General features: G+C 41.3%; 3 protein-coding genes and 1 pseudogene across 3 annotated transcripts; 3 read left to right on the top strand and 1 right to left on the bottom strand.

Annotated features, from left to right (window-relative positions):
• The first annotated feature begins 17663 nt into the window (after positions 1-17663).
• Positions 17664-18620, top strand: LOC121474973 (olfactory receptor 2H1-like). Its single transcript, XM_041728124.1, has one exon. The coding sequence runs from the start codon at positions 17664-17666 to the stop codon at positions 18618-18620; it is 957 nt and encodes a 318-aa protein (XP_041584058.1).
• Positions 18621-32298: 13678 nt separating this feature from the next.
• On the bottom strand, positions 32299-39386 carry LOC121474971 (annotated as a pseudogene).
• A 5149-nt stretch (positions 39387-44535) lies between these two features.
• LOC121474970 (olfactory receptor 2H1-like) lies at positions 44536-45462 on the top strand. The gene has a single exon (XM_041728122.1). The coding sequence runs from the start codon at positions 44536-44538 to the stop codon at positions 45460-45462; it is 927 nt and encodes a 308-aa protein (XP_041584056.1).
• A 4606-nt stretch (positions 45463-50068) lies between these two features.
• Positions 50069-59644, top strand: LOC121474968. The gene is given in 9 exon segments (XM_041728121.1): positions 50069-50164; positions 54517-55387; positions 55390-56030; positions 56032-56730; positions 56732-57344; positions 57347-57445; positions 57448-58620; positions 58623-58852; positions 59510-59644. Coding segments are annotated over 9 exon segments (4557 nt in total).
• Positions 59645-72089: the final 12445 nt, after the last annotated feature.

Below are 72089 nucleotides of genomic sequence, written 5' to 3'. Positions count from 1 at the left end.
TGGAGATGCCAGAAAAAAGACCTCAGGCAGGAAAGTTTGCAAGAATCTCCTAAGCAGTTTCATTTGTTGTCTAACCCTACCACTGATTTGCTTTTTAACCAAGTATGTCACGTTAACTTCTGAGACGGAGCAGTTAGAAAATGAAGAAAGACAAATATCAGACATGCATAAATTTTGTAAGTATAACATTTCCCTGGATTTGAGGAGAGCTTTTTAATTTTTTTAAAAAAAAGTTTAATTAAAGATTTTTATTTATTTCTTCATGAGACACACAGAGACAAAGGCAGAGAGGGAAGCAGGCTCCTCACAGGGAGCCTGATATGAGACTCCATCCCCAGACAAAGTTTCACGCCCTGAGCCAAAGGCAGACACTCAACTGCTGAGCCACCCAGGCGTCCCTGAAGAGAACTTAGAATGCATAAGAATTATGTATTATGCTTAAGGTATGAGAGGTATTTTAAGATGCACAAATTATTATTACCCTCTTTACTTCCTCAGAGATCTTGTGCTATAAATGTCAAATATCTGAGTTAAAAGAAACACACAGAGGAGGTGGAGCAAGATGGCAGAAGAGTAGGGTCCCCAAGTCACCTGTCCCCACCAAATTACCTAGATAACTTTCAAATCATCCTGAAAACCTACGAATTTGGCCTGAGATTTGAAGAGAGACCAGCTGGAATGCTACAGTGAGAAGAGTTCGCGCTTCTATCAAGGTAGGAAGATGGGGAAAAAGAAATAAAGAAACAAAAGGCCTCCAAGGGGGAGGGGCCCCACGAGGAGCCGGGCTAAGGCCAGGGTGAGGGTCCCCAGGACAGGAGAGCCCCGGCCCGGAGAAGCAGGAGCTGCAACAACCTTCCCGGGGGGAAAGGGGCCCGCAGGGAGTTAGAGCAGGACCCAGGAGGGCGGGGATGCTCTCGGGCTCCCTGGGACACTAACAGACACCTGCACCCCGGGGAGAGCGCGCCACACCCCGGGGCCGAGCTCTCTAAGGGGCTGCAGCCACCCGGCTGGACCTGGGAGCAGCTCGGAGGGGCTCGGGTGGAGGCTCCGTGCAGAGGGGGCTGCACGGCCAGAAGCGTGATTCCAGCGGCGCAGGCCCCAGAGCCCAGGGCGCCGGGGACACAGCCCAGGATCCGGCGATTCCCACCCCCCCGGGACAGGCGGGGGCCGGGAGGACACAGGGCAGGGAGGACACTCCTGCCACCGGGCACCCTGAGATGTGCAGGTCAGTGGCCCCCACACCCGTGGCATCCAGGCCCCCACAAAATGGGAGCTGCGGTAGTTACTGCTGGAGCTGACTCTACAGTTGGAGAGCCGGCCACCACCACTGTTGTTGTTCCTCCTGTTGTCACCTCGTACCTGGGATGGAGTGGGACCACCAGGAAGCAGGGGCCTCACAGGATAAACAGCTCACACTGAACCCTGCACCTGGCAGGGGGCTGGGCAGACCACGCCCCCGGGGGGGGGGGGGCACACACCTGAGAATCAGCAGAACAGCTCCCACCGTCAGAAGACCAGCTAGGACCAGAGAAAAGCAAGTCATTGAGGAAGCACCATGGAAAATTCCAGGGGAGTCAACGGATTTAGAGTATATATAATCAGAGGATACTCCCCCTTATTTTTTGTTTTCTGTATGTTCCCACCCCCCACCACCTTTAATTTTTCTTTTTTTTTTTCTCTTTTTCTACTTTTTCCAGTACAACTTGTTTTGGGCCACTCTGCACTGAGCAAAATGAATACCAGGAAAAAAATCACCACAAAAAAATAAGAAACAGTCTTCTCTCCCACAGGTTTACAAAATTTGGAGGACAATTCAATTTCAGAAAGCCAATTCAGAAGCACAATTATAAAGCTACTAGTGGATCTAGAAAAAAGCATAGGGGATTAAAGAGATTTCATGACTGCAGAATTTAGATCTAATCAGGCTGAAATTAAAAATCATTTAAATCAGATGTAATCCAAACTAGAGGTTCTAATGACGAGAGTTAACGAAGTGGAAGAACAAGTGAGTGACACAGAAGACAAGTTGATGGCAAGGAAGGAGGCTGGGAAAAAAAGATAAAAACAATTAAAAGACCATGAGGAAGGTTAAGGGAAATAAATGACAGCCTCAGAAGGGAAAAATTAATTGGGGTTAAGAGGGCACCAAAAGAGACAGAGGTCCAGAAAGTGTATTTCAACAAATCATAGCTGAAAACTTTCCTAATCTGGAAAAGGAAACAGGCATTAAGATCCAGGAGATAGAGAGATCCCCCCCTAAAATCAAGAAAAACTGCTCAACACCTCGACATTTAATAGTTAAGCTTGCAAATTCCTAAGAAAAAGAGAAGATCCTTAAAGCAGCAAGAAACAAGAAATCCCTGACTTTTATGGGGAAGAGTATTAGGGTAACAGCAGACCTCTCCACAGACACCTGGCAGGCCAGGTCTAAACGATCCCGTCCAAAGTCACAGGGTATCACACTAAAAAAAAGAAACCCCAAACCTATCTATATACAGTCTATAAGAGTGTATATAGATTCATTCCCTCCATAATTAAATGAGGGGGTGGAAAGGCATTTAAAATCCAAATGGTCCTCAAAGACAGCAGGGTAGCAATCCTCATATCAGATAAATTAAACTTTATACTGAAGAATTTCATAAGAGATGCAGAGGGACACTATATCATTCTCAAAGGGTTTATCCAAGAGGGAGACTTAACAATTATAAATATTTATGCCACTAATGTTGGAGCAGCCAACTATATCAATCAGTTAAAAACCAAATTAAGGAGGGGGGGCAAGACGGAGGAAGAGTAGGGTCCCAAGTCACCTGTCCCCACCAAATTACGAGATAACTTCAAATCATCCTGAAAATCTATGAATTCGGCCTGAGATTTGAAGAGAGACCAGCTGGAATGCTACAGTGAGAAGAGTTCGCGCTTCTATCAAGGTAGGAAGATGGGGAAAAAGAAATAAAGACACAAAAGGCCTCCAAGGGGGGAGGGGCCCCGCGAGGAGCCGGGCTAAGGCCAGGGAGAGGGTCCCCAGGACAGAGAGCCCCGTCCCGGAGAAGCAGGAGCTGCACCAACCTTCCCGGGCGGAAAGGGGCCCGCAGAGAGTTAGAGCAGGACCCAGGAGGGCGGGGATGCCCTCGAACTCCCTGGGACACTAACAGGCACCTGCGCCCGGGAGAGTGCGCCGAGCTCCCTAAGGGCTGCAGCGCGCACGGCGGGACCCGGAGCAGCTCGGAGGGGCTCGGGCGGCGGCTCCACGGAGGGGGCTGCCGGGCGGGAGCGCGAATCCAACAGCGCATGCCCCGGAGCACAGGGCGCCAGGACACAGCCCAGGATCCGGCCTCCCCCGGGACAGGCAGAGGCCAGGAGGGCCCAGGACAGCGAGGACGCTCCTGCCCGGGGCTGAGCAGATCAGCGGCCGCGCCCCGGAGCCTCCAGGCCCTGCAGACGAAGAGCACCAGAGCTACTGTGGGGGCTGACTCCAGGGCTGCAGAGCTGGCCCCGCCACTGGGGTTGTTCCTCCCGGGGCCTCACGGGGTGAACAACCCCCACAGAGCCCTGCACCTGGCAGGGGAAGAGCAGCTCCTCCAAGTGCTAACACCTGAAAATGAGCACAGCAGGTCCCACCCCCAGAAGACCAGCTAGACGGACCAGTTCCAGGGGACGTCAAGGGACTTAAAGCATACAGAATCAGAAGATACTCCCCCGTGTTTTTATTTTTTTTTTTAATTTGTTTGCTTCCCCCAAGCTTTTTTTTTCACCTTTCTTTCTTTTTCTTTCTCTTTTTCTTTTCTTCTCTACTTTTCTTTTTTCTTTTCTCTTTTTATCTTTTCTTTCCTTCTTTCTCTCTCGTTTTCTCCTTTTCCCAATAAAACTTGTTTTTGGCCACTCTGTACTGAGCAAAATGACTAGAAGGAAAACCTCACCTCAAAAGAAGAATCAGACACAGTCCTCTCTCCCACAGAGTTACAAAATTTGGTTTACAATTCAATGTCAGAAAGCCAGTTCAGAAGGACTATTATACAGCTACTGGTGCCTCTAGAAAAAAGCATATAGGACTTAAGAGACTTCATGACTGCAGAATTTAGATCTAATCAAGCAGATTAAAAATTAATTGAATGAGATGCAATCCAAACTAGAAGTCCTAACGATGAGGGTTAACAAGGTGGAAGAACGTGGGAGTGACATAGAAGACAAGTTGATGGCAAAGGGGGAAACTGAGGAAAAAAGAGACAAACAATTAAAAGACCATGGGGATAGGTTAAGGGAAATAAATGACAGCCTGAGGAAGAAAAACCTATGTTTAATTGGGGTTCCCGAGGGCGCGGAAAAGGACAGAGGTCCAGAATATGTATTTGAACAAATCATAGCTGAAAAACGTTCCTAATCTGGGAAGGGAAACAGGCATTCAGATCCAGGAGATAGACAGATTCCCCCCCTAAAATCAATAAAAAGCATTCAACACCTCGACATTTAATAGTTAAGCTTAAAGATAAAGAGAAGATCCTTGGAGCAGCAAGAGACAAGAAATCCCTGACTTTTATGGGGAGAAGTATTAGGGTAACAGCAGACCTCTCCACAGAGACCTGGCAGGACAGAAAGGGCTGGCAGGATATATTCAGGGTCCTAAATGAGAAAAACATGCAACCAAGAATACTTTATCCAGCAAGGCTCTCATTCAGAATGGAAGGAGAAATAAAGAGCTTCCAAGACAGGCAGGAGCTAAAAGAATATGGGACCTCCAAACCAGCTCTGCAAGAAATTTTAAGGGGGACTCTTAAAATTCCCCTTTAAAAAGAAGTCCAGGGGAACAACCCACAAAAACAAGGACTGAAGAGATATCATGATGACACTAAACTCATATCTTTCAATAGTAACTCTGAACGTGAACGGGCTTAATGACCCCATCAAAAGGCGCAGGGTTTCAGACTGGATAAAAAAGCAGGAACCATCTATTTGGTGTCTACAAGAGACTCATTTTAGACAGAAGGACACCTACAGCCTGAAAATAAAAGGTTGGAGAACCATTTACCATTCAAATGGTCCTCAAAAGAAAGCAAGGGTAGCCATGCTTATGTCAGATAAACTAAAATTTACCCCAAAGTCTGTAGTGAGAGATGAAGAGGGACACTATATCATACCTAAAGGATCTATCCAACAAGAGGACTTAACAATCCTCAATATATATGCCCCGAATGTGGGAGCTGCCAAATATATCAATCAAATAATAACCACATTTAAGACATTCTTAGATAATAATACACTTATACTTGGTGACTTCAATCTAGCTCTTTCTATACTCGATAGGTCTTCTAAGCACAACATCTCAAAGAAACAAGAGATTTAAATGATACACTGGACCAGATGGATTTCACAGATATCTACAGAACTTTACATCCAAATGAAACTGAATACACATTCTTCTCAAGTGCACATGGAACTTTCTCCAGAATAGACCAAATACTGGGTCAAAAATCGGGTCTTAACCGATACCAAAAGATTGGGATCGTCCCCTGTGTATTCTCCGACCATAATGCCTTGAAATTAGATATAAATCACAACAAGAAGTTTGGAAGGACTTCAAACATGTGGAGGTTAAGGACCATCCTGCTAAAAGATGAAAGAGTGAACCAGGAAATTAAGGAACAATTAAAAAGATTCATGGAAACTAATAAGAATGAAGATACAACCGTTCAAAATCTATGGGATGCAGTAAAGGCAGTCCTGAGAGGGGAATACATCGCAATACAAGCATCCATTCAAAAACTGGAAAGAACTCAAATACAAAACCTAACCCTACACCTAAAGGAGGTAGAGAAGAAACAGCAGATAGATCCTACACCAAGCAGAAGAAGAGAGTTAATAAAGATTCGAGCAGAACTCAGCGAAATCGAGACCAGAAGAACTGTGGAACAGATCAACAAAACTGGGTGTTGGTTCTTTGAAAGAATTAATAAGATAGATAACCCATCAGCCAGCCTTATTAAAAAGAAGAGAGAGAAGACTCAAATTAATAAAATCATGAATGAGAAAGGAGAGATCACTACCAACACCAAGGAAATACAAACGATTTTAAAAACATATTATGAACAGCTATGCGCCAATAAATCAGGGAATCTAGAAGAAATGGACGCATTCCTGGAAAGCCACAAACTACCAAAACTGGAACAAGAAGAAACAGAAAACCTGAACAGGCCAATAACCAGGGAGGTAATTGAAGCAGTCATCAAAAACCTCCCAAGACACAAGAGTCCAGGGCCAGATGGCTTCCCAGGGGAATTCTATCAAACGTTTAAAGAAGAAACCATACCTATTCTACTAAAGCTGTTTGGAAAGATAAAAAGAGATGGAGTACTTCCAAATTCATTCTATGAGGCCAACATCACCTTAATTCCAAAACCAGACAAAGACCCCATCAAAAAGGAGAATTATAGAACAATATTCCTGATGAACACAGATGCAAAAATTCTCCACAAGATACTAGCCAATAGGGTCCAATGATACATTAAGAAAATTATTCACCATGACCAAGTAGGATTTATCCCCGGGGCACAAAGCTAGTTCAACCCTCGTAAAACAATCAATATGATTCATCGTATCAGCAAGAGAAAAACCAAGAACTATATGATCCTCTCATTAGATGCAGAGAAAGCATTTGACAGAATACAGAATCCATTCCTGATCAAAACTCTTCAGAGTGTAGGGATAGAGGGAACATTCCTCAGCATCTTAAAAGCCATCTACGAAAAGCCCACAGCAAATATCATTCTCAATGGGGAAGCACTGGGAGCCTTTCCCCTAAGATCAGGAACAAGACAGAGATGTCCACTCTCACCACTGCTATTCAACATAGTACTGGAAGTCCTCGCCTCAGCAATCAGACAACAAAAAGACATTAAAGGCATTCAAATTGGCAAAGAAGAAGTCAAACTCTCCCTCTTCGCTGATGACATGATATTCTACGTAGAAAACCAAAAGCCTCCACCCCAAGATTGCTAGAACTCATACAGCAATTTGGCAGCGTGGCAGGATACGAAATCAATGGCATTTCTAGACACTAACAATGAGACTGAAGAAAGAGAAATTAAGGAGTCAGTCCCATTTACAATTGGACCCAAAAGCATAAGATACCTAGGAATAAACGTAACCAAAGAGGTAAAGGATCTATACCCTAAAAACTAGAGAACACTTCTGAAAGAAATCGAGGAAGACATAAAGAGATGGAAAAATATTCCATGCTCGTGGATTGGCAGAATTAATATTGTTAAAATGTCAATATTACCCACGGCAATTTACACATATAATGCAATCCCTATGAAAATACCATGGACTTTCTCCTGAGAGTTATAACAAATTATTTTAAGATTTGTGTGGAATCAGAAAAGACCCCGAATAGCCAGGGGAATTTTATTTTATTTTATTTTATTTTATTTTATTTTATTTTATTTTATTTTATTTTTAATTTTTTTTATTTATTTATGATAGAGAGAGAGAGAGACAGGCAGAGACACAGACAGAGGGAGAAGCAGGCTCCATGCACCAGGAGCCCGACGTGGGACTCGATCCCGGGTCCCCAGGATCGCGCCCTCGGCCAAAGGCAGGCACCAAACCGCCGCGCCACCCAGGGATCCCAGCCAGGCGGATTTTAAAAAAGAAAACCATAGCGGGGGGCATCACAATGCCAAATTTCAGGTTGTACTACAAAGCTGTGGTCATCAAGACAGTGTGGTACTGGCACAAAAACAGACACATAGATCAAGGGAACAGAATAGAGAATCCAGAAGTGGACCCTGAACTTTATGGTCAACTAATATTCGATAAAGGAGGAAAGACTATCCATTGGAAGAAAGACAGTCTCTTCAATAAATGGTGCTGGGAAAATTGGACATCCACATGCAGAAGAATGAAACTGGACCACTCTCTTTCACCATACACAAAGATAAACTCAAAATGGATGAGAGATCTAAATGTGAGAAAAGATTCCATCAAAATCCTAGAGGAGAACACAGGCAACACTTGGTCACAGTAATTTCTTGCAAGATACATCCACAAAGGCAAAAGAAACAAAAGCAAAAATGAACTATTGGGACTTCATCAAGATAAGAATCTTTTGCACAGCAAAGGATACAGTCAACAAAACTCAAAGACAACCTACAGAATGGGAGAAGATATTTGCAGATGACGTATCAGATAAAGGGCTAGTTCCCAAAATCTATAAAGAACTTATTAAACTCAACACCAAAGAAACAAACAATCCAATCATGAAATGGGCAAAAGACATGAAGCGAAATCTCACAGAGGAAGACATGGACATGGCCAACAAGCACATGAGAAAATGCTCTGCATCACTTGCCATCAGGGAAATACAAATCAAAACCACAATGAGATACCACCTCACACCAGTGAGAATGGGGAAAATTAACAAGGCAGGAAACCACAAATGTTGGAGAGGATGCGGAGAAAAGGGAACCCTCTTGCACTGTTGGTGGGAATGTGAACTGGTGCAGCCACTCTGGAAAACTGTGTGGAGGTTCCTCAAAGAGTTAAAAATAGACCTGCCCTACGACCCAGCAATTGCACTGCTGGGGATTTACCCCAAAGATTCAGATGCAATGAAACACCGGGAGACCTGCACCCCAATGTTTCTAGCAGCAATGTCCACAATAGCCAAACTGTGGAAGGAGCTTCGGTGTCCATCGAAAGATGAATGGATAAAGAAGATGTGGTTTATGTATACAATGGAATATTCCTCAGCCATTAGAAACGAGAAATACCCACCATTTGCTTCAACGTGGATGCAACTGGAGGGTATTATGCTGAGTGAAGTAAGTCAATCGGAGAAGGACAAACATTGTATGTTCTCATTCATTTGGGGAATATAAATAATAGTGAAAGGGAATATAAGGGACAGGAGAAGAAATGTGTGGGAAATATCAGAAAGGGAGACAGAACATAAAGACTCCTAACTGTGGGAAACGAACTAGGATGGTGGAAGGGGAGGAGGGCGGAGGGTAGGGGGGAATGGGTGACAGGCACTGAGGGGGACACTTGATGGGATGAGCACTGGGTGTTTTCCTGTATGTTGGTAAATTGAACACTAATAAAAATTAATTTATTTATAAAAAAAAAGTTAAAAATAGACCTGCCCTATGACCCAGCAATTGCACTGCTGGGGATTTTCCCCAAAGATACAGACGCAGTGAAACGCTGGAACACCTGCACCCCAATGTTTATAGTAGCAATATCCACAATAGCCAAACTGTGGAGGGAGCCTCAGTGTCCATGGAAAGATGAATGGATAAAGAAGATGTGGTCTATGTATACAATGGAATATTACTCAGCCATTAGAAATGACAAATACCCACCATTTGCTTCCACGTGGATGAAACTGGAGGGTATTATGCTGAGTGAAATAAGTCAATCGGAGAAGAACAAACACTATATGGTCTCATTCATTTGGGGAATATAAAAATTAGTGAAAGGGAATAAAGGGGAAAGGAGAGAAAATGAGTGGGAAATATCAGAAAGGGAGACAGAACATGAGAGACCCCTAACTCTGGGAAACGAACTAGGAGTGGTGGAAGGGGCCGTGGGCAGTGTGTGGGTGTGACTGGGTGACGGGCACTGAGGGGCCACTTGATGGGATGAGCACTGGGTGTTATTCTGTATGTTGACAAATTGAACACCATTAAAAAATAAATTTATTTAAAAAAAAAAGAAAAAACAGGTTTTGGCAAGGGTGCGGAGAAAGGGATTTCTCTTCCACTGTTGATTGGAATCCAAACATGTAGCCACTCTAGAGAACAATCTAGAGGTTCCTCAAAATGTTAATAAAAGAATTACCCTATGATCCAGCAATTGCACTACTAGGTATTTACAAAAAAAAATAAATAAAAAAATAAATATTTGAATGGGCACATGCTCCCCAATACTTACAGCAACATTATCAACAATAGTCAAACAATGGAGAGAGCCTATATAATATTATTCAGCCCTCACAAAGAATGAAATATTACCATTTGCAATGATGTGGACCATCATTCAGATGTATGTATTATGAATGTATTATGCTAAGTGAAATAAGTCAGTCAGAGAAAATCATATGCCATATGATTTCACTCATATGTGGAATTTAAGAAAGAAACAATGGCACCTGAGTGGCAGTCTGTTAAGTGTCTGGCTCTTGGTTTTGGCTCAGGTCATACTCTCAAAGTCCTGGAATTGAGCCCCACATTGGGCTTTGTGCTGAGCATGGAGTCGACTTAAGATTGTCTCTCTTGGGGGATCCCTGGATGGCTCAGCAGTTTCGTGCCTGCCTTCGGATCAGGGTGTGATCCTGGAGACCCGGGATCAAGTCCCACGTCGGGCTCCCCGCATGGGGCCTGCTTCTCCCTCTGCCTGTGTCTCTGCCTCTCTCCCTCTCTCTGTGTCTCTCATGAATAAATAAATAAAATCTTTAAAAAAAAAGAATGTCTCTCTCCTTCTGTCCCTTCAACATGTGCTGCCTTTCTAAATTAAACAAATAAAATCTTTTATAAAAAAGAAAGAAAGAAAAAGAAAGAAAGAAAGGAAAGAAAGAAAAGAAAGAAGAAAACAGATGACCATATGGGAAGGGGGAAAGAAAAAAAAAGGAGAGTGGGAAACAGACCATTAAAAGCCTCTTAATGATAGAGAAAAAACTAAGGGTTACTTGAGGGAGGTGGATGAGGGATGGACTAGATGGGTGATAGGTATAAAGATGGCACTTGCAATGAGCAGTGGGTGTTGTATGTAAGTGTCTAATCACTGAATTCTACTCCAGAAACCAATATTGCATTGTATGTTAACTAACATTTAAATTTAAAAAGATAATTTTTAAATTATATTTTTTCTTTGTTTCTAGTCAGTATTTATCTGGATCAAAATTGAAGTCTGTTTTTGTTTTACGTTTCTCTTTGTATATCTCACATATAGTATTTGAGTACTATTTCACAGAAATATCATGTTATTACTTATTTAAAGAAAACAATCTCAGGGGCACCTGAGTGGCTGGCTCAGTGGGTTAAGCATCCAACTCTTGATTTCAGCTGAGGTCATGATCTCAGTGTTGTGAAATTGAGCCCCATGTGGGGCTCTGTGCTCAGCAGGGAGTCTGCTTGAGATTGTCCCTCTCTTTCCCTCTGCTATTCCCTTTGCTCACCCTCTCTCACCCTCTTTCTCTCTTAAAAAGGAAACAATTTTAAATATTTTTATACATGTTGTAATTTTCTAATGATTATACCTTGCCTTATTTTTCTTTATTAATTTTTGCTTTTGATATATAATGTTGCCTAAAAGTAAATGTTTTATACTCTAAATCAATGAATTGCTTTTCTCAGCTATTATTGAACTGTAGTCAGAAACTGGTTTTGAGAGGCACCTGGGTGGCTTCCCTGGGTGGTTGAGCATCTATCTGCCTTTGGCTCAGGGAGTGACCCAGGGGCCTGGGATCAAGTCCTGCATTGGGCTCCTTATCAGAAGCCTGCTTCTCCCTCTGCCTATGTCTCTGCTTCTCTCTCTCCATGTCTCTCATAAATAAATAAATAAAATCTTTAAAGAGGAAAAAAAGAAATTGGTTTTGAAATATGTTTAAGCCTTTTATATAGTGTATGCAGCTCTCATAAAATAATGAATGAACAATTTAACAGTCCTGTATATATTTGTTACCCATCATTGCATTCCCCTCTGATTATTTTTGTAATAAAAAGCACTTGTGATTAATTTCAGACTGATAAAGTATACTGTCTTGTTTCTGTTCCTCTTTTGTTCCAATTATATGACCAATACAGAGATGGTAATGCAACAGCGATTTAATGAATATTTGTAGTGTGAGTAAATAAACCAAAGAGTAGTAAACCATAGAAGATATAATTAACAAATTGCTTTATTCAGTTATTGAGACCACTTTAAAATAGCCTACCAAAAACACTTAATATGTTATCTCAGTTCATTACTGAAAACAAGGGAAGAATGTTTTTCATTTTCTCTATTTCTGTAACATTTGGGAGCTGATAGTTAATTACCTGCATGGATAGATCCCCAGGGACTTTCTGAGAATCCCAGTCCCCTCTGTGTTCATACTAAATGTATAGTATGTTCATACCTTTTCTGCCTATCTCTTAATGTCTACATGAGGCCATATATTTAACTGAGCAGACTAAAAATGAGGGAGCCTAAGATAAGATCTCAAGGTAGGAAGGTCCACAGGTGACTCGGTAGCAGGCTAATGTTTGCCCAATTCTGCCACTAATCTGCTTTCCAACCAGGTAATTCCATTTTTGGGATCCAACAGCTAGAATATAAAGAAGTAAAAGAGTCAGAGTTACATAAAGCAGAAGGCATAATATTTCCCTGGGTGTGAAGACAATCTATGCTAATTTCTGTGGAGTTTTATGGAAAAATATGTATTTTAAGATGCACATATCATAATTGTGCTCTGTTCATCATTAATTCATGCTGTATATTTACTGTATATTTACTATATATATATAATACTGTATATTTACTAATTTGTATGTCAAAACACAAAAGTAACATTGTTTCCATGATTGTTTCTTCATAGTGTTTCATTTATCATACTGGAATGGTGAATTTCTTAAAATTGCTTATATTGAAAAAGGCAGAAAGTATTAAGAAGTGGATTGTTTAGTAAAATATATTTCAAAAGAACTCTAGTGTTTATTTTGTGTTTAGGTATTTATATATGCTAACAAGAAAAAGGCTAAGCTTTAGGAAAGCTATGGCATAGTTCAAACTAAAATCTACATAATTAGCTACTTAATAAATACTACTGAATGACACCAGTAAAAGTTTCCTGTGTCATAATTTTGAAAATATACCAGAGATAGAGGGAGTGAGCATGAGTGACAGAATGTTTTCCTCCAGATTGGTTAAATTTTGGTCATATCAATAACAATGGAATAAACTGCTCCCTACCATAATGATAGCAGAGTTCTCTGAAAATACAAGCAGCAAATGGGTGTCTAGGTGGCTTAGTCAGTTAAGAATCAAACTCTTGGTTTTGGCTCAGGTCACATTCCCAGTATTTTTAAATCAGGCTTGGTGCTGAGCAGGGAGGCCACTGGAGATTCCCGCCCTCTCCCCTTCTGTGCTATCCCCCACTCCTGTGTGTTCTCACTCTCTCTCTCTCAAATAAAGATAATCTTTAAAAACTTTTTTTAAATGAAAATGTAAGCAGCAAAATTGATTTTAATATTTAATTTAAATAAATAATTAATTTAAATTGATTTAAAGGTTTAATTGATGTAAACATCTAATTTATTAAATGAAACTGTTAAATAACTAGGCAATTGTGTGGGTAAAGATTTACCTAAACTATGAACAATGCCAATGTAGAAAATATCATGAAAAATTATTTAAGATTTGAAAAATGAAAAAAAATGCATACTTCTGAGGAGAAAAGGAAATTGACCCTATTAAAAGATCCTTTAAAGTTGAATCTAATGACAAATCATAAGCTAAAATTCTGCACTAAGAATCTCTTAAATATTAATTTAAAAACATTAATTCATCAAATTTTAAAATGACAAAAATTTTTTGTGAAGACTTTGCAAACAACTTGTAAATACCAAACCACACATTATCACAAAAATGCAAATTAAATCCACAATAGGTCCCCATTATTACTTGCTAAATTATAAAGAGAAAAAAATAGAGGATTATCAGTGGCAATGTGAGTAAAATAACTAACTACTGCCATCTGGGGGTCCATCTGGTTAATCTTTGATGGGAAGCAACCTGACTGCATGAATCAGAAAAGGATACGATTATTTTAATTAAAAAATGTAAGCACAGAAGCAAGGAATTGTTTACAGAGATAATCATCTCAGTGTTTTTTAGATTATTAAAATTTTGGAAGAAATTTACATTTAAAATAATAGCAAAATGTTTATAATTTCTATTACTAAGGCAAAATATTAAAAGGTTTGTATTAAAAAGTTATCTTCTAAAAAAAATTAAAAATAAATTAAAAAAATAAAAAGTTATCTTCTAAAGTATTCAAAGTTATGCGAATATATACATGATTATACTATGTAGAGAAATATTGTTATATACAGTGTGACTCTTTTCTGTATCTGATTTTATACACTACATCAATCAATATGTTATTAAACTATGTATTGAAAATAAGAAACCAAATTTGTATGGTATATATTATATTGATGGGAGGATGAGAGTTGCCTTCATTTCTTTTCTGTTTCATAAATATCTTAAGTCATATTACATTGTTTTTGAAATGCATTCAATGAATGGAAAAGACAATTTTTACAAACATAAGTCAACATAAGTTTATCAGAAAACAGTACATAATACCATCAATCTGATTTTTTTTTTTTTTTTTTTTTGCATAAGGAAAAACTGAACCCTGGTCACTTCAAAAACAATTGAACGACTGAACATTCTTATCCAAATGCCACAGTTTAATGCAACATTGCATTCTTAAGTGAAGATAAATTGATAAAATAGAACTGCAGAAACAGAGAACTAAAGAGATGGAGGCGATACAGTCTGATGGAAGAAAACAGGCATTTTGTATTTAACTCAGGGTGCTTTGCAGAGAAAAAAAGGGATATCAGTTCGGGGTATGATCATGAGAACTTTGAATGCAGAAGGTGAGTTTGCGACATCTAACATTTGCAGTGCACAGGGCCTAGACCTCCCAGTCCATGCTGGAGCTCTTAGAGCTGACAATTCCTGCACCCAGCCACCTGTTCTCCTTATTCCCCTAGAGTGAAATAATCTTCCTTTGGGTCTTCAATCTTCCACTGATACCCTGACTTATAATACCCTGATTTCCTCCCTTTTTCATGGTAGTTATTATCAGAAATAGTTGAATCCTTATAATTTGCTCATTTATTCACTTTCTTTTCACATTCATTGAACTGTAAGTTTTTTCTTATCAGTTTCAGAGGCGGAGGTCAGTGATTCATCAGTTGCATATAACACCCAGTGCTCCTCACCTCACATGCCCTCCTTACTGCCCATCACCCCATTACCCGATCCTCCAACCCCCTCTCCTCCAGCAACCCCCAGTGTGTTTCCTAGAGTTCAGACAGAACTGTAAGTTTGGTAAATCAAAGATTTCATCTCTGTGTTCACAGTATATTCCCTCAGTATCATTCAGTGTGTGGCACAGGATAGGTATTCAATAAATATCTCTGAAGCTGCTATTTAATAAAATCAGTCTCAAAAAAAAAAAAAAAAGGAAAAAAACTGGAATCTGCCTGCCATAGTGTTTTGATTTTTGCATTGGTTGCTCACTTTCGAATTTAAATTTTTACTATATGCAAACTCTGTTTCTTTCACCAAAGGGCATCTTTTTGCATCCTATGTGTCTGACATTCTTGATTTTTTCCTGAACTATTCTTCAGTTTTTCAAATATATAAAATTAATATTAAAGAAAAATTTTCCTAAATCATACTCTGCAGGTTTGTACTCTTTAGATAATGGTAATGCACCATCTTTCTCTCCTGCCCATGAAACAAAATTTTAAAATAATCAAATTTCATAATTTTGTTACTTTGATTTATTTACATCTTTTAGTTATAGTTTTTGGAAATTTATTTATTATTCCCTACTGATTACTGAAGAAAACTAATAAGAAAAGTTTACAGGGTGGTAATTATATAGCATTTATACAGCAATTAGAGTGCTTTCTGTTCTCCTAGTTTATAATGTTAAGTGTTTTTATCTCAAAGGGACAAGTACTGTTATAACATTATCCCCATTAATCTGGGCCCAAATTCTCTGAGATGAGAGTTACTATAACTATTACTAAGATAAGAATAGTGTCAGAATTTTAAACTTGTTTACTTAAAGTAACTAGAGTTAATTTAGTTAAGGTTAAGCAACCAGGTATTTCCAACCTAACATTGCTTCATTTAAAAACTAGTGTGTTTCCAAAAGTAATAAAAACTAATAACAAAATTAAAAATTAAAATAAATAAAAACTGGTATGTTACCTATCCCAAGGTGGCTTTTTTTTCCAAAGTGGCTCTTCAGACATTCAGAGGATGATTTATGTTCAAAGTTTCACTGGTTAGTGTCTGTATTTAGAGCACAAGGTCTTTGTTCCTAGGATAATCTCCATATCTCCTGTTCTTACTAACATCACCAAATAATGCAAATTAAACCCAAGCAATACTGGGGACTACTTTGTATGCAACATTTTATTCCAAATATTCTGAAGAGATACTGTATATGTGGCTAAAAAGAAAATCTGGGAAGAACATGAATATGATCTATGGTAATCACATAAGGGTATATATTGGGAGAGTTGTGAGTATAACCCAGAGAGAAATCCGCAGGGTAGTATTGATGTATGGCCATTAAGTGCAATGGTCAAAAAAGAATTCTTGAGACTTTTATGATGCAAATGGTGCTTTTATCATAGCATGTGGACAGGATTTGTGAGCAGAAAGAATTGCATTTGTGATTGTGAGAAGAGAATGCTTATATACCTTTAAGTTTGTGGATGGAGCAGGAGTAGAGATAAGGTAAGTTTCTAAGGAATTTCTATATGGTGAAAATATTCTACAGGACCTTGGAGGTCTGACAATTAATAAGGTTGCTTTTAGTCTTTAATGAAATATCAACATTGAGGCAGCCAAGAGTCCCTTGAAGAATGTCATAGTGTGCATGCCTCAGGTATTTATCAGCAAGCTGTAAGTAATTTTAGCTACATTTTGTTGCGCCCAAAATTGTGAATCCGAGAAACCACCGAGGAGCCCACACCAAAGCAAACACACGAGGATTTATTTACAAGCTCGAGCTTGGGTCCAAGTGTACCAGACACAGCAAAGCAGGGACTTGGACCCCGAGGTGGGTTTCAGCTTAGTTTTAAGGGCTGGTCTCGGGGACCTCCAGAAGAGCTGGAGCAATTCTTCAGGTTCTGTTCATATTTTGATATAGGGCCTTCAAGGGCATTGAGCTCTGTTCTTATTTTAATAGGGGCTTCCTGCCACTGGCTTGGGCTCTGTTCTCATTCTAATAGGGGCTTCCTGCCCTTGGCTTGGGCTTTTTTTTTTTTATTCTAATATGGGGCTTTCTAGGACATTAAGCTGTAAGCTGTTTTCTTCCTGTAACTGAAGTAAGGTAAAGTTCAGTTCAGCTCTTATTCACAGGAGTCTGGGATGGCTGCACTTGTGATAACGCTGAACGTAAAGTGGAATGGCCTTAATTTTCTCTGCCTCCACGCATTTCTCTTGCCTTTGTTCTCTTCATCAGTATCTTACAAATATCCTTTTTGTATAAAAGCCACAACAGGGATCCCTGGGTGGCGCAGCGGTTTGGCGCCTGCCTTTGGCCCAGGGCGCGATCCTGGAGACCCGGGATTGAATCCCACGTCGGGCTCCCGGTGCATGGAGCCTGCTTCTCCTCCCTCTGCCTGTGTCTCCTCCTCTCTCTCTCTCTCTGTGACTATCATAAATAAAATAAAATAAAATTCTTAAAAAAAAATAAAAGCCACAACATTATGGAAGAGAGATTGTATAATATTGCTGATTATATATAGGAAAGCACATATATGTTCTATGGCCCAAAACCCCCTGGAAAACTAATAATGCTTGTAGTACAGCTTTCTTTAAAAATTCATTCACAAAATCTTACTTACAATTATGTCCCCACCCTAATGCCCAAAGCACTAGGAATTACAAACAACAGTTTCCAAGTTGGCTTTATACTTCTGGGCTTCTCTGAATGGCCCCATCTAGAAATGATTCTCTTCTGGATTGTGATCATCTTATACACCATGATCATCCTCTCCAACTCAACCATTATCTTGCTCTCTTATGTGGACCCTCATCTCTACACCCCCATGTACTTCTTTCTTAGCAATCTTTCTTTCTTGGATCTCTGCTTCACTACAACTGCTGTGCCCCAGATGTTGTACAATTTGTGGGGGCCAGACAAGAGCATCACCTACACAGGCTGTGTCATCCAACTCTCTGTGTTGCTCTGTCTTGGTGCCACAGAAGGTGTCATGTTGGTGGTGATGGCCTTTGATCGCTATGTAGCTATTTGTCAGCCCCTGCACTATACAATCATCATGCATCATCAGTTCTGTTGGAAGCTGGTGCTCATAGCCTGGATGTCTGGATTGATGGAATCTGTGACCCAATCTCCCATCACATTCCAACTTCCTTTATACACCCACCACCATTTGGATGATTTTATTTGTGAAGTTCCTGCTTTCATACGCCTGGCATGTGGAAATACCTCTGCCATTGAATGGCAAATGACCATCTCTGCTGACCTTTTCACCATTGTGCCAATGGGGTTGATCCTGACTTCTTATGGCTACATAGCTCAAGCCTTAGGTAAAATCCAATCCAAGGATGGAAGGCAGAAGGCCATTGCCACCTGTTCGTCTCATCTCACTGTGGTCCTCATGTTTTATGGGACAGTGGCCATGGTTTATACAGATCCTAAGAATGACTTTGCTTCAAATTATGGCAAGTTATTCACTTTCTTCTACACTTTAGTCACACCATTGTTGAACCCTCTCATCTATACCCTAAGGAACAAAGAAGTGAAGGATGCTCTGCAAAGACTCCTGAGGAAGGGGATGTGTAAATGGAAAAAGTAGAAATTGATCTTTTGAACAAAAAAAAAGTTGAAAATCATGATGTTCACATGCTCTCCATTAGAGATGCTTTGAATCATTATTTTACAAAAGAGTAATTTTAATATGAAGGCTTTTTTCATATTAAAATTTCATATTTTTTCATATTCATTTGTGACTTATCCTTTATTCCTATGATTTTATGTGTCATTTTGTTTTAAAAAAAAATCTGTACAGAAACAATGCCAGCTTTTTACATATAAGTAACTCAGAATATCTTTGCCTAGGAAGAGACACTATTCTCAGAGTTAACATTTAAAGCAACATAAGCACCATGAACTAGACAGCTTTAGAAATATAATAAATCATCTGTAATATTTTTTAGGAGTATAAAGGACTGTTTATTATGGATTGATTTATGTAGACTTGAATGGAATAAAATTTCCCTGGAGCTTCCCTTGGTCTCTACTACACATACAATGTTTCCTTTTTAAATTTAACTCTTAATAACAACTGGAGTATAAGAAAAGTTATGCTAGTTTCAGATATTGTGTTATTTTCTCCCTTTTTTTGGAATTTTCACAAGATGAAGCCATGATGGAGAAGTGCCATGGAGACACATGTATTCAGAGGAGATCTCTTATTCCATGAGACACATATATCATTGAATGTCATCCATACTTAAATTAATCTCCACTTGATTACAAATAAGGTAACCAGTCAAAAGTATTTATGTATCTGCAAAATTAATAATATTTAATATTTTTAAATTAATAACATTTGAAAATTATACAAATCAGTATAAAAATTGTCTCATGGTTTCTCTGTTATCTTCTTTGTTACGAAATTATACAAAAATAACTTTGCCTATGTCTAATTAATATTTTTCCAGTGAAACTGAAAACTGAGATGTTAAAGAGTAGTCCTGGAAGTTTCCATTAACATTTGCTGAAATATTCTAAAATACCATAGAGTTTGTAATATATATCTATTCTCTGATTTATCATAGGATCTTCGGGGTTGTTATCAAATATCATTATCATGAATTAATTAAGCTAGAGGTCTGTGTGTGACATTGATGGAAAAACCTATAGAAAACAGATGGCTTAGAGCTAGAAGCTAAAATTAATATTTACAAGAGACCCTTATAAAGGGTTATATTAACATATTAACAATGTGTATGAGGATACCAAGGTAAAAACAACAGATTGTCAATGCCTTAAAAACATAGGTTTATTTCTTAAACATTTAAAGTCCAAATTGGGTGCACATGACCTTCTGGGGCAGTGTCTTTTACTTGTTATCTGACATTCCAAGTTGATTTGTCCTTAGGATGTCTCCATTTTTACATGTGTTCCCAAGACAGAAGACATGACTGGAGGATGAAGTTCTGATTACTAAATACTTCCTCTCAGAGGTTCTTTGTATCACTCCCTCTCATATTTCCTGGGCTATAACAAGGCATATGGTCATAACTAACTTTACTTGAGAGTTTTTTTATGTTTCCCATACTCTAAATGTAGAACAGAAGCAGATGTTGAGAAATTGTGTGATACCTATCACATGGACAAAAGATGTAAGAGGTCTCTCTTTAAAGCTGAAGATGTTTTCTAAAGATGACAAAAAGGGTTATGTTTATTAATAAAGTTGTGGATTAATCAACAGTTTCTTCTTCAAAGTAGTTGTATGCATTGAGTGTTTTTGTAAAATCCTAAAAAAAACTTCAGAGAAGAAAGAATCCCAGAATAACTGCTTGTTGCACTTTCTGGTGACCAATGCAATAGTACTATCTGTTATCTATATAAATTGATGCTTTTGAACTGAATTCTATCACTGCCTTCATACTGAGTCAATATTAATAAGCACAAGGAAAGATGAAGGGTTAGAATTGCCCAACAGATGGAGTACTATTACTATTTTAGATGTAAGCTCAGTTTACAAAGTGTTCAAAAAGACTTCTTCAAATTGACACTGACATTTCCTTACTGAAAGATTCAAAAGAGTGATTAAAAAAAACTCTGAAAAATGAGTAAATACATACATACATACATACATAAAAGCTTGGCCTTATGTAGGCTGCGAGAATAATGTGAATGTAAGATTCTACCAAACAAAAACAGAAAATACATATTTTTTTCAAGCACCCATTCATTAATAGACCATATGCTCCACCATAAAATAAGGATGATCATTTTTTAAAAACTGAAATTATATACATTTTTTATAATTTAATGGTACCAATGTGGAAATCAAAGATACAATTTTTAACATTTTTAGAAAAAAATCTCTAAACATGTGGAAATTAAACATACTTAAATAAATAATACATAGACCTAAGAGGGAGTCTTAAAAATATACTGAGAAAATAAAACTATCAATCCTGAATTGCAAACCCAGGTAAATTACCATTCAAAAGCAAGGGAGGTCTCCCTGCTGAGGACCTGAAATTGCACAAGTCAGTGACCCTCTGACTTCCCCAGAAAGGATCAGAGTGCTGGGGCACCATCGTAACACGCAGAGTTTAGCACACATGGCCATCTTTCAGCTCCTGGTCTGGAGATCAGTATGGCCATTTTGATTTTCTCTCTATAAAGAGGTGTGGAAAGCCTTCAGAAAACAAAAGCCACACAAGCAGTTTACACTGGGCCGGGCAACTCTGCCCAGGTACAGACACCTGAGGATCACTACAGCAGGCCCTCCCCCAGAGGACCAGCAGGAAGAACAAGTGAACAGCAAGTTTCCAGGCCACATAGGACTGTGGAACTCCAGGGCTGGGGAAAATAGTGTATAGAACTCCAGGTTTTTTTCTTATGATTTGTTTCAATTAAAATTTCTCATTTTTTTTTCCTTTTTTCCAATTTCAATTAATTTCTTATTTATCAACTCTTTGATTTTAAGTATTTCTTTTAGCTTTCATTTTTTACAAAAATATGTTATATTCTTCATTTTTGGCTTCCTTTCACTGTATTCAATAATATTTTTGTATATATATGTAAAAGTATTGTTGTCTTTATAATTTTGGAATGTAGTATCTTCTAACACATGGACCAAAATACACTCAGAACCAAGAGGATCACACTGTTTTGTCAACTTGGTGAGATTATATTCTCTATTCCCCATCCCACTACCCTCCCCTTTTTTTCGTTTTGTTTTTCTTTTCCCTAGTTGTTTTCTTCTCTGCTTTCTGATTTCTTCAGCTTTGTCTACAGTGGGCATTTTGCTTGGGTCATGGTTGGTATTTTTTATTATATTCACTCATTCAGCCTGCTTTACTGGAAAAAATGACTAGAACAAAGAATTCAAAACAAAAACAAAAAAAGAACCAGAGTTAATACTATAGCCACAGAACTAATGGATATGGATTTAAGTAAAATGTCAGAGATGGAATTCAGGATAACAATTATAAAGTTTCTAGCTGGGCTTGAAAAAACAAATAAAAAACTCTAAAGGATTTCTTAGTGCAGAAATTAGATTTAAGCAGGTAGAAATTAAAATATTCTGAGATCCAGTCTAAACTGGATGCTCTAATGGCTAGAGTAAATGAGGCAGAAGACAGAATAAGTGTCCTAGAAGACAAGTTGATGGAAAGGAAGGAAGCTGAGGAAAAGAGACAAAAACAACTAATAGCCCAGAGTAAAGGCTTCAAGAAATCAGTGATGCCATTAAAAAAAAAAAAGAACATTAGAATTATTGGAATTCCTGAGTGCACAGAGAGCAAAGGAGGGCCAGAAGGTATATTTGAGCAACTCAGAGCTGTGAACTTTCCTAATCTGGAGAAGGAAATAGGCATTCATATCCAAGAGGTAGAAAAGACCCCTTCCAAAATCAATAAAAACAGAAAAACACCCAACATGTAAGAGTGAAGCTTGCAAATTTAAGAAATAAAGAGAAAATTCTCAAAGCAGCTTGAGACAAGAGATTCCTAATCTACAGAGGTGGGAACATTAGATTGGTGGCAGACCTATCCACAGAGACACGGCAGGCTCAAAATGGCTGGGATGACAAATTCTTTTTCTTCAGTTTTTGTGTAGTTGTTACCATTTTTTTAACTGTGGCTTCCATAAGTTTTAATTTGACATTCCATCCATATAGCAGTCCATATTAAGTTGATGGTTGCTTAAGTTTGAACCCATTCTATAAGCAATAAACTTTTACTTCTCCTTTCATCACATTTTAAGGATATGATGTCATACTTCACATCCGTGTACATAAATCTCCTGACTGACTTCTTACAGATATCCTTGATTTTACTGCTTTTCTGCTTCCTACATTTTTTTCATTTTACTTCTGCTTAAAGTCTTTCTTTAACATTTCCTTATTCCATTAAGTCTTGTTTAGTGGTCATAAATTCCTTTAACTTTGTGTGTGTGGGGGGGGGGTCGGATTTATCTCTCCTATTCTGAATAATAGCCTTGCTGGATAGAGTGTTATTGGTTGTAGTTCTTGTACTTCCAGCACTTTGAAGACATCATGACACTCCCTTCTGACCTACAAATTTTCTATTGAAAATCAGCTGATAGCCTTCTGATGTTTCCCATGAATGTGACTATTTTCTTTTCTCTTGCTGCTTTAACAATTCTCTTTTTCACTACTTTTCTTGCCATGTCTTACCATGTGTCTAGATGTGGTCCTTCTTGGGTTGATTTTCTTTGGTGATCTCTGTGCCTCCTGAATTTGAATTTCTGTTTTTCTTCCCAAGATTTGGGGAGTTTTCAGCTATTATTTCTTCAAATGTATTTTCTGCTCCTTTTTCCCTCTCTTCTCCTTCTGAGATCCCTACAATGCAAATGCTATTGTGCTTGATGTTGTTGAGTTCCGTTTAATCTATCATTTTAATTATTCTTTTGTCTCTCTCCTGTTCAGCTTGATTGCTTTTCATTACTTTGTCTTCCAGGTCACTAATCCATCCTTCTTTCATGTATCCTAGTACTTACCCCACTACTGTATTTTTAATTTCAGTTATTGAGTTCTTTATCTCTGATTGTTGTTCTTTATTTTTCAAGTTTTTATTTAAGTTCTCGTTAATTAACATACAGTGTAATATTAGTTTCAGGAGTACAAATTAGTAATTCATCACTTACATATAAAATTCATTGCTCATCACAAGTGCCCTCCTTAATACCCATCACTTATTTAGCCCATCCCCTGCCCACCTCCCCTCCAGTAACCCTCGGTTTGTTCCCTATAGTTAAGAATCTGTTTTCTGATGAGAGACACCTAACTCTGGGAAACGAACAAGAGGTAGTGGAAAGGGCGGTGGGTTGGAGGTTGGGGTGACTTGGTGATGGGCACTGACGGGGGCACATGGCGGGATGAGCACTAGATGTTATGCTATATGTTGGCAAATTGAACTCCAATAAAAAAAAATTTAGGGAGGCGAGGCAAGAGGGCAGAAGAGTAGGGTCCCCAAGTCACCTGTCCCTACCAACTTACCTAGATAACTTTCAAATCATCCTGAAAACCTACAAATTCGGTCTGAGATTTAAAAAGAGAACAGCTGGAATGCTACAGTGAGAAGAGTTTGTCCTTCTATCAAGGTAGGGAGACAAAAAAAAGAAATAAAAAAGCATCCAAGGGGGAGGGGCCCCGCAAGGAGCCAGGCTAAGGCTGCGTGGCCAGTGCTCCCAGGACAGGAAGGCCCAGTCCCGGAGAGGCAGGAGCTTAACCAACCTTCCCAGATGGAAGGGACTTGCAGGGAGTTGGAGCAGGTTCCCAGAAGGGGCAGTGGAGCCCAAGATTCCCAAGGGCACTAACAGAGGAACTGCCCCAGGGGGAGCGTGCCACACACCATGGGCTGAACTCCCTAAAGGACTGGAGCACATAGCTGGCAGCAGCCTCTGGAGCACCTCAGAGGTGGCTCCGGCAGCGGCCCGGCAGGGAGAGGCTGTGCGGCCAGGGAGCACATTCCAACAGATCAGGCCCCAGAGCCCAGGATGCTGGGGGACACAGGCCAAGAACTGGCACTCCCCTGGGACAGGCAGAGGCTGGGAGGACACAGGACAGCAAGGACGCTCCTGCCGCTGGGCAGCCTGAGCTGTGCAGATCGGTGCCCCTCGCCTCTGAAGCATCGAGGCCACTGCGGACCGGGAGCTGCAGTAGTTCCTACAGGAGTTGACTCCAGAGTTGGAGAGCTGGCCACCGCCAATGATGTTGTTCCTCCTGGTGTCACCTTGTACCTGGGACTGAGCAGGGGCCTCACAGGATAAACAGCGCCCACTGGACCCTGCACCTGACAAAGGACTGAGCAGCTTCCCCAGGTGCACACACCCAAGAATTAGCACCGCAGGCCCCTGCCCTAGAAGACCAGGTAGAAGGACAGGGGAAAAGCAAGTTATTGACCAAGCAGCACAGGAAAGTATCAGGGGAAGTAGAGGGATTTACAGTATATAGAATCAGAGGATACTCCCCCTTGTTTTTTGTTTTCTATTTGTCTCCCCTCTTTCCCCCCCCCCCTTTTTTTTCCCTCTTTCTCTCCTTTTTCCAGTACAACCAGTTTTTGGCCACTCTGCACTGAGCAAAATGACTAGAAGGAAAAACTCACCACAACAGAATCAGAAACAGTCCTCTCTCCCACAGAGTTACAAAATGTGGATTATAATTCAGTGTCAGAAAGCCAATTTGGAAGCACAATTGTAAACCTATTGGTGGCTCTGGAAAAAAAGCATAAGGGATTCAAGAGACTGCATGACTGCAGAATTTAGATATAATCAGGCCGAAATTAAAAATCAATTAAAGGAGATGCAATCCAAACTGGAGGTCCTAAAAACAAGGGTTAACGAGGTAGAAGAATGAGTAAGTGACATAGAAGACAAGTTGATGGCAAGGAAGGACACTGAGGAAAAAAGAGAAAAACAATTAAAAGATCATGAGGATAGGTTAAGGGAAATAAATTACAGCCTCAAAAGGAAAAATCTATATTTAATTGGGGTTCCTGATGATGCTGAAAGGGACAGAGGTCCAGAAACTGTATTTCAACAAATCATAGCTGAGAACTTCGCTAACTTGGGAAGGGAAACAGGCACTCAGATCCAGGAGATAGAGAGATTCCCCCTAAAATCAATAAAAACCACTCAACACCTCGACATTTAATAGTGAAACTTGGAAATTCCAAAGATAAAGAGAAGATCTTTAAAGCAGCAGGAGACAAGAAATCCATAAACTTTACGAGGAGAAGTATTAAGTTAACAGCAAACATGTCCACAGAGACCTGGCAGGTGAGAAAGGGCTGGCAAGATATATTCTGGGAACTAATTGAGAAGAACATGCAGACAAGAGTACTTTATGCAGCAAGGCTCTCATTCAGAAAAGGAGACATAAAGAGCTTCCAAAATAGGCAGAAACTGAAAGAATATGTGAGCACCACATCGGCTCTGCAAGAAATATTAAGGGGGACCCTGTAAAAGAAAGAGGAAGTCCAAGGAAACAAATCACAGAAACACGGACTGAATAGGTATCAAGATGACACTAAATTCATATCTCTCAATAGTAATTCTGAACATGAATGGCTTAATAACCCCATCAAAAGGCGCAGGGTTTCAGAATGGATACAAAAGCAAGACCCATCATTTGCTGTCTATAAGAGACTCATTTTAGACCTAAGGACACCTACAGCCTGAAAATAAAATGCTGGAGAACCATGTACCTTTCAAATAGTCCTCAAAAAAAAGGGTAGCCATCCTTATATCAGATAAATTAAAGTTTATCCCGAACACTGTAGTAAGAGATGAAGAGGGACACTATATCATACTTAAAGAATCTATCCAACAAGAAGACCTCACAATAATGAATATTTATGTCCTGAATGTGGGAGCTGCCAAGTATATCAATTAATAACCAAGTTAAGACATACTTAGATAATAATACACTTATACTTGGTGACTTGAATATAGCGCTTTCTACAATCGACAGGTCTTCTAACACAACATCTCCAAAGAAACAAGAGCTTTAAATGATACACTGGACCAGATGGATTTCACAGATATCTACAGAACTTTACGTCCAAACGCAGCTGAATACACATTCTTCTCAAGTGCACATGGAACTTTCTCCAGAATAGACCACATACTGGGTCACAAATCGGGTCTGAACCAATACCAAAAGATTGGGATCGTCCCCTGCGTATTCTCAGACCATAATGCCTTGAAATTAGAACTAAATCACAACAAGAAGTTTGGAAGGACTTCAAACATGTGGAGGTTAAGGACCATCCTACTAAAAGATGAAAGCCTCAACCAGGAAATTAAGGAAGAATTTAAAAGACTCATGGAAAATAATGAGAATGAAGATGGAACCGTTCAAAATCTTTGGGATACAGCAAAAGCAATCCTGAGGGGGAAATACATCACAATAGAAGCATCCATCCAAAACCTGGAAAGAACTCAAATACAAAAGCTAACCTTACACCTAAAGGAGCTAGAGAAAAAACAGCAAATAGATCCTACGCCCAGCAGAAGAAGAGAGTTACTAAAGATTCAAGCAGAACTCAATGAAATCGAGACCAGAAGAACTGTGGAACAGATCAACAAAACCAGGAGTTGGTTCTTTAAAAGAATTAATAAGATAGATAAATCATTAGCCTGCACCCCGATGTTTCTAGCAGCAATGTCCACAATAGCCAAACTGTGGAAGGAGCCTCAACGTCCATCAAAAGATAAATGGATAAAGAAGCTGTGGTTTATGTATACAATGGAATATTCCTCAGCCATTAGAAACAACAAATACCCACCATTTGCTTCGACATGGATAGAACTGGAGGGTATTATGCTGAGTGAAATAAGTCAATCAGAGAAGGAAAAACATTATATGGTCTCATTCATTTGGGGAATATAAAAAATAGTGAAAGGGAATAGAAGGGAAGGGAGAAAAATGAGTGGGAAATATCAGAAAAGGAGACAGAACATGAAGACTCCTAACTCTAGGAAACGAACTAGGGGTGGTGGAAGGGGAGGTGGGTGGGGGTGGGGGTGAATGGGTGACAGGCATGATGGGGGCACTTGACGGGATGAGCACTGGGTGTTATTCTGTATGTTGTCAAACTGAACACCAATACAAAATAAATTTATTATTTAAAAAAATCAAAATGGATGAAAGGTCTAAATGTAAGACAATATTCCATCAGAATTGAACTGCAATAAAAGAAAAAGAATACACACAGAAAATGAATCAAAATCAGGAAACAGATATTTCCAAAATGAAACAACAGGACAAAATCACAGCAAAAGAACTAAATGAAATGGAGGTAAGTGATACACATGGCAAAAAATGTAAAGTAATGCTCATAAAGACACTCACTGGACTTGAGAAAAGAGTGGGGGACTTCAGTAAGACCTGAGACAAGAGATGAAAAACAAACAAACAAAAAAAAAAATCCAATGTGGAATTTAAGAACAAAACATGGTGGGAAACAGAAAGGCAAAACATAAACAGATTCTTTTTATTTAATTTTTTAAAATTATTTGCTTAAAAAAAAATAAATAAAAAATAAAATTATTTGCTTACAATTATTTATTTTTTAATTAATTTTTTATGAGAGTTCAATTTGCCAACATATAGCATAACACCCAGTGCTCATCCTACCTAGTGTCCCCCTCAGTGCTCATCACCCAGTCACTCCAACCCCCCACCTGCCTCCCTTTCCACTACTCCTTGACCGGATCCCAGCGTTAGGTGTCTCTCATGTTTTCTCACCCTCACTGATATTTTCACACATTTTCTCTCCTTTCGATTTATTCCCTTTCATTAATTTTTATATTCCTCAAATGAATGAGATCATATAATGTTTCTCCTTCTCCGATTGACTTACTTCACTCAACATAACACCCTCCAGTTCCAACCACGTTGAAGCAAATGGTGGGTATTTGTCATTTCTAATGGCTGAGTAATATTCCATTGTATACCTAAACCACATCTTCTTTATCCATCATCTTTCGATGGACACCGAGGCTCCTTCCACAGTTTGGCTATTGTGGACATTGCTGCTAGAAACATCGGGGTCCAGGTGTCTCAGTTTTTCACTGCATCTGAATCTTTGGGGTAATCCCCAGTAGTGCAATTGCTGGGTCGTAGGGCAGGTCTATTTTTAACTCTTTGAGGAACCTCCACACAGTTTTCCAGAGTGGCTGAACCAGTTCACATTCCCACCAACAGTGCAAGAGGGTCCCCTTTCTCCACATCCTCTCCAACATTTATTGTTTCTTGTCTTGTTAATTTTCCCCATTCTCACTGGTGTGAGGTGGTATCTCATTGTGGTTTTGTTTTGTATTTCCCTGATGGCAAGTGATGCAGAGCATTTTCTCATGTGCTTGTTGGCCATGTCTGTGTCTTCCTCTGTGAGGTTGCTGTTCATGTCTTTTGCCCATTTCAGGATTAGATTGTTTGTTTATTCGCTGTTGAGTTTAATAAGTTCTTTATAGATCTTGGACACTAGTCCTTTATTTGATACGTCATTTGCAAATATCTTTTCCCATTTTGTAGGTTGTCTTTTAGTTTTGTTGACTGGTTTTTTTTGTTTGTTTTTTTGTTTTTGTTTTTGTTTTTGTTTTTTTTTCTGTGCAGAAGCTTTTATCTTGATGAAGTCCCAATAGTACATTTTTGCTTGTTTCTTCCCCTGCCTTCATGGATGTATCTTGCAAGAAGTTACTGTGGCCGAGTTCAAAAAGGGTGTTGCCTGTGTTCTCCTCTAGGATTTTGATGGATTCTTGTCTCACATTTAGATCTTTCATTCATTTTGAGTTTATCTTTGTGTAGGGTACTGGTCTACTTTCATTCTTCTGCGTGTGGATGTCCAATTTTCTAGGACCACCAGTATCTTTATAATTGTGCTTCTGAATAAGCTTTATGATATTGAATTGTATTCCAAATTCTGTAACTCTGTGGGAGAGAGGACTGTTTCTGATTCTTTCTTTTCAGGTGAGTTTTTCCTTCTAGTCATTTTGCTCAGGGAAGAGTGGCTAGAAACAATTTGTACTGGAAAAAGGAGAAAAGGAGAGAAAAGAAGACAGAACAAACAAAAAGAAAAAACAAAGAGGGGTATCCTCTGATTCTATATACTGTAAGTCCCTAACCTTCCCCTGGAGCTTTCCAGCGCTGCTTGGTCAAGAACTTGCTCTTCCCCTGACCTTCCAGCTGGTCTTCTTGGGGAGGGGCTTGCTGTGCTGATTCTCAGGTGTGTGCACCTGGGGGAGCTGCTCCACCACCTGCCAGGTGCACTGTTCCATGTGAGCTGTTTATTCTGTGAGGCTCCAGCTCCCTGGCGGCCCTGCTCAGTCCCAGGTACAAGGTGACACCAGAATGAACAACAGCAGTGGTGGCGTCCAGCTCTCCAGCCCTATAGTCAGCTCCAGCAGTAACTACTGCAGCTCCCAGTCCACAGGGGCCTGGATGCTCCAGGGACGGGGGTTGCCGATCTGCACAGCTCGGGGGGCAGCCAGTGACAGGAGTGTCCTCGCTGTCCTGTGTCTTCCCAGCCCCTGCCTGTCCCAAGGGAAGCGCTGGATCCCAGGCTGTGTCCCTGGCGCCCTGGGCTCCGGGGCCTGCGTCGCTGGAATCGCTCTCCCGGACCGCGCATCCCCCTCCTCGTGGAGCTGCTGCCGAGCCACCACTTGAGCTGCTCCAGGGCTCCACTGGGCACACGCTCCAGCCCTCTAGGGAGCTCGGCCCACAGTGTGTGGCATGCTCTCCCCCCGGGTGCAGTTTCTCTGTTAGTGCCCCTGGGAGCCTGACAACATCCCTCCCCCTCCTGGGATCCTTCCCGAGTTCCTTGCAAGCGCCTTTCCGACCGGGAAGGTTGGTGCAGCTCCTGCTTCTCCAGGACGGGGCTTTCCTGTCCTGGGGGCACTCACCAAGGGGCCTTAGCCCTGCTCCTCTCGGGGCCCCTCCCCCTTGGATGCTTTTTTATTTCTTTTTTTTTTTTTCCATCTTCCTACCTTAATAGAAGCCTGAACGCTCCTCACTATAGCATTCCAGCTGTTCTCTCTTTAAATCTCAGGCCAAATTCATAGGTTTTCAGGATGATTTGAAGTTATCTAGGTAAGTTAGTGGGGGCAGGTGACTTCGGGACCCTACTCTTCCGCCATTGTGCCCCGCCTGATCTCTGGGTGTATTCTTATGTGTTTGGAAAGTCAGTTACATCTCCTGCTCTTGAATGTATTGGCCTTGTGAGGAAGAGGCCCTATACTTCCCTGCAGTCCAACGTTTTCTGTTCACTAGAGCCTGACACTTCAGTGGTGTCTCCTATGTGTGTTTCCTACACCCTCCTATTGTGGCTACATTTGCCTTCAGTCCAGTTGTCTGTGATGAGTCTTTTTGGCTCTTGTGGGCAGGGTCTTGTCTCTGTGTTGGTGGTGGGCTAGTTTGGGGCTGCCTTGGACTTGAGCTGAGTCAGACCAGGCATTTGCCAGAGCTCTGGTAGCACCAATCTGTAGAGCACTCTCACTGTGTTGTCCCATGAGAAGCTTTCATTGGTGGGCAGTTCTTGCAGTCAGATAAGTTGTCTGCCCACATCCCACTGTTGGAGTGCACCTGGATTGGTGTGTCTGGCTGTCTTCCCCTTCTGCTCAAGGCAGGAGATTCTTTAAAGTAGTAGTAGGCTGGCCCCTATACATGTTACTTGCATACTGCCATGTTCATGTCTCAGCTTTGGATGAATCCATGTGGAGGACAGATCCACAGAAAAGCATGATGGTGGGGTGCAGTTAGGAAGATTTGTGCATGTCCACTGTGGAAGGGAAACTTGATTCACTTTAGAAAACTTCTGCTATATGCATAGAGAGGGCAAGTCTGCAGAAGAATATTTGTGTGTGTGAAACGTGGTGCCAGCAAGATTAATGCAGGTCACTGAAGGAGGAAAGCTGCAGCTGCCCAGGAAAGCTACTGTCCAGGTGGGCTGGGTTGGAGGGTCAGATCTGCAGAAGCACTCAGGGCCAGGCACACTATTAATAAGCTAGGTGGAGAGTGTTCCCACAGGTGTCTTTGCATTTAGATTGGGGGTGGGAGAGGAAAGTGGCACCTGCCAACTCTGTTATTTTTGAAGTCTCCTGAAGATCCTTGCACCTCCAGAACATGCTTTGAGATTAGTAAACAAATCTCCCTCCCATATACCCTAGGTGTTTTTCAAACTGATGCTTTTATGCTGTATTTCAGTATGACTGTCTGTTGTACCATCTCTTTAGGGACAGGGACTCCATTTCTTATTACCCTCCTAGCTCTCCCAGTTCTGAGCCCACTCATTTTTTTTTTTTTGTTTTAAACACATCTCTATTACTCAAAGGTTGTCACATAATTGGATATTTCTCTACTTGTTACACAATAATTCTTACTCTCCACAGAAAAGCTGCTTCGTAACTTTTCATCTGGTGATGACAAGTACTAAAATCTTGATTTTAACAGAATAGTGGTAAAAATGCCTCAGTGATTTAATTTGAAAATAGTACACTGGTACCTGGCTCTTGAATTCAGTTATCAAGAATGCACAAATGTCTTTTTCACTCAAAAATACAAAATAAATTATCTGTAGGCATGGACAATGACCGTAGTAAACCATTATATGTTGCCAAGTGAAACCATCAACTGATGATTATAGTAATTTTCTTAAACATTAGCCAGGCTTTTCTTCAGTCATTTACTTCAACTGGCTTCTCTGCAGTTATTAATGAGGACCACTCTCTTGAGCTTCCTCTCACAGTTCATTAATAATAGTAAAGCACTATTCCAGGAATTGGAACATGCCACCTCCTATAATACCTCCCATTTTACCAATTCCACCCATTCCAGGGTCCTTCTCTTCTTTAGGAATTTTGGTGACCTCCATTTCTCCTATGATTAACAGGCCATTCCAGGAGAATCCAATTAAGCAGTTCTTAAAACCTTAGCGGGATCAATGGATCCCACTATGTTGGGATCCTTTTTCCAACATATTCACAAAATCAGCAAGCATAACATCATAACCAACTTCTGGGGAACTCTGCATAATTTTCTCAACTATCAGTGATTTTTCAGCACTTGTGTTCTTAGGAATGGTCATTGCAGGAATTCTGAGTGTTACAATAATTTCTATACTAATTTTTCTACCTTCATTAGTTGAAATTATTGAATCCAAGGCTGAAATGCACTGAATCAGGGCACAACTTCCAGAACAATACATTCTTCAACAGGAGTTCATATAGCATTGAGGGCATTTAAAACTCTTTCTTCTCATTCACTTCACTGTCCCATCAATTTTCAGCACAGCTACTCCATCTGAGAGTTTTGCTAGATGTGCATTCAGCTTTTCCTTTTCATATTCACTAGTTGTGATATCTAGTTGTTCAATGATTTCTTGAATATGTTTTTCACTTTGAGACATGTCATCTTTTCCTTTTAATAGCATGGCAGCATCTTTGGTCACAATGACCTCTCCAACTTTTCCTAAGTTGTGAGACTGAACATCTTTGAGATTTAGAGTCAATACTTCTCCAAACATTGCGCCAACCAGTAGCAATAGCCATCTCTTTAAGCTGGTTCTTTCTATTGTTATCAAAACCTTGTTAGCGGGGGATCCCTGGGTGGTTCAGCAGTTTAGCACCTGCCTTCGGTGGGGCATGATCCTGGAGTCCCCGGATCAAGTCGCACGTCGGGCTCCCTGCATGGAGCCTGCTTCTCCCTCTGCCTATGTCTCTGCCTCTGTGTGTGTGTGTGTGTCTCTCATGAATAAATAAATAAAATCTTTAAAAAAAAAAAACCTTGTTAGCAATGACTGCTACAGTCTGAAGACCAACTTTAAGCCTATTCAAAATGAACATACTCAGAGCTTCTCCATCAACTTATTCAGCAATTATGCCCAAGGATTTACAGTGAGCGTTGGCAATTCAAGAACAGGTACAATAGATTGGACACTAGAAATTTTCTTTACACTCAGCAGAATGTAGGCATCTTAGAATTCACATTTCTGACCCTTTTATGTATTAAAATAGTATGGGAAAATGTAACCTCAATCAAACTTCATGCCTTCAATAATTTCTAATTTATTTAGTATTTTCCAATCTTTTAACGTCATGACACCCTTTCTTCCAAACTTTTTACTTTGCATCAGAAGTAATGCTACCAATTTCTTTGCCTCAATTTGCAAAAATCATAGCAACTTTAGCAATTTCTTCAGGGTTGTCACAAGTTTAGACTGCTTTTTAAGTTCAGCGATTACATCACCAACAGCTAACATTACAACTCTCCTGATTTCCACAGGATTAGCACCTTTGCTAATCTTCTCAAAGCCCTCCTTGGCAATAGAGTGTGGCAAGACAATAGCAGTAATGCCATCCCCAGCTTCTCCATTTGTGTTACTGACAACATCTTGAAGAAATTGAGTGCCAATATTTTCATATTCATCTTTTAAGTGAATTGATTTTGCAATGGTCACACCTTCTTTTGTTACTTTGGGACTCCCCCAGCTCTGTTCATTAATCACTGTTCTTCCTTTTAGCCCCATAGTAACGGCTACAGCATTGACTAAAACATCTACACCATGAAGCAGTAAGCCTTCAGCATCAACACCAAATTTTATATCTTTGTCATAAGCACAAGTGAGATGAAAACTGAGTGCCCTGAACCCTACCCTCTTACACTGTTGGTGGGAATGTGAACTGGTGCAGCCACTCTGGAAAACTGTGTGGAGGTTCCTCAAAGAGTTAAAAATAGACCTGCTCTACGACCCAGCAATTGTACTGTTGGGGATTTACCCCAAAGATGCAGATGCAATGAAAAACCGGGACACCTGCACCCCGATGTTTCTAGCAGCAATGTCCACAATAGCCAAACTGCGGAAGGAGCCTCGGTGTCAATCGAAAGACGAATGGATAAAGAAGATGTGGTCTATGTATACAATGGAATATTTTTTTTTTTAATTTTTATTTATTTATGATAGTCACAGAGAGAGAGAGAGGCAGAGACACAGGCAGAGGGAGAAGCAGGCTCCATGCACCGGGAGCCCGATGTGGGATTCGATCCCGGGTCTCCAGGATGGCGCCCTGGGCGAAAGGCAGATGCCAAACCGCTGCGCCACCCAGAGATCCCTATACAATGGAATATTACTCAGCCATTAGAAACGACAAATACCCACCATTTGCTTCGACGTGGATGGAACTGGAGGGTATTATGCTGAGTGAAGTAAGTCAATCAGAGAAGGACAAACAGTGTATGTTCTCATTCATTTGGGGAATATAAATAATGGTGAAAGGGAATGTAAGGGAAGGGAGAAGAAATGTGTGGGAAATATCAGAAAGGGAGACAGAACATAAAGACTCCTAACTCTGGGAGGCAAACTAGGGGTGGTGGAAGGGGAGGAGGGCGGGGGGTGGGGATGAATGGGTGACAGGCACTGAGGGGGGCACTTGACAGGATGAGCACTGGGTGTTATTCTGTATGTTGGTAAATTGAACACCAATAAAAAATAAATTTATTAAAAAAAAAGAAAAAAAAGGAAAACTGAGTGCCCTGGACACTGATCTAATTTGGTGAAGGACTTCAGATAATCAAAGCAGTTCTGTGGGGCAGTAGCAGGGCATGAGGACAGAGACAGGCCATTGGGTGTGAGTGAGGGCCTGAGCCCACTGATATTGTTTTAAAGATTTATTTATTTATTAGAGAGAGAAAGAGAAAGGGAGGAGAGACAGTTGGAGAGGGAGAGAAAGAATCCCAAGCAGACTCCTTGCTGAAGGCAGAGCCTGACATGGGGCTTAATCCCACAGCCCTGAGATGATGACCCGAGCTGAAATCAAGAGTTGGATGCTTAACTCACTGAGCCACCCAGGTGCCCCTGAGCATGAAGAAAACAATCAATAAAATTAAAAGGCAATGTATGGAATAGGAGAAGATATTTACAAATGAAATATCTGATAAAGGGTTAGTATCCAAGAACTATAAAGAACTTATCTAACTCAATACCCAAAAAAAAATGAATAATGAAATTTAAAAACTGTCAAAGGACATGAATAGACATTTTCTCACAAAAGATATACAGATGTCCAACAGACACATGAAAAGATGTTCAACATCATTGATCCATCAGGGAAATAGATACTAAAACTACAATGAGATATACCTAACACCAGTCGAAATGGCTAAAACTGACAACACAAGAAACAGTAAGTGTTTGTGAGGATGCAGAGAAAGGGAATTCTCTTACACTGTTGGTGGAAATGCAAACTGGTATAGCCACTCTGGAAAACAGTATGTAGGTTTCTCAAAAATAAAATTTATATAAATTTATTTTTTATTGGTGTTCAATTTGCCAACATATAGAATAATACCCAGTGCTCATCCTGTCAAGTGCCCCCCTCAGTGCCCGTCACCCAGTCACCCCCACCCCCCACCCTCCTCCCTTTCCACCACCCCTAGTTCGTTTCCCAGAGTTAGGAGTCTCTCATGTTCTGTCTCCCTTTCTGATATTTCCCACTCATTTTTTCTCCTTTCCCCTTTATTCCCTTTCACTATTTTTTATATTCCCCAAATGAATGAGACCATATAATGTTTTTCCTTCTCTGATTGACTTATATCACTCAGCATAATACCCTCCAGTTCCATCCACGTCGAAGCAAATGGTGGGTATTTGTCGTTTCTTTTTTTTTAAAATAATAAATTTATTTGTTATTGGTGTTCAATTTGCCAACATACAGAATAACACCCAGTGCTATCCCGTCAAGTGCCCCCCTCAGTGTCTGTCACCCATTCACCCCCACCCCCTGCCCTCCTCCCCTTCCACCACCCCTAGTTCATTTCCCAGAGTTAGGAGTCTTTATGTTCTGTCTCCCTTTCTGATATTTCCTACCCATTTCTTCTCCCTTCCCTTATATTCCCTTTCACTATTATTTATATTCCCCAAATGAATGAGACTATATAATGTTTGTCCTTCTCAATTGACTTTTTTCACTCAGCATAATACCCTCCAGTTCCATCCACGTTGAAGCTGGGTCGTAGGGCAGATCTATTTTTAACTCTTTGATGAATCTCCAAAAATTTAAAAATAAAACTACCCTATGACCCAGAAATTATACTACTAAGTACTTATCCAAATAATACAAAAATACTAATTCAAAGGGATACATGTACCCTAATGTTTGTAGTAGCATTATTAACAATAGTCAAAGTATGGAAAGAGCCCAAATGTCCATTACTGATGAATGGATAAAGAGGTGGTATATAGATACAATGGAACATAACTCAGCCATCGGAAAGAATGAAATCTTGTTATTTGCAACAAAATAGATGGAACCACAGAGCATTATGCTAAATGAAATAAGAGAAAGATAGATATCATAGATTTCACTCATATGTAGAATTTAAGAAACAAATGAGCAAAGGGGAAAAAAGGAGAGATTCAAATCAAGAAACAAACTCAACTACAGAGAACAAACTGATGGTTACCCATGGAGACAGGTAAAATAAGTGAGGAGGATTAAAGGGTACACTTACTGTGATAAGCACCAGGTGTTGTATGTAAGTGTTGAATCAGTATGTTGTATATCTGAAACTATTATTACTCTATATGTTAACTAACTGCTATTTAAATAACTATAAAAAATAAAGTTCCTATTGGTAAGCCATGCTGAGTATAAAAACTTGCAAATTTTGGCCTCTCTAGTTTTCAAAGCCAAATTCTGTGGAGATCTGACTTCCTAGTGCAGTGTGGTTTCTCTGTACCTAGGCTGCCTGGTATGGAGATCTCTTCCTCTATCTTCTCCATGCCTGTGGCATCTCTCATTCCCGTGGACAGCTCAGTGGGTTATTTTGGCTCCTGACCACATCGCCATCCTTTCTATTCTCTTTGATGTGGCCTCTTCTCTATATTTAGCTGTGGATAATCTGTTCTGCCAGTCTTTGGTAGTTTTCTGGGTTATTTATACTGATGTAGGTGTTATTGAGTTGTATCCATGGGACAAGGTGACCATAGGGCCCTCCTACTTTGTCATCTTCCCCAGCAGTCCCCCTTTGATATTTGATTCTTTTTTAAGATTGTTTGTTTGTTTGTTTGTTTGAGAGAGAGAGAGAGAGAGAGAGACAGAGAAGGCATGAGTGGGGGACCAGAGGCAGAGGGAGAGGGAGAAGCAGACTCCCTGCCAACTAGGGAGCCTAACTGGGATCCCAGGACCCAGAGATCATGACCTGAGCTGAAAGATGGTTGACTCACTAAGCTGCCCAGACACCCCTCCCCTCTGAGATTCTTATGTGCTGCTCCTCTAGATTTTTTCTGCCTGAGAGTCACAGAGACCCTCACTTAGTACTCTGAATAGGATGAGAGAAAAAATGAATTATTTTGTTAGCGTCCCACACACCTAGGAAACTGGATTCTTATTCATATATATTGTCCATTTACAGCCCAAATAAATCACAGGTTGTGGAAGATCTTTATGGTCCTAAGCTATGCTGACTTAGGGGATGAGGGATGTGGGTAAAACCAAACTATTCCACTTACCTATTCCAAAGTGACCAAAATTATTTTGTTTATTTGTTTCAACAGCGTGCTGCAATTTCTCCTCTGGAAGCGATGACTTCCACAAAAACTGTCTTGTCCATAGGTGACTGCCCAAGTCAGTGTTCCTCAAGGGCCCCAGTCTATAGTGGAGAAAATTTCATCCAGTTTACTGGTCATTACAAGATCCATGGATGAGTTGAGGTCTGGCTGCATATTACTTGACCCATTAGTGGGTAACACTCCTTCCAGATCATTTAAGATATAGTGCTTCCTCAAGGACAATCTTGCCTGTGAATGGATGCCAAAATTTTGTTGCCAGTGGTGAAAATAAAGAAAAGTCGTATGCTGCCATCATACTAATACCACTCCTACAATTGCTATTCCTTCCTGTCATACATAACATATTCTCTTATCCTTACTTTTGATATATGATGCTAATTTGAAGTATTTTATATTTTAATATGTTTCTGTTCTTAAATATCAATGTATTTTAATCAGGAGTTGGTTTTAAAGTATATTTAAAGATTTTTAGATCCTTTGTACACATTACACCTTTCCTAGAACAATTAATAAACTATTAAACAGTCCTATAGGGATCCCTGGGTGGCGCAGCGGTTTAGCGCCTGCCTTTGGCCCAGGGCACGATCCTGGAGACCCGGGATCGAATCCCACATCGGGCTCCCGGTGCATGGAGCCTGCTTCTCCCTCTGCCTGTGTCTCTGCCTCTCTCTCTCTCTCTGTGTGTGACTATCATAAATAAATAAAAATTAATAAATAAATAAATAAATAAATAAATAAATAAACAGTCCTATATATACTTATGCTACCTATCATTGCATGTCTGAAATAAAACTTGGTTGGTTTTCCTCCATTCTACCCTTGAGTGCCAAAGCCTCATTTTTATAAATATTTTCTTTTGTGTAAACATTTATTTGAATTTTTCAATCTCCATGGACTATTTTTAGTTAACTACCAGCATGCATAAGGAATTTAAGACTGAAAAAGTATATTGTTCTTATTCTTTCTGATTTTCTTTCATCCTTACTGTCTCTAATGACTAGAACATGGATAGGCACAGAACAGAAACAAAACATTTGTGGAGTCAAGTAAACCAATGACTTCTTAAACTTTTAACATATAAATCAATAAGCAAATTGCTTAATTATGTTAATGGATAATCAGTTAAACAGTTAACTGAAAACAAATTAGTAGATCAATTTGCTCATTGAAAACAAGGAAGCATTTTTGTTATCATTCTTTAGGTTTTTTTTTTTTTGCAGCATTTTGCAGTTAAACCTAATTACCTGTGAGAATAGAACCTCCAGAGACCTCCAAAAACCCCAGTCCATCTGCACTCCTTTTGCTCTATCATTCAATTGAAATAAAACTGCTCACACCATTTTTGGAATCTCCTAATAATGCCACAATGTCATATATTTGACTGGAGAGTTACATGGAGTGTAGAACTCTGAGAAAAATTCAATGAATGGATGGTATGTAGATGACTGCTGTGCAGGCTTATATTTTTCCAATTTAATCACTGACCTGTTTTCCTACACAGGTAAATTATTTACATTTTAGAAAATGAAGAAAAAAGGAAACTTCTGTTCAGATCTGTGAAACTTAGTTGAGCAAAGCTATATTTGAAGCACAAATTGTTGTGTTTTATCTAGCCTGAAAGATTCTGTTCTGTAAATTTATGTAGGATATTTATGGCAAAATCACACACACACAAACTTTTAAGTGATTTTTGACTGTTTTGTTGCAGAAATTTTACTGCATGTTATTTCATTTTTCATATCACAGCACTGTAATTTTAAAATCTTCATATTGGGAAGCCTGGTTGGGTCAATGGTTGAACATCACCTTTGGCTCAGGTAATGATCCTGGGGTCCTGGGATGGAGTCCCACATTGGGTTCCTACAGGGAGCCTGCTTCTCCCTCTGCCAGTGTCTCTGCCTCTCTCTGTGTCTCTCATGATAAATAAATGGAATCTTTAAAAAAAATCCTCAAAAGGATAAAAAGTTAGGTATTGGATTAATTTGTTAAATATTGTTTTATAATAAACCTTAGAGTTTAATGATTTCACATCTTTAGAATTTTTGCGTTAATATGAAACAGGGGCAGCCTTAAGGAACCTACAACCTATTTAGAACTAAAATCAGGGGTGCCTGGATGACTCAATTGTCTGCCTTCTGCTCAGGTTGTGATCCCTGGGTCCTGGGATACAGCCCCACGACGGGCTCCCCGCTCAGCGAAGAGTCTGCTTCTCCCTCTATCTCTGCCCCTGCTCTTGTGTGCGGTCTCTCTCTCTCTCTCTCTCTCTCTCACACACACACACACACACATTCTCTCAAATAAATAAAATCTTTTTTAAAAAAAGAACTAAAATCAACATATTAATTTATTAAATATACTAGGGACAACAGTGTAAGTGTCTAGTGATATAATCTGACAAAAGCAGGAGAGACAGAAGGAAAGATAGAAAGAACAGGGAACAAGAGAGATATATATGTGTTCTGATCAACATGTGGTTAACTTTGGGCCAAAACCATGAAAATGAAATCTGTGCTTCTTACCTGAAGCTGAATCTTCAATTACTCTGCTATCATCAGAGTTTATAGAAAGTAGAGGTAGCAAAGTCACCTTTGTGATTCAGTGAGGAGAGAATACTTCTGTAAAATTCTCTGAAAATTTAATAACAAATTAGTAATAATTTTTACTGTTTTGACATTTACAAAATGAAATTGATCAAAGGCTAGATATAGAACTTGAAAACCTAATATAAGTAGACAAATGTATACATAGAGGTTTATTTGAAGTATGAACAAAGGCAATAAAGAAAGTGCCATGGAAAGTAAATTAGAATTTTTAAAAGAAAAAAAAACTTTAAGAAAAAATATCAAAAACTATACCAAATTTTTTTAATTAGAGAATTTATGTGGTTATATGACATATCAAAAGATAAAGGTCAGTAATGTATAAATCTCTTACATGATTAGAAGAAAAATATAAACATATTTTTAAATGGCACAAATATTTTGATAAAGAAGCATTTACAGAAATAAATGAATAGTAATAAAAATGCAAAATAAATTGAGATTAGATGCCCACTTTTTTTCTTGCTGAATTATAGACCAGAAAAATGGATGATGTTGTCATGAAAGTTAAAAGACAAGAATGCTGATTGATATGTAAGGGTAGCTCTTTCATAGGATACAGCTACAATATATAACTCTGAAATAAACAATATTTTCTTAATAAAAATAAATGATCATATAGAATCTAGGGATTTTTTTTACATAGATATTTTTCTCAGCATTGTTTTAGATTAGTAAAAGTTTCAAAAATATATTTTTAAAAAAATTTTTTTAATTTTTATTTATTTATGATAGTCACACACACAGAGAGAGAGAGAGGCAGAGACACAGGCAGAGGGAGAAGCAGGCTCCATGCACCGGGAGCCCGACGTGGCATTTGATCCCCGGTCTTCAGGATCGCGCCCTGGGTCAAAGGCAGGCGCCAAACCACTGCACCACCCAGGGATCCCTTTTCTTTTTTTTTTTAATTTTACATTTAAAATTAACATAAAATTGTTATAGGAATTATTTTACTAAGATACAATAATAGAGATCTTTAAATTATGTTCATAGGAATTATACTTTTAAGTATTTAAATAAATGGAAATAGGTATGCAATTATAAGATTTAGGAAAATATATAGAACTATATATAGCGTAATTCTATATCTGATATATTTTATATAGTGTATCTATCTACATACATTATTTATTAAAATATATATTGAAAAGAATAAATGAAACTTTAATAGCACATATTGCATTTAATTTTGGGATTGGATATGCCTCTATTTGTCTTTTGTTCCATGTGTGTTAAATTATCTATAGTGTTCATAATACAATTATAGAGTGAAAATAATATTTTTAGATAATTCAAAGTAAATTTAACCCAAAAAGGCACGATACCATTGATTTGAATTTTTTTCTTTCCATAATGAAAAGCTGAACCCATGATGTTATTTCAAAACAAAAGCCAGATGAACAATTTGAACATTCTTCTCCAAATGTCACAGTTTAATATAGTATTGCATTCTAATCCAGGGGAAGGTAAACCCATGGGAAAAAAAAAACCTAAACTCTTAATACTAGGAAAACTATAGAAGAAACACCAGTAGAACAAAACGGACATTGTGGTTAAATCAGAATATCTTACAGTGAAAAAATTAGATCAGTTCAGTTCATGATCATAGGAACTTAGAATAGAAAAAACTGAATTTGGCTGACATATCTGGCCATGTCCCATGCAGACAGCTCTGCATTTCCAGGCAGCTGAAGTTCTTGGAGCTTGCATATTTCCTCAGTATTTGACTTTTTGCTCTTCTTTCCCCCCCACATTGAAATCATATTCCTCTGCTTCTTACATCTTCCAATGTTTTCTGCAATTACAATATTTTTTTCTTTTTCTTCTTTTTTTTTAAGAATTCCTCATTGAAATAATCAAATCCTCATGATTTACTTGCTCATTTCTTCACTTGCTATCTCTGCCTCTCATAGGCCTTGGAGTACTATATAAATATAATATTTAATTTCTTTTGTTCAAATTATATTCTACATCATAGCACAGGGCCTGCATGGCACTGAATAAACACCTATGAAGTTGTTTTTGAATAGAAGTAGACTCCTATAATGTTCTCCATATTTCTGCATTGTTTGGCTACTTGCAAAATTTAATTTTCACAATCTGATAACTCAGGTTCCTTCAGTTAACAGCTTTTTTTTTTATTCTGTGCATCCCACATTTTTATATCCTCTGAACTATTCCACAATTGCTGGGAGACAGAAAATTAATAATATCAAGGACGATGTTCCCCAAATCCAATACCCTACCTTCATATTTCATAGCTCTGCATTCTCTTTTCCTTCTGCACATGAAGTGAAGACTTAAAATAATCATATATTTCATAATTTTTTACTATAATTTATTTCTGTTTTACGATTATTTCTGATTGAAATGTATTTAGGCTGATGATTGAATAGAAAATAATGACTTGGGATCCCTGGGTGGCGCAGCGGTTTGGCGCCTGCCTTTGGCCCAGGGCGCGATCCTGGAGACCCGGGATCGAATCCCACGTCGGGCTCCCGGTGCATGGAGCCTGCTTCTCCCTCTGCCTATGTCTCTGCCTCTCTCCCTCTCTCTGTATGACTATCGTAAATAAATAATAATAAAAAAAAATTAAAAAAAAAAAAAGAAAATAATGACTTTTGTGAGACAAAAATTATACAGCATATGTAATGCTTTATTTTCCTTACTTTTATCATATTTAGCATTTTGTGCTTAAAAGTAGAAGGCAATAATATACTGTTACTTCTATAATTTTCTGATCTTGGAATTATTATGGACATTTCTTAGATAACAATATTGAATGAAGATTTTTAAGTTGTTTACTTAAAGAAATTTGAATTACTTAAGATAAAACTTTAGTTGAGATTTGCCTCCCTTTAAAAACCTGTATTTCTCTTATTTCAAGCTAGTTCTTCAGACACTCAGAAGAGAGAATAAAGGTTAATATCTCATTGTTTAGAGCCTATATTGATAACAAAAAGGTCTTATTTCTGTATTTCTATAAACATCAGCAAACAATGCAAATAACACTACAATACATTGGAGCACTACATACTTAAATAAAACTGTGTTTTCAACACATCATCGCAAATGTTTTAGAGAGCTACTATATATATAGCTGAAAGTACAATCTAGAAGAAGCATAAACATAATCTAAAGTAATCGTATCAAATTGAATATTACTCAGCCATTAGAAATGACAAATACCCACCATTTGCTTCGACGTGGATGGAACTGGAGGGTGTTATGCTGAGTGAAGTAAGTCAATCGGAGAAGGACAAACATTATATGTTCTCATTCATTTGGGGAATATAAATAATAGTGAAAGGGAATAGAGGGGAAGGGAGAAGAAATGGGTAGGAAATATCAGAAAGGGAGACAGAACACAGAAGACTCCTAACTCTGGGAAATGAACTAGGGGTGGTGGAAGGGGAGGAGGGCGGGGGGTGGGGGTGACTAGGTGGCGGGCACTGAGGGGGGCACTTGACGAGATGAGCACTGGGTGTTATTCTGTATGTTGGCAAATTGAACACCAATAAAAAATAAATTTATTATTTAAAAAAGTAATCATATCAGAGTGTCTATGAAGAATGTTGTTATTTCAGATTTAGAAATAAATTTCAAAGATGATATCTTAACAAATATCTCTTTTGTATATAAAAAGAACAGACTTATGGAAGGGAAGTTGTATCTTGCTGGTCTGATATAAAACACTCATATGTCTCCTGTTCTAAGATCCCCTGGAAAACTAATAATGTTTGCCTTCATTAAATAAATGATAGAATAACCTTCAAACCTCAATTCACAAAACTTTTGTTATAATTATATTCAAATTCCAATGCCAAAAGTACCAGTGATGACCAACAAGAGTTTCCCAATGGGCTTCATTCTTCTGGGCTTCTCTGAATGGCCCCATCTAGAAATGATTCTCTTCTGGATTGTGATCATCTTATACACCATGATCATCCTCTCCAACTCAATAATTATCTTAGTCTCTTGTGTGGACCCTCATCTCTACACCCCCATGTACTTCTTTCTTAGCAATCTTTCTTTCTTGGATCTCTGCTTTACCACAACCACTGTGCCCCATATGTTGTCCAACTTGTGGGGGCCAGGCAAGATCATCACCCACACAGGCTGTGTCATCCAACTCTGTATGTTGCTCTGCCTTGGTGCCACAGAATGTGTCATGTTGGTAGTGATGGCCTTTGACCGCTACATTGCTATCTGCCAGCCCTTGCACTATACCATCATCATGCATCATCAGTTCTGTTGGAAGCTGGTGCTCATAGCCTGGCTCTCTGGCCTGATAGAATCTGTTACTCAAATTCCTGTCACACTTCAGCTTCCATTCTGCACCCACCACCGCCTAGATGACTTTCTGTGTGAGGTTCCAGCCCTCATACGGTTGACATGTGGACACACCTCTGCCATTGAATGGCAAATGACCATCTCTGCTATTCTTTTCACCATCGTGCCACTGGCATTGATCCTGACTTCTTATGGCTACATAGCTCAAGCTTTAGGTAAAATCCAATCCAAAGATGGAAGGCAGAAAGCCATTGCCACATGTTCCTCCCACCTTACTGTGGTATTCATGTTTTACGGAACTGTGGCACCAGTGTATACATATCCTAAGAATCACTTTGCTTCAACATATAGCAAATTCTTTACCTTCTTCTACACTGTGGTCACACCATTGTTAAATCCTCTCATCTATTCCCTGAGGAACAAAGACGTAAAGAATGCTATGCTACAACTGCTGAGAAGAGGATCACCATGAGAAAAAGGTAGAATTTGATCTTTGAACCAGAAAGGAAGTTGAAAATCATGACAGTCACACATTCTTCACAATTTTAAAAGCATGGTTTGTTTCAAAGGCAGCAATCTTTTATTTAACATGATTTTACATGTCATTTTGTCAAAACAACAAATTGTACAAATACAATGCCAGTTTTTTGGCACCTAATATGTGGCCGATATATTTTTTCCAATTGAGGAACACTATTGTAGAATTAACTTTTCAAGAAAATATGTTAATACTTATTAACCAACATGAGAACCATGAGCTCAACAGCTTTAATTCAGAAAACTAATAAATTATAAATTATCTATTATTTGTGTTATATTTATTTATTTTAAAGGAACTGTATAGGGGTGTCTGCATGGCTAGTCAGTTAAGCATCCAACCTTTGGTTTCTGCTTAGGACATGATCTCATGGGTTGTGAGATTGAGCCCTCCCTTGGGTTCCCCACTCAGTGGGGAGTCTACTTGAAGATTCTCTCCCTCTACCCTTTCCCCCCACTCACTCCCTTCCTCTCCCAAATAAATAAATAAATCTATAAAAATTTAAAAAGCAACTGTATGTTGTGGAATTTCTTATGGAAGCCTAAAGAAAGGGAAATTTCCCTGGGATTTCCCTAGACCCTCATGCATGTACAGATTTTCCTTTTTAATTTGACCATGAGAATAAAAATTTGGGTATAAAGTAGAAATGCTGTCTGCATATACCATGTAATATCCTTCTTTTGTTTAAAATTTTCAAAAGATGATGCCATGACAGTAAAGTGCCTCTGTTATTTTGTTGGACCCTGGCTCACGGGTGCCAACGTGTCCCGGTGGACGCCCCAGAGACTCAGACCCCAGACAGGCAGATGCAATTAGCAAGAGGGTTTATTGAACGTTTGCGCGAACGGGCTCTCTGCCTCCGAGGAGGAAGAGAGCCTCGATTAGTAATTACAGGTATCTTTTAAAGGCAAAAGAAAAAAACTGCTTAAAGACAAAAGAACCTCGGGAGTCGCATAGCATTCAGGTTATCGATTTCTCAGAAGGTCAACATGAACCTATTCAGGGACATTCCAATCAGGGTGTGGGGGGAGATGGTTTTCTTATCACAAACAGAATGCTTTTTGTTGCTAAAACTTCAGGAAGTCACCTGGATGGTCTGCCTCTGGATTAGGGCTGGTCCTACTTACAGGGGGGGTTTCTTCAATTTAAACTGTAAAGAGGTATGAGTACTCAAATCATGAGATACATATATCTCTAAATTAAGTCCAAGCTTAGTTTGGCCTCTATTTGATTACAAACAAGAAAAAATATTTAGCCAAATCTACCTTTCTACCTACATAAGCAAAAGAACATGTTAAAATAATAGAAGTTTTACAAAAAACTATGTGCTTCGTCTATTTTATGTTTTCTTATTTGTTATAAAATTAAATAATCACAACTCTGTCTAATCCAAGTGAATTTTTCCTAATAGAACTGTGGTATTAAAAAGTGGTCCTATCAATTTAACACCATTTGTTGATCTGGAAGTTTCCTTTGAGTTTTCTGAAATGTTCTGATATCTTCTACTGTTAGAAATACCAATTGCACCACATACGTACAAGACACTGTAAAACATATCCGTTCTTTGATTTATGGCAGAATTTGGGGATAGTTGCCAAATACTTTTACCAAAAGTTAGTTAACTAAGAGGTCTGGAAGTGACACTAATAGCTAAAAGAATACCAAGGTAATAAAAAGATAACCAATGTCCTAAAAAGTAACATGAGTTTATTTCTTTCATAGTCAAAGCCCAGTGTAGAGTCACTTGGAGTCAGTGAACTATGCTTGTGGGTTTGACATTCTAAGCTGCTTTGTCAAGATGTTTCCATATGCAATCCCATTACAGAAGACAGGGCTATAGGTCAAAATCCCAGAAAACTAGATGTTTCCTCCTGGAAATTACACATGCCTCTTCCCTCACATCTCCTGGGTTACAGCAAGGCAGATGGCTGTATAAAACTTCAAGTGAGCAGACTTGAGATTTTCTTGTATCTCCAAAAGTGGAACAGAGAGGGGGTGGGGAATAATGGAATTCCAATCATATGCACAAGAGGTAAAATGATATCCAGCTAAAAAATGTTTCCTGGAAATGGTAATGGAGAATTAAGTTTAATTGTTAAGTTGTAGAAGTATGAGTTTCTTTTTCAAGCTAGTTGTATAAATTGGATATTTTTGGAGAATTTAAAAAATATCAGAGAAGGAAAAATTGTAGGAATAACTGCTTGTTTCAATATTGAATGCCCTGATGAAGTGGTAGCTATGTGTTTATGTTTTCTGTTTCTCTTCTAATTTCATTATTTTTTTGCTCTTTTTGTTCCCCCAATATACAATTAGTCCTTTTTAAGAATAATTACTATTTGTTCCATTCCCTTCCATTTTAAAATATTTCTTTCTTTAATAGTAGGCCTGTTAACTATGTTGAATAAAGCTTTTGAACTAAACTTGATCACTGTCTGCATACTGAGTCAATATTAATAATCACAAAGACAATAATAAGTGTTAGATTAGCTCAATAGATGGAATTTTAAGTACAATTTTATTTTAGACACAGGCCTAGATCCAAGGTGTCAAAGCAGTCTCTGAAAATTGTCACTGGCCTTTTCTCACAGACTCAAAAGAGTCAAGAACAATTCTGAATGAAAAAGTAAAATTAAAAAAGGAAGTCTGTCATTATGCAGAGTAGAAAAATAACAGGGTATTTCACCCAAGAAATTATGACAATAGAAAAATATCTTTTTCAAAAACACATAAACATTTATTAGTAGACCACATCCTAGTCAATAAAATAAACCTAAACAAATAAATGAAATCCTAACAATGTGTCCTCTTGTAATAATGATATGACAGGAAATTAATAGCACACAAATTTAAACATTTTAGAAAAATCTCTATTCATGTGGAAATTAAATGTATTTCTAAAAATAGGAGGTATCAAGTGAGAATCTTGAGAAAATAAAACTATCAGTATTGAATTTTAAACTCAAGTAAATTTTCCTTTAAAAGTAAGGGGAAAACAAAATTTATTTTTTATTTTCTCACAATGAATTAAGCATACAGCTAGTCCCATATACTTCTACACATACCTTTACAAAGCATATCTTAATGAAAGAAGATGTTACTTCAAAGACACTTTATATACAGTGCACTTTCATATGCTTCTACATATATGGTCTTATAATCATGACCCAATTGGTCACCAGATAAGCCATCACAAAGCACAGATTAGAGAGAGAATGTGTAGGGGTTGGAGTGTCATTAATTTATGCGTGGCAGAATGCTGGTTATATGCCTTTACTTGCCCACGTAGACCAATTCAATTCATTTAAACAACCAGCTACTGAACAGCTATTATATGCTGCAAATTGCAGGCATTAGAAAAGCATAAATGGGGCAGTCTGCATGGTTCAGCAGTTTAGCGCAGCCTTCAGCTCAGGGTGTGGTCCTGGAGACCTGGGATCGAGTCCCCTGACTCCTGCATGGAATGGAGCCTGCTTCTCCCTCTGCCTGTGTCTTAGCGCACACACACACACACCCCCCCCAAGCCGTGTGTGTCTCTCATGAATAAATAAATAAAATCTTTAAAAAAAAAGAAAAGCATAAATGAATCTGACATGTTTTCTCCATTCAAGTAACACTGTAAAAGTAGTGGTAGCAGTTGCTGTTGTCATTATTACTGCCATTGTTAGTTAACAGAATTAATGTAGTTAGCACACTGAGTGATTACTATTTGACAGACATCATGCTGACTACACTTCTTGGATTACCTACTGAATGTGCTTAATTAAATTTGTAACTGCAATCTAAGTTTTATGGTTGTCCTACAGACCTCATATTCTCACCTAGTTTATTAACCACTGTGTTCTCCAAAATCACTCCTCCTTCCCAAATTATTAAACAAGTACTTCTAACTATGAATTCTTAGCAATTCCTCAATTCTAAATGCACCTAGAAAATAGAAGTCACAAGGTGTCCAGTCCAAGGTGGTCACATAGGGGGACCCTGAACTGGCTTTCTCTATGGACACACACAAAATGACACCTATTGATAGAGCAATTCTTTTTGAAGAACTAGGGCTGACTTAAGAGCTTCTGCACAAGAAAAGATAGAAAGGAAAAAGAGAATAGCAAGAGAGATGCAGACACACTAATGAAGGGGATCCCCACATGCAATGCTGTGAACTGAAGTGAGCAGGGATAGTTTTCAGGGACCTGGAATAAACTTGTCTGTTCTTGGACACAGAAAACAAACAAACAAACAAAACACAACAACTGAGGTTTAAAAGAGTAAATAGAATGAATAGAATGTAAAAGAGTCAGCTCTAGAACTCTTACTAAATGTGAAGGAGCTGCTGGACTTCTCTCCGAGAAGGGGGAACTAACACACGCGTTCTATTACTCCCCTTCCATCTTGAAAGCACAGGCATCCTAACTGACTGCCCTGGCCAAGCCCAGGTTAGTGCTTACTACAGCTCCAAGCTTTGTACTAAGGCAATACAGGTACAAAGCACCTGGAACACTCCACTTCAGCTCCAGATGGCTTTGCAGGGCACCAGCAGCACCCAATGCTCCAGAACCTCCCAACTGGCATCTGGTTTGGATCCAGCTGCCCCAACCAACACGAGCCCTACACAGAGCAGCATGAAACACCCCTGCCTGTGGTGGCCTTGACTCACCACCCAACCAGAGCACCTGCTGTGTTAAAAATTCTGAGACACACTGACATGACCACTTCAGCTTCAGCTGTCCAGCCGTGACAGGAGACAACAGGTACCATAACAGCCCACCCACACTTTAGCTGTCCTGCCAGGGTGATCCCTGTGTGGGGCACCCCAGGAACTCCCAGTCACCACTCCAGTAAAGACTCTCTACAGAGATCCCTGAACACCCTGCTTATGCCCATTTCAGATTCAGCTATTCTGCTAATGTGTCCCATGTGCATATAGCCCTGGGAGCCCAGGCTTGCATGCACTTCAGCTCTAGCTGCTCTGCCAGGACACTCCCTCGTGTGGAGCAACGTGGAACACACCAGGTTATACCCACTTTATTTTTTTAAGATTTCATTTATTTATTCATGAGAGACACACAGAGAGAGGCAGAGACATAGGCAGAGAGAGAAGCAGGCTCCATCCAGGGAGCCCAACATGGGACTCAATACCAGGACCGTAGGATCCTTAGGATCACACCCTAAGCTGAAGGCAGATGCTCAACTGCTGAGCCACCCAGGCATCCCTACCCACTTTAGATTTATCTGTCTGCCGGGGTGCCTGACGTGTAGAAAATACCAGGATCCCTCAGCTTATACCCACTTAAGTTTCAGCTGTACTGCAAGGGTATTCTCTGTACACACAGCCCTGGGACAACTCAGATAACACCTGCTTCAGGCTCAGCCATACTTCCAAGACATTCTCTGCATTTCGAGCTTTAGAACACTCTAGCGGGACCTACTTCAGCTTTCACTGCCTTGCCAAGGCACCAACTGTGGGAAGAGCACAAGAATTACTCTGACTATGCCCACTTTAGCCTTAGCACTCCTGCCAGGGTAAATACAGCATAGAAGGCCCTAGGACCTCCAGCCCATGCCTGTCACGGACCCAGCCAACCAGCACCACTATGAAACTAGGAGTCAACCATAAGAAAAATGTGGAAAGACCACAAATATATGGAAGTTAAATAACATGCTACTAAACAATAAGTGAGTCAACCAGGAAATCAAAGAAGAAATATTTTTTAATGAGAAAAATTGAAAATGGAAAATAATTGTCCAAAATCTTTGGAATGTAGCAACAGTGACCGAACACGGAATTATATAGCAATACAGGCCCACCTTAAGAAGGAAGAAAAATCCCAAATAAAAAGCCTAACCTTATACCTAAAGGAGCTAGAAAAAGAACAATAAATGAAGCTTAAAGCCAGCAGAAGGAATGAAGCAATAAAGATTAGAGCAGAAATAAATGATATAGAGACAAACAAAACAACAAAAACAAAAAAAGAACCCCCAAAACCCAAAATCATAGTACAGACCAATTAAATAAGGATCTGTTATTTGAAAAAAAAATGAATTAAATTGATAACCCCTAGCCAGACTTATCAAAAAGAAAAGAAAATGGACTCAAATAAATAAAATCACAAATAAGAGAGGAGAAATAAACAACACCACAGAAACACAAACACTCTCAAGTGAATATTAAATATATGCCAACAAATTGGCATATATTGGCATTCCAACAAACTGGAAGAAATGGATAAATTCCTAGAAATATATAAACTAACAAAACTGAAACAAAAGAAATAGAAAACTTCAACAGACTGATAACCAGCAAAGGAATTTGAATCAATAATCAAAAAACTCCCAACAAACAAAATTTCAGGATCAGATGGCTTCACAGGTGAGTTCTGCCCTACGACCCAGCAATTGCACTGCTGGGGATTTACCCCAAAGATACAGCTGCAATGAAACGCCGAGACACCCTGCACCCCGATGTTTCTATCAGCAATGTCCACAATAGCCAAACTGTGGAAGGAGCCTCGGTGTCCATCGAAAGATGAATGGAGGGATCCCTGGGTGGCGCAGCGGTTTAGCTTTTGGCCCCGGGGTGCGATCCTGGGGACCCGGGATCGAGTCCCACGTCGGGCTCCCGGTGCATGAAGCCTGCTTCTCCCTCTACCTGTGTCTCTGCCTCTCTCTCTCTCTCTCTCTCTCTCTGTGACTATCATAAATAAAATAGACCTGCCCTACGACCCAGCAATTGCACTGCTGGGGATTTACCCCAATCATGCAGATGCAATGAAACTCTGGGACACCTGCACCCCGATGTTTCTAGCAGCAATGGCCACAATAGCCAAACTGTGGAAGGAGCCTCGGTGTCCATCGAAAGATGAATGGATAAAGAAGATGTGGTTTATGTATACAATGGAGTATTCCTCAGCCATTAGAAATGACAAACACCCACCATTTGCTTCAACGTGGATGGAACTGGAGGGTATTATGCTGAGTGCAGTAAGTCAATCGGAGAAAGACAAACATTATATGGTCTCATTCATTTGGGAAATACAAATAATAGTGAAAGGGAATAGAAGGGAAGGGAGAAGAAATGGGTAGGAAATATCAGAAAGGGAGACAGAACACGGAAGACTCCTAACTCTGGGAAATGAACTAGGGGTGGTGGGAGGGAAGGAGGGTGGGGGTTAGGGGTGAATGGGTGACGGGCATTGAGGGGGGCACTTGACAGGATGAGCCCTGGGTGTTATTCTGTATGTTGGCAAATTGAACACCAATAAAAAATAAATTTATTATTTTAAAAAATGTTTATACTACCCAAATCAATCTACACATTTAATGCAATCCCTAACAAAATATGAACAATATTTTTCACAGAACTAGAACAAACTGTCCTAAAATTTGTACGGAACCACGAAAGACCTGAAGAACCCCCCCCCACACACACACACACACACACACACACCCGTGAGTGGGACCAGGCCTAACCCTGAGGCAGCCCATCCAGGTGCCTCCCATGAATTCAAGCAACAAAAACATTCTGTTTTTCTGAGATAAGAAAACTATCCGCCCCCCCCTCGCCCTGACTGGAAAAGTCCCTGAACATGTTCGTGTTGACCTTCAAAGAAATCAATCATGTCATAACCCGAATGCTATGCTACTCCCGCGTTTTCTTTGCCTTTAAAGGATGCCTGTAATTGCTAATCGGGGCTCTCTGCCACCTCGGAGGCGGAGAGCCCGTTTGCGCAAATGTTCGATAAACCCTGTTGCTAGTTGCATCTGCCTGTCTGGGGTCTGAGTCTCTGGGGCGTCCACCGGGACACGTTGGCACCCGTGAGCCAGGGTCCAACATTTGGGGGCTCGTCCGGGATCCGAGACGCCTCCAGGCTCAATCCTAAAACCGGTAGGAGGTAAGACCGAGCTCGCTAAATGTCATATCTGTCTCGTCCGTCTGTCTGACTGGCCGGGTCCGTATTGTGCCGGGTCTGTATTGTGCCTGCAGGACTGTGTTTTCTGTTTTTGGACCAGCGGGGGAGGCACACGTGCCCGAGACCCCTGGTCCTGCTCCAGAGTCGGACTCCGGAGTGGTCTGGAAGAGGGGGGGAGCCCGGCTCTCCCTCCTCTTCAGGGAGGGTCGTTGTTCCCGACCACTCGCATCCGAATCCGCCGCGCCAGTCCTGTCATTCGTGTGGTCTGTCTGTTCTGTGTCTTTCTCTCTGTCCTCCTCCTCCCCACTCACCTCTTTCCTACACCCATGGGACAGACTGTAACCACCCCTTTAAGCCTCACTCTAGATCACTGGAGAGAAGTCGCCGGCCGGGCACACAACCTTTCGGTCGAAGTCAGAGGACGAAGATGGGTCACCTTCTGCTCCTCAGAGTGGCCGACTCTCAACGTCGGGTGGCCCAGGGATGGAACTTTTAACATTGGTGTTATCTTGCAGGTGAAGGCCCTGGTCTTTCAGCCAGGACCCAGCGGGCACCTTGATCAGGTGCCGTACATCATAGTATGGGAGGATCTCGCTAAAAACCCACCCCCCTGGATAAAATGCTTTACCCCTTCTCAGGGGGAGCCGGCCGAGACCCCCACCCCCTCCCTGCGCCACTCCCCTTATTCCCCGTCCTTCCTCTCCCTCCACTCTTTGCCCCCTAAAATTTCCTGAACCAAAACCTAAGGAGCTGCCTGTGCTCCCAGGGGACCAGGACAGTCTCCTTCTCTTGGACTCCTCCCCTCCCCCTTATGCCCAACCCCCAACACCCCACCCGGAGGCCCCTACCTCAGCTCTATCCCCGACTCTACTGGGGTAGAGAGGCGACCCCTCGCTTCACCCCTGCTCTCTAGTCGCCTCCGCTTTGGATGAGAGCGCGGGCGGGGGGGGGGTTGGAAAATGTCTGGACCTCCCAGGCACGTCCCCTCCGATCAGTAGGCGGCCAGACGCAATCCTGGCCGTTCTCTGCCTCTGACCTTCACAATTGGAAAACTCATAACCCCACTTTCTCCCGAGATCCCCAGGCACTAACCGGGTTAATTGAGTCAATTCTGTTGACCCACCAGCCGACCTGGGATGCCTGCCAACAGCTCCTGCAGACTCTCCTCACCACGGAGGAGACAGTGCGTCTACCTCGAAGCTCGGAAAAACGTCCAGGGGCAGATGGGAGGCCGACCCAGCTGCCTAATGAAATCAAGGACGTTTTCCCCTTGGTTCGCCCAACCTGGGACTACGACACTGCTGCTGGGAGGGAGCGGCTCCGTCTCTATCGCCAGGTACTCCTAGCGGGTCTCAGAGGGGCAGGGCGTCGCCCCACCAATTTGGCAAAGGTAAGTGCTATAGTGCAGGGAAAAGATGAGGCACCGGCAGGTTTTCTGGAAAGATTAATGGAAGGCTACCGTATGTACACCCCCTTTGACCCCTTGGCTGACGATCGCCAGCCAGATGTAATCATGTCCTTCATCGGACAGTCGGCCTCGGGTATTCGTAATAAGTTACAACGGTAGGAGGGACTTCAGGGATACACCTTACAGGACTTAGTGAAAGAGGCAGAAAAGATTTTTAACAAGTGAGAAACCCCAGAGGAAAGGGAGGAAAGGATCCGTAAAGAGCAAGAGGAACGAGAGGATAAAAGAGATAAAAGACGTAATAAAGAACTGACTAGGATACTGGCCACCGTAGTACAGGGCTCAGGGCAGAGTAAGTCAGGACAGAGTAGGGACCTGGGAGACAAAAGAAGACCATGGGTTGAACGAGACCAGTGTGCCTACTGCAAGGAAAGGGGACACTGGGTTAAAGATTGCCCAAGGAAGGGCCAAACGCAGGGACCTAAGAAGAAGCCCATTCCCGTTCTGTCCCTAGAAGATGAAGATTAGGGGTGTCAGGGCCAGGAGCCCCCCCTGAGCCTCGGGTAACCCTTAAAGTGGGGGGCCAACCAGTGACCTTCTTGGTTGATACGGGAGCTCAACATTCAGTTTTAACTGAGGAAAAAGGACCCTTGAGCTCTAAAACGTCTTGGGTTCAGGGAGCAACTGGAGGCAAGTTATATCAATGGACAACCGAACGGAAGGTCCACCTGAGCACTGGGCAAGTAACACATTCCTTCCTACTGGTCCCAGACTACCCCTACCCCCTCCTAGGCAGAGACCTTCTTTCAAAAGTAGGGGCCCAGATCCATTTTCATCAGAAACGGGCCACCATTACTGGCACAAAAGGGCAGCCCCTCCAGGTACTGACCTTGCGCCCAGAGGATGAACACCGGCTGCACGAGGACTCTGCACCATCCGTGCAGCCCCTAAATTCTGAATGGCTCACTAACTACCCTCAGGCCTGGGTGGAAATGGCCGGAATGGGACTAGCTGTTAACCAGCCACCCATAATTATAAACCTAAAATCCTCGGCCACCCCTATATCGATCCGGCAATATTCAATGAGCAAAGAGGCCAAAGAGCTCATTCGGCCACACATACAGAGATTATTACAATTGGGCATCTTAATACCTTGTCAGTCGCCCTGGAACACTCCTCTATTGCCCGTAAAAAAAACCCGGCACAGGAGATTACCAGCCGGTACAAGACTTACGGGAAGTTAACCGAAGGATGGAGGACATACTCCCCACGGTGCCGAATCCCTACAACTTACTCAGCACCTTGCCCCCGAGCCACGTCTGGTATACGGTGTTAGATCTAAAAGATGCATTCTTTTGCATAAGGTTAAGCTCTCAAAGCCAGCCTATTTTTGCCTTTGAATGGAAAGATCCTGAGACGGGATTCTCAGGACAACTCACTTGGACAAGGCTACGACAAGGATTCAAAAACTCCCCCACCTTGTTCGACGAAGCCTTGCACCAGGACTTGGCAGACTTCCGAGTTGACCATCTGGACCTCATCCTCCTGCAGTACATGGATGATTTGCTCCTGGCAGCTAAGACAGAACAGGATTGTGTAAAAGGTACAGGGGCCCTGCTCGAGAGACTGGGAGAACTGGGATATAGGGCCTCCGCCAAAAAGGCCCAAATAGGCCAGAGACGAGTGACCTATCTGGGATATCTCCTGGAGGGAGGCCAGAGGTGGCTGATGGAGGGCCGCAAAAAGGCTGTGGCCCTGATCCCTGCACCCACAAATGCCAGAGGGCTACGAGAGTTCCTTGGCAGTGCCGGGTTCTGCCGCCTCTGGATACCCGGGTTTGCAGAGCTGGCGGCTCCCCTATATTCTCTCACGAAATCCAACGCCCCCTACCACTTGGGTAAAGAAACAACAATTGGCTTTTGACAAAATAAAAAGGGCCTTATTGACCGCCCCTGCCCTGAGCCTCCCAGATATGACCAAACCATTTATGCTATATGCTGATGAACACAAAGGAATAGCCAAAGGGGTCCTAACTCAGAAACTGGGACCCTGGAGAAGGCCCGTGGCATACTTTTCAAAAAAATTAGACAGCGTGACTGCAGGATGGCCCCCATGTCTCCGAATTATAGCGGCTGTGGCAGTCCTGGTTAAAGACTCAGACAAGTTGACTTTTGGCCAACCCCTCACGGTGGTGGCCCCCCACGCCATAGAGACAGCCATCTGCCAGCCCCCTGACCGATGGCTCTCAAACGCTCGGGTCACCCATTATCAGGCCATGTTACTGAATTCCGAGCGGATACGGTTTGAAACGGCTACATCCCTAAACCCGGCCACCTTGCTTCCAGAAACCGAGTCCCCCTCCCTGGTAATGCATGATTGCCACCAGATCCTAGCCGAGGTCCATGGCACCAGAGGGGACTTGACGGACCAGCCTTTGCCAGATGCTGAAGCAACCTGGTACACCGAGGGGAGTAGCTTTCTACGAAATGGTGAGCGCAAAGCCGGGCAGCTGTGGTAGATGGGAAAACTGTCATCTGGGCCGGTGCCCTAAAACCTGGGACTTTGGCTCAAAGGGCGGAGCTCATAGCCCTAACTCAGGCCCTAAAAAAGCTAAGGACAAAAAGGTCAACATTTATACTGATAGTAGGTACGCTTTTGCAACTGCCCATGTTCATGGAGAAATATACCGAAGAAGGGGTCTCCTGACCTCTGCAGGAAAAAACATCAAAAACAGAGAAGAAATACAAGAACTTCTCCATTCCCTTTTTCTGCCAAGAAAATTAAGTATAATTCACTGTCCTGGGCATCAGCGAGGCAGCGACCCAGTAGCAGAGGGGAACAGGATGGCCGATGAAACAGCACGGGCCGCTGCTCTAGGCCCACAGGCCCTCTCCCTACAAGCACCAGAGGTTGTCCAGACACCAGGGCAACTCTCTCTCGAATACTCAGACAGCGACCTGGATATTGTCCAGCAAATAGGGGCAAAATATGACTAACAAATGAAGGTCTGGAAACACCAAGGAAAGACGGTCCTGCCTCAGCAAAGGGCCAAAGAACTGGTAACTCACCTCCACCGGTGGACTCACCTCGGACACCAAAAATTAAAACCACTCCTCCAGAGAGAAGGTCAGACCTATTACATTCCCAAACTCCCCTCCCTGATCCAACAGGTAACCGTCGCTTGCGTACCCTGTACTAAGGTACATGCCAAACACTTCAAGATGCCTGAGGGAACTAGGATAAGGGGAGAAAGACCCGGAACTAATTGGGAAGTAGACTTCGCCGAAATCAAGCCAGGTAAATATGGTAACAAGTACCTCCTAGTGTTTATAGATACCTTTTCAGGATGGACAGAAGCCTTCCCCACCAAACGAGAAACTGCCCAGGTGGTTGTCAAGAAAATCCTAGAAGAAATTTTCCCCCGGTTTGGACTGCCCAAGGTAATACGGTCGGACAACGGCCCTGCCTTCGTCTCCCAGGTAAGTCAGTTGGTGGCCAGATTACTGGGGATAAATTGGAAATTACATTGTGCATACAGACCCAAGAGCTCAGGACAGGTAGAAAGAATGAATGGAACAATTAAAGAGACCCTAACCAAATTGACATTGGAGACTGGCACTAGAGACTGGGTCCAACTCCTCCCTATGGTTCTGTTCCAAGTCCATAACACTCCCGCGCGCCATGGACTAACTCCTTATGAGATTCTCTATGGAGGTCCTCCACCAGTGACAGACTTACTAGATTCTGCTATTGACCCTCTTGCTAATACTCCCGGTTTACAGGACAGGCTATCCAGCACCAGATCTGGAGACCCCTTGCGGCTGTCTACCGCCCCAGAGACGCAACCCACCCACACCCGTTCCAGATCGGTGACTCCGTCTATGTCAGGAGACATCAGTCCAGGACCCTTGAGCCCCACTGGAAGGGCCCATACACTGTACTACTAACCACCCCAACCGCCCTAAAAGTAGACGGTATTGCTGCTTGGGTCCACGCCTCACACGTCAAGCGCGCCCCATCAACGAGCACCGCTGAAGCCAGCCAGGACGGACCGGGCGAGCCACCCCAATGGAAGCTCCACCGCACCCAAAACCCGTTCAAGATAAGACTTTCAAAAATTGTTCAATGACAATTGTTGTACTCTTACCTCTCCTAGCGCTCTTCTCCCCTGCCAAGGGTAACCCTCATGCCCCCAAAAGGTTAACCTGGCAGGTACTAACGTCTGGGGGTGACGAGGTCTGGTCCACAACTAAGACTGCTCCTGTGGGAACCTGGTGGCCTAACCTATATCCTGACTTATGCAAGCTAACCATAGGGGCCCCCAGCCCATGGGACCTAGAGGGATACTTTGACACCTCTAGGGCCCCCAACCGAGAAAGCCCCCTGGGGCGACTGGGATTAGACCCATGGGGGGGATGTGGCACGCCTGACAGAAGGGCCATGCTAAGCACTCTTCCCTTTTATGTCTGTCTGGGGCACCACAGAGATCGCAGGCTAAATCCCACCTGTGGAGGGGGGAACACTTCTATTGTAAAAATTGGGGGTGCGAGACTACGGGAGACACAGGATGGGAGGCCCTCCTCCTCCTGGGATCACATCACTGTCAAGGCTAACTATACTCACCCGGCGTTTAACAAATGGAAAACCCTTAATTATGGGTCTTGCCAAGGGTGGTGTCATCCCCTACGAATATCCTTCACAGAACCCGGAAAAAGGGCTACTAACTGGGCCAGTGGATACTCGTGGGGACTTGGGTTATACAAAGAAAAATCAGATGATGGTTTTACATTCAAAATTAAACTAAGAATAGAATCCCCAGACCCCGTGGCGATCGGGCCCAATACGGTCCTCGGGGGTCATAGAGCTCCTGCTAAACCAGCAGCCCCGCCCCTGCCGCCGCCGCCGAGGCCACCCCCGCGCCAGGCCGGGCCCTGTCCCAGCCTCAGGGAGCGCCACACCCACCAACCCCTCGGTCGCCACCCGGCCCGGGACAACAGCTGTTTAACCTCATCACAGGCACATTCCTGGCCCTTAATCAGACCAGTCCCGACATAACTAAATCCTGCTGGCTCTGCCTTACATCTGCCCCCCCCCCCTTATTATGAGGAATCGCTACTCCTGGGACCTATAACAACACCACTAGCGCTCAGGGATGCACGCCCAACTCCCAACCACAACTTATCCTCACAGAAGTTTCAGGACAAGGAACCTGCATAGGGACACCCCCCCCCGGGGTTACCAGAGACTCTGCAGTACTACCGTCCCAATTTTAGGGACTGACTCTTACCTGGTGCCCCAGCCAGGAACCTGGTGGGCATGCAACAAAGGCCTCACTCCCTGTGTGTCAGCTGAGGTTCTAAATAACTCAAACAACTTCTGTGTCATGGTGCAGATCATACCCAGGGTGTTCTATCACCCCGCCGAAACTCTAGAAAATCAGTATGACAGACATCCCACCCGTTTTCGGCGCCAGCCTGTCTCCCTAACCCTAGCCGTTATGCTGGGACTAGGGGTCGCAACTGGGGTGGGTACTGCTGCAGCTGCCCTGATCCAGGGCTCACAACATTATTTAGAACTCCAGGCAGCTGCAGATGAGGATCTACGGGCACTAGAGCAGTCCGTTTCTAAGTTAGAACAGTCCCTCACCTCACCTTCAGAAGTAGGACTTCAAAACAGGAGAGGCTTGGATTTACTATTCCTGAAAGAGGGAGGACTGTGTGCGGCCCTGGGAGAGGAATGCTGTTTCTATGCAGACCACTCTGGAGTCATCAGGGACTCCATGGCCAAACTCAGGGATAGGCTAAATAAAAGACAAAGGGACCGGGAGGCCCAACAGGGCTGGTTTGAAGGCTGGTTTAACCAGTCTCCCTGGATGACCACCCTAATCTCTAACATTATGGGCCCTCTAGTTATCCTGCTCCTGCTGCTAACTTTCGGCCCCTGCATCCTCAACCGGCTGCTCCAGTTCATCCGAGAAAGATTGTCCATTACCCAAGCTCTGGTACTAACTCAACAATATCGGGCCCTTCAAATTGAAGAAATAAATGTTCCCTAAGATTTTAAGGTTAAAATCAGCCCCAACAAAGAGGAGGGAATGAAGAAACCCCCCCCCCCCACACACACACACACACACACACCCCGTGAGTGGGACCAGGCCTAACCCTGAGGCAGCCCATCCAGGCGCCTCCCATGAATCCAAGCAACAAAAACATTCTGTTTTTCCGAGATAAGAAAACTATTCCCCCCCCCCTCGCCCTGACTGGAAAAGTCCCTGAACATGTTTGTGTTGACCTTCAAAGAAATCAATCATGTCATAACCCCAATGCTATGCTACTCCCGCAGTTTTTTGTTTTTTGTTTTTTGTTTTTTGCCTTAAAAAATGCCTGTAACTGCTAATCGGGGCTCTGCCACCTCGGAGGTGGAGAGCCCATTTGCACAAATGTTCAATAAACCCTCTTGCTTGTTGCATCTGCCTGTCTGGGGTCTGAGTCTCTGGGGCGTCCACCGGGACACGTTGGCACCCGTGAGCCAGGGTCCAACAGACCCTGACTAACCAAAGCAATTTTGAAAAAGAAAAGGAAATCTGGAGGTATCACAATTCCAGGCTTCAAGTTGAAATTTATTTCTTTGCTGGGGCACCTGAGAACAGATGGCAGACCATGTGGTGTGGGGATCCCCTGGTTCTTTCTGGGGGAGATCATTCCCTTTCCTGGCGTACATTTGGAAGAGGTTCAATTGCTTTTTCCAAGGACAAGGGACCCGGTGGGTGCCACTGAGTAGCTGTCCAACAGCAGAGAACAGAATCATGCAAGGGCAGATAATCTGGGTTTGGCTTTCGCTGTGCCTCTCTGTAGACTCCAGGAACCTGCACAACCATGCCACTGCTTTTTGGGGGACAGAGTAGCACGGGTACAGTGCTGTGAGGTTGCCCTCTGGAGGATGGAAGTGGATCCACACCTTGTTGGGTCCTTTTAGATTTGGAGTTTTGAATCCCAACCATTGTGAGAGATAAAGCACCCAAGAACTGTGGCATGCAGACCGCCTGGGCATGGACAGGTTGAGGGGAGGGAACTGACGCAGGCTTGGGCCACAGGATGGAAGACTCTTCACTTCTTAGTGAGGGCTTCCTAAGCTGTGGGAACCCAAGTTCTCCTCCCCAGTGATGAGGGGGTTTGGGGGAGAGTGATGCCATCCTCCATCCCATGCCCACCAAACCATCTGGACTTCAGTGAGCAATGCAGTGCCTCCAGCAGAGGCAACAAACACACCTTACCCCCTGCACCCTGCTGGGGCATCTTTACCAGGGCAGGTCTGACTGTGACCCAATGTAGGGGGCCTCTCTCCCAGAGGACCAACACAGACCCCCTGTAAGTACCAGGTCTACTGATCACAGAGTGCTCTAAAGCACCAGCTTCAGTTCTGATGGAATTAGGACCAGTGTCCCCCTCCCCATTTTTTTTTTCCTTTGGAATAAGGATATAGTTTTTGTTCGTTTGTTCATTTTTAGGGGGGGGTTGTCATTTTGTTTGCTTTTTTGTTCCTTTTTCTTTTTCTATTTTCTTGGATCAGCCTTTTTTTTCCCTTTAGGTCTATCCTAACAAACAAATCAAAGGACACTAGTTGAAAGTCCAAACACTCCCACTACAAACAAGGAGAAACCTTGACAATGACTGACTTGTAAGAAAAAGCAACCAAAACACAATAGCAGACTGCACATCAGTTGTGTATAACACCCAGTGCTCATTACATCATGTGCCCTCCTTAATGCCTAACACCCTCAGTTTGTTTCCTAGAATTGTTTCTTTCTCATGGTTTGTCTCCCTCTCCGATTTCTTTTTATTCAGTTTTTCCTTCCCCTATGAGCCTCTGCACTATTTCTTATATTCCGCATATGAGTTAAACCATATAACTGTTTTCTTCTGACTTATTTCACTCAGTATAATACCCTCCAGTTCCATCCATGTTGATGCAAATGGTAAGTAGTCATCCTTTTTGATGGCTGAGTAATATTCCATTATGCGTGTGTGTGTGTGTGTGTGTGTGTGTGTGTGTGTGTATTTGAAAAGAAGAGGGAAATCAAACTATTAGATCATTTAGGTAGGCTTAGGGAAATCAACAATTCTATAAAACACAATAATATCTATATCATAAGAGTCCCAAAAGAAGAAACATGGGAAAGGGGGCAGAAAGTTTATTTGCACAATTATAGCTGAGAATTTCCCTAATCAGAGGAAGGAAATAAGCATTCAAGCACAAGAGGCACAGATAATTCCCCTCAAAATCAACAAAACAAGTCAACACTATAACATATCATAGTGAATCTTGCAAAATACAAAGAGAAAAAGAGAATTCTGAAAGCACTGGGTGACAAATGTCCTTAACCTAGCAGCATAGATACATAAGATTAGCAGCAGACCTGTCCACAGAAACATGGCATGCCAGAAAGGACTACCATGTGCAAAATGGGAGAATATGCAGCCAAGAAAACTTTGTCAATCAAGGCTGTCATTGAGAATAGAATGAGAAGATAATTTCCACAAGAAGCATAAACTAAAGGAGTTCATAAACACTAAGCTAGCTCTGCAAGAAATATTAAAGGGGACACTTGATGTGGTAAAGAAAGATCAAAGCAACAAAGACTACAAAGGAAAAGAGACAATCTACTTGGAACAACAACTTTACAGGTAATACAAGGACACTATAGTCATAACTATCAATAATTACTCTGAATGCAAATGGACTAAATTCTCCAATAAAAAGGCATAGAGTACCAAAATGCAATAAAAAAAAACAAGACCCATTGTTATGCTGCTTACAAGAGACTTATTTTGGACCCAAAGACACCTCCAGATTCAAAATGAAGAGCTGCAGACACATTTAATCATATAATGGATATCAAAAGAAAGAAGGAGTAACCATACTTATATCAGACAAACTAGATTTTAAACATACTGTAATAAGAAATGAAAAAGGGTACTAAATAATAATAAAAGGGACTACCCAATAAGAAGATCTAACAGCCAAATATATGAATCAATTAATAACAAACTTAAAGAAATTCATTGATAATAATACTATAATAGTAGAGGACTTTAACATCCCCAGTCACAGCAATGGACAGATCATCTAAGCAGAAAATCTACAAGGAAACAATGGATTTGAATGACACACTAGACCAGATGGATTTAACAAATATATTTAAAACATTTCATCCTAAAGCAAGAGAATACACATTCCTTTCAAGAGCACATGGCACATTCTCCAGGACAGATCACATACTGGGTCACAAATCAGGACTCAATTGGTACAAAAATATTGAGATCACACCATGCATATTTTCATATCACAACACTATGAAACTTGAAGTTAATCACAAGAAAATAATTGGAAAGACAACAAGTAAATGAAAATTAAAGAATATCCTATAAATAATGAACAATTTAACCAAGAAATGAAAGAAATAAAATACATGGAAACAAATGAAAATGAAAACACAACAGTCCAAAACCTTTCGGGTGTACAACAGTGGTCATAAAAAGGAAATATATAGCAATATAGGTCTACCTCAAGAAGCAAGAAAAGTCTCAAATATACAATATAACCTTACACCTAAAAGAGCCAGGGAAAGAATGGAAAATAGCCTAAAAAGTTCGAAAAAGGAAATAACAAAGATTATAACAGAAAATAACTATATAGAATTTTTTAAAGCCAGAAAAAGAGATCAATGAAAGTAGGAGCTGATTCTTTGAAAAAATTATCAAAATTTATAAATCCCTAGCCATATTTATCAAAAACAAAAAAGACCCAAATAAATAAAATCACAAGTGAAAATGTAGAGATCACAACCTACACAAAAGAAATACAGTTATGAGAATATTATGAGCAATTATATGCCAACAAATGAGGCAATCTGGAAGAGATGGATAAATTCCTAAAAACAAATAAACTACCAAAACTGAAATAGAAAATCTGAACACATAAGTAGCAAACAAATTGAATCAGTAATCAAAAAACTCCCAACAAACAAGAGTCCAGAGTCTGGTGGCTTCCCAAGAGAATTCTACCAAACATTTAAAAAAGAATTAAAGACTTCTTCTGAAACTGTTTCAAAAAAACATAGAAATGGAAGGACAACTTCCAAACTCATTGTATGAGGCCAGCATTACCTTGATCTCAAAATCAAAGACCCCACTACAAAGGAGAATTACAGACCAGTATCCCTGATAAACATGGATGCAAAAATTCTCAATGAGATACCAGCTAACAGGAGGGAGGGGCAAGACGGCAGGAGAGAGGGGACCCCAAGTCACCTGTCCCCACCAAATTACCTGGATAACCTTCAACTCATCCTGAAAATCTACGAATTTGGCCTGAGATTTGAAGAGAGACCAGCTAGAACACTACAGTGAGAAGAGTTCACGCTTCTATCAAGGTAGGAAGACGGGGAAAAAGAAATAAAGAAACAAAAGGCCTCCAAGGGGGAGGGGCCCCGCGAGGAGCCGGGCTGAGGCCGGGGCGAGTGTCCCCAGGACAGGAGAGCCCCGTCCCGGAGGAGCAGGAGCTGCACCAACCTTCCCGGGTGGAAAGGGGCCCGCAGGGAGTTAGAGCAGGACCCAGGAGGGCGGGGATGCCCTCGGGCTCCCGGGGACACTAACAGGCACCTGCGCCCCGGGAGAGTGCGCCGAGCTCCCTAAGGGCTGCAGCGCGCACGGCGGGACCCGGAGCAGCTCGGAGGGGCTCGGGTGGCGGCTCCACGGAGGGGGCTACGGGGCGGGAGGGCGAATCCAACAGCGCAGGCCCCAGGGCACAGGGCGCCGGGACACAGCCCAGGATCCGGCCTCCCCCGGGACAGGCAGAGGCCGGGAGGGCCCAGGACAGCAAGGACGCTCCTGCCCGGAGCTGAGCAGATCAGCGGCCCCATCCCGGAGCCTCCAGGCCCTGCAGACGGAGAGCCCCGGAGTTACTGCCGGAGCTGACTCCAGGGCTACAGAGCTTGCCCCGCAACTGGGGTTGTTCCTCCTGCGGCCTCACGGGGTAAACACCCCCCACTGAGCCCTGCACCAGGCAGGGGCAGAGCAGCTCCCCCAAGTGCTAACACCTGAAAATCAGCACAACAGGCCCCTCCCCCATAAGACCAGCCAGATGGACAGGGGAAAAACAAATTAGTGACCAAGCAGCACTGGAAAGTTCCATGGGAAGGCAAGGGACTTAAAGTATACAGAATCAGAAGATACTCCCCCTGTTTCTTTTTTGTTTTGTTTTTTCATTTGTTTGCTTCCCCCGCCCTTTTTTTCTTTTTTTCTTTTCTTCTCTTTTTTTTCTTTTTCTTTTCTTGTTTCTTTTTTCGTTTTTCTTTTTCTTTCCTTCTTTCACTTCTCTCTTTTTCTCCTTTTCCCAACACAACTTGTTTTTGGCCACTCTGCACTGAGCAAAATGACTAGAAGGAAAACCTCACCTCAAAAGAAAGAATCAGAAGCAGTCCTCTCTCCCACAGAGTTACAAAATCTGGATTACAATTCAATGTCAGAAGCCAATTGAGAAGCACTATTATACAGCTACTGGTGGCTCTAGAAAAAAGCATAAAGGACTCAAGAGACTTCATGACTGCAGAATTTAGAGCTAATCACACAGAAATTAAAAATCAAATACATGATATACAATCCAAACTAGAGGTCCTAAAGACGAGGGTTAACAAGGTGGAAGAACGAGTGAGGGACATAGAAGACAAGTTGATGGCAAAGAGGGAAACTGAGGAAAAAAGAGACAAACAATTAAAAGATCATGAGGATAGAATAAAGGAAATAAATGACAGCCTAAGGAAGAAAAATCTACATTTAACTGGGGTTCCCGAGGGCGCCGAAAGGGACAGAGGTCCAAAATATGCATTTGAACAAATCATAGCTGAAAACTTTCCTAATCTGGGAAGGTAAACCAGCATTCAGATACAGGAAATAGAGAAATCCCCCCCTAAAATCAATAAAAACCATTCAACACCTCAACATTTAATAGTGAAGCTTGCAAATTCCAAAGATAAAGAGAAGATCCTTAAAGCAGCAAGAGAAAAGATATCTCTAACTTATGCGGAAAAATATCAGATTAACATCAGACCGTTCCACAGAGATCTGGAAGGCCAAAAAGGGCTGGCATGATATATTCCGGGTACTAAATGAGAAGAACATGCAGCCAAGAATACTTTATCCAGCAAAGCTCTCATTCAGAATGGAAGGAGAGATAAAGAGCTTCCAAGACAGGCAGGAACTGAAAGAATATGTGACCACCAAATCAGCTCTGCAAGAAATTTTAAGGGGGAATCCAATGAAAAAATCCACAAAAACAGGGACTGAATAGGTATCATGATGACACTAAACTCATATCTTTCAATAGTAACTCTGATCGTGAATGGCCTTAATGACCCCATCAAAAGGTGAAGCTGCAGTTTCAGACTGGATAAAAAAGCAGGACCAAACTATTTACTTTCTATAAGAGACGCATTTTAGACATAAGGACACCTACACCCTGAAAGTAAAAGGTTGGAGAACCATGTACCATTCAAATGGTCCTCAAAAGAAAGCATGGGGTAGCCATCCTTATATCAGATAAACTAAAGTTTATCCCGAAGACTGCAGTAAGAGATGAAGAGGGACACTATTCCATACTTAAAGGATCTATCCAACAAGAGGACTTAATAATCATCAATATATATGCCCCAAATGTGGGAGCTGCCAAATATACCACCCAATTAATAACCAGGGTTAAGATATACTTAGAAAATAATACACTGGGATCCCTGGGTGGCGCAGCGGTTTGGCGCCTGCCTTTGGCCCAGGGCGTGATCCTAGAGACCCGGGATCGAGTCCCACGTCGGGCTCCCGGTGCATGCAGCCTGCTTCTCCCTCTGCCTGTGTCTCTGCCTCTCTCCCTCTCTTTCTCTCTCTCTATCATGAATAAATAATTTAAAAAATTAAGAAAAAGAAAGAAAATAATACACTTATACTTGGTGATTTCAATGTAGCGCTTTCTACACTCGATATGTCTTCTAAGCACAACATCTCCAAAGAAACGAGAGCTTTAAATGATACACTGGACCAGATGGATTTCACAGATATCTACAGAACTTTACGTACAAACGCAACTGAATACACATTCTTCTCAAGTGCACATGGAACTTTCTCCAGAATAGACCACATACTGGGTCACAAATCAGATCTGAAATGATCGCATAAGATTGGGATAGTACCCTGCGTAGTCTCAGACCATAATGCCTTGAAATTAGATATAACTCACAACAAGAAGTTTGGAAGGACTTCAAACACGTGGAGGTTAAGGACCATCCTGCTAAAAGATAAAAGAGTGAACCAGGAAATTAAGGAAGAACTAAAAAGATTCATGGAAACTAATGAGAATGAAGATACAACCGTTCAAAATCTTGGGGATGCAGCAAAAGCAGTCCTGAGGGGGAAATACATCGCAATACAAGCATTCATTCAAAAACTGGAAAGAACTCAAATACAAAAGCTAACTAACACCTAAAGGAGCTAGAGAAAAAACAGCAAATAGATCCTACACCCAGCAGAAGAAGAGAGTTAATAAAAATTCAAGCAGAACTCAACAAAATCAAGACCAGAATAACTGTGGATCAGATCAACAAAACCAGGAGTTGGTTCTTTGAAAGAATTAATAAGATAGATAAACCATCAGCCAGCCTTATTAAAAAGAAGAGAGAGAAGACTCAAATTAATAAAATCATGAATGAGAAAGGAGAGATCACTACCAACACCAAGGAAGTACAATTTTAAAAACATTATGAACAGCTATACAAACAATTTTAAAAACATTATGAACAGCTATACGCCAATAAATTAGGGAATCTAGAAGAAATGGACGCATTCCTGGAAAGCCACAAACTACCAAAACTGGAACAGGAAGAAATAGAAAAACTGAACAGGCCAATAACCAGGGTGGAAATTGAAGCAGTCATCAAAAACCTCCCAAGACACAAGAGTGGAGGGCCAGATGGCTTCCCAGGGGAATTCTATCAAATGTTTAAGGAAGAAACCATACCTCTTCAACTAAAGCTGTTTGGAAAGATAGAAAGAGATGGAGTACTTCCAAATTCATTCTATGAGGCCAGCATCACCTTAATTCCAAAACCAGACAAAGACCGCACCAAAAAGGAGAATTACAGACCAATATTCCTGATGAACATGGATGCAAAAATTCTCAACAAGATACTCGCCAATCGGATCCAACAACACATTAAGAAAATTATTCACCATGACCAAATAAGATTTATCCCCGGGACACAAGGCTGGTTCAACACTCGTAAAACAATCAATGTGATTCATCATATCAGGAAGAGAAAAACCAAGAACCATATGATCCTCTCATTAGATGCAGAGAAAGCATTTGACAAAATACAGCATCCATTCCTGATCAAAACTCTTCAGAGTGTAGGGATAGAGGGAATATTCCTCGACATCTCAAAAGCCATCTACAAAAAGCCCACAGCAAATATCATTCTCAGTGGGGAAGCACTGGGAGCCTTTCCGCTAAGATCAGGAACAAGACAGGGATGTCCACTCTCACCACTGCTATTCAACATAGTACTGGAAGTCCTAGCGTCAGCAATCAGACAACAAAAAGACATTAAAGGCATTCAAATTGGCAAAGAAGAAGTCAAACTCTCCCTCTTCACCGATGACATGATACTCTACATAGAAAACCCAAAAACCTCCACACCAAGATTGCTAGAACTGATACAGCAATTTGGCAGCGTGGCAGGATACAAAATCAATGGCATTTCTAGACACTAACAATGAGACTGAAGAAAGAGAAATTAAGGAGTCAATCCCATTTACAATTGCACCCAAAAGCATAAGATACCTAGGAATAAACCTAACCAAAGAGGTAAAGGATGTATACCCTAAAAACTATAGAACACTTCTGAAAGACATTGAGGAAGACACAAAGAGATGTAACAATATTCCATGCTCATGGATTGGCAGAATTAATAGTATGAAAATGTCAATGTTACCCAGGGCAATTTACACATTTAATGCAATCCCTATCAAAATACCATGAACTTTTTTCAGAGAGTTAGAACAAATTATTTTAAGATTTGTGTGGAATCAGAAAAGACCCCGAATAGCCAGGGGAATCTTAAAAAAGAAAACTATATCTGGGGGCATCACAATGCCAGATTTCAGGTTGTACTACAAAGCTGTGGTCATCAAGACAGTGTGGTACTGGCACAAAAACAGACACATAGATCAATGGAACAGAATAAAGAACCCAGAAGTGGACCCTGAACTTTATGGTCAACTAATATTCGATAAAGGAGGAAAGACTGTCCATTGGAAGAAAGACAGTCTCTTCAATAAATGGTGTTGGGAAAATTGGACATCCACATGCAGAAGAATGAAACTGGACCACTCTCTTTCACCATACACAAAGATAAACTCAAAATGGATGAAAGATCTAAATGTGAGACAAGATTCCATCAAAATCCTAGAGGAGAACACAGGCAACACCCTTTTTGAACTTGGCCACAGTAACTTCTTTCAAGATACCTGTACAAAGGAAAAAGAAACAAAAGCAAAAATGAACTATTGGGACTTCATCAAGATAAGAAGCTTTTGCACAGCAAAGGATACAGTCAACAAAACTAAAAGACAACCTACAGAATGGGAGAAGATATTTGCAAATGATGTATCAGATAAAGGGCTAGATTCCAAGATCTATAAAGAACTTATTCAACTCAACAGGAAAGAATCAAACAATCCAATCCTGAAATGGGCAAAAGACATGAACAGAAATCTCACAGAGGAAGACAGACATGGCCAACACGCACATGAGAAAATGCTCTGCATCACTTGCCATCAGGGAAATACAAATCAAAACCACAGTGAGATACCACCTCACACCAGTGAGAATGGGGATAATTAACAAGGCAGGAAACCACAAATATTGGAGAGGATGCGGAGTAAAGGGAACCCTCTTACACTGTTGGTGGGAATGTGAACTGGTGCAGCCACTCTGGAAAACTGTGTGGAGGTTCCTCAAAGAGTTAAAAATAGACCTGCCCTACAACCCAGCAATTGCACTGTTGGGGATTTACCCCAATCATGCAGATACAATGAAACTCCGGGACACCTGCACCCCGATGTTTCTAGCAGCAATGTCCACAATAGCCAAACTGTGGAAGGAGCCTCGGTGTCCATCGGAAGATGAATGGATAAAGAAGATGTGGTTTATGTATACAATGGAATATTCCTCAGCCATTAGAAACAACAGAAACCCACCATTTGCTTCAACAGGGATGGAACTGGAGGGTATTATGATGAGTGACTAAGTCAATCGAAGAAGGACAAACATGATATGGTCTCATTCATTTGGGGGATATAAAAAATAGTGAAAGGGAATAGAAGGGAAGGGAAAAGAAATGTGTAGGAAATATCAGAAAGGGAGACAGAACACAAAGACTCCTAACTCTGGGGAATGAACTAGGGGTGTTTGAAGGGGATGTGGGCAGGGGATGGGGGTGACTGGGTGGCGGGCTTGAGGTGGGCACTTGATGGCATGAGCCCTGGGTGTTATTCTGTATGTTGGCATATTGAACACTAAGAAATAAATTTATTTGGGTGGTGCAGCAGTTTGGCGCCTGCCTTTGGCCCAGGGCGCGATCCTGGAGACCCGGAATCGAATCCCACGTTGGGCTCCCGGTGCATGGAGCCTGCTTCTCCCTCTGCCTGTGTCTCTGCCAATCTCTCTCTCTCTCTCTCTCTCTCTCTCTCTCTCTCTCTCTCTCTCTGACTATCATAAATAAATAAAAATTTAAAAAAAATAAATTTATTTAAAAAAAAAAGAAGAAAAGAACAAGAAGAATATATGAGCTATGTATATAATGGAATATTCCTCAGCCATTAGAAATGACAAACGCCCACCATTTGCTTTGACGTGGATGGAACTGGAGGGTATTATGCTGAGAGAAATTGTCAATTGGAGGACAAACATTACATGGTGTCATTCATTTGGGTAATATAATAAATAGTGAAAGGAAATAAAGGGGAAAGGAGTGAAAATATCAGTAGGATGACAGAACATGAGAGACTCCTCACTCTGGGAATCGAACAAGAAGTAGTGGAAAGGGAGGTGGGTGGGGGGTTGGGGTGACTGGGTGATGGGCACAGCGGGGGAACACTTGATTGGATGAGCACTGGGTAATATCCTATATGTTGGCAAATTGAACT

The sequence above is a fragment of the Vulpes lagopus genome, chromosome 13 (assembly GCF_018345385.1).
Source record: "Vulpes lagopus strain Blue_001 chromosome 13, ASM1834538v1, whole genome shotgun sequence".
NCBI classification, from domain to species: domain Eukaryota; kingdom Metazoa; phylum Chordata; class Mammalia; order Carnivora; family Canidae; genus Vulpes; species Vulpes lagopus.
Note: the sequence above shows the minus strand (reverse complement) of the source record. Positions and strands in the feature narration are given on the sequence as shown.

What these genes read in the sequence shown, in the direction of transcription:
- LOC121474970 (XM_041728122.1), top strand. Translation starts at nt 44,536, where the DNA reads ATGACCAACAAGAGTTTCCCAATGGGCTTCATTCTTCTGGGCTTCTCT.
- LOC121474973 (XM_041728124.1), top strand. Translation starts at nt 17,664, where the DNA reads ATGCCCAAAGCACTAGGAATTACAAACAACAGTTTCCAAGTTGGCTTT.